At 39.9% G+C, this 72,089-nt stretch overlaps 1 protein-coding gene across 1 annotated transcript; it reads right to left on the bottom strand.

The window, feature by feature from the left end:
- Positions 1–11,520: 11,520 nt before the first annotated feature.
- Positions 11,521–68,968, bottom strand: CFAP58 (cilia and flagella associated protein 58). The gene is made up of 18 exons (XM_082052823.1): positions 68,910–68,968; positions 66,152–66,433; positions 60,922–61,070; positions 58,972–59,128; positions 56,690–56,884; positions 54,267–54,404; positions 51,908–52,067; positions 50,843–50,925; positions 49,508–49,699; positions 45,026–45,187; positions 42,234–42,380; positions 38,626–38,766; positions 38,050–38,273; positions 35,923–36,034; positions 33,869–33,973; positions 18,436–18,555; positions 16,814–16,947; positions 11,521–12,629 (listed from the first exon to the last, which is right to left on the bottom strand). The coding sequence occupies exons 1-18, from the start codon at positions 68,916–68,918 to the stop codon at positions 12,509–12,511; spliced, it is 2,631 nt and encodes an 876-aa protein (XP_081908949.1). The 5' UTR covers positions 68,919–68,968; the 3' UTR covers positions 11,521–12,508.
- Positions 68,969–72,089: the final 3,121 nt, after the last annotated feature.

Genomic DNA, 72,089 nt, shown 5'->3' with positions numbered 1-72,089 from the left:
AGGACCTGGCCTGTCTCTTGTTCAAAACTCAGCCCACACCAAGCAGGTCACATGCTGGGCAACATGTTCTGTCCTGCCCAGGGGAGCACTTCCAGTGCTCCACCTCCCACTGCCTGTTCCTATAATGTGCCCCTGCCATTGCTGCCATCAAATTGAGCTATTGCACAGGTACAGGCATAGCATTCTTTACCTGATGGTGGTGTTACCGAGCGCCATAAACCTAGAAATAACTCGGGAACAATTGTGTTGCACCCAGTGCCTGCCTGCCCCGAAACAGCAATAGCGTTCAGCAAGCAAAGGCCAGTCCTTGCCCATGTGTTTGGAGCTGAGCTGCTCAGGACCTGGTGTAATGGTGATGGCATCCATCACAAACCTGCCAACACCACCACAGGTGGCTTCAGAGAGGAGCAGTAACAGGTAAAAGCACCCCAGCAGACCCCAGTTTACAGCAAGGCAGCACTAACCCCAGCTCCACACTCCTGCCAGAGAGCAGCCTCCGCACACACAGAGATGTACCAACAGTAGGCACCAGGCTACACCACAGGCACAATCCTACCTGCTCTCCAGCAGACCTGGAGAAACAGTGAGCAAGCAGAGCTGCAGAGTCCCTCATACAAACTATGGAAGTCCAAAGAGCAGCTGCACAGGGAGAGGACAGGAGGGTCTTGTTAATGAAGCATTCAGAGGAATAGTTTGTGAAGTTTCCAGGAAGGAGACTTTGGAGATTTGGGCTAAAGAAAGATGTTGAGATTATGCAAATATTCTTCATGTGTCTCCCAGGAGTCCCTGACTTTGCATCCCAAATTCTTCCCACTCCTCATTAGTACACCTCTATCCCCTGCTCACCAAGCAAGCCAAAATGTCATCTTATTGTCAAAAGCAACCATATATCACAGAGGAAACACACTTGCTCCCTCATGCTCACTGTCTGTGCCAGAAAGACTGGCTGCACCTGTGCTTCTCATTCATTAATTTTAATTTCCCCAGTTGACACCACTTGGATTTGGATGGTGGTTCTTTCTCTGCTGTTGATTCTGCATAGCCTGGCTCCATGCACTCCCTCCCACCCTCTCAGCATCTGGGAACACCCTGAGCCCTAAGAAAACCTTCCCACTGAAACCACATAGAAACTTTTCCCATGTGGTATTCCCCAGCCAAGGCAACAGACACAGTTCAGAGAATAAAACCCTAAACTCACAAAATAATTCAAAACTTTCATTGGACTTCAGTACTGCAGGGTTTGACCCTGGATCAGCACAAAACCACAGTCTCAGTTATTGGTGCTTTTGTGGAGAAAGACACGCCCAGCATTCACCCAAAGAGACAGATCCCAGAGATCTTCCCATCACATTGGGACCAGGACAGCTTCACACCCACTGCAGCAAAGCCCTTTCTCAGCACCCCCAGCTTGCAGACCTCACTTTGCCCTTGAGGAAGCATCAAGTAAAAGGCAAGGAGCAGCTGAGTTGCTAAAGGCAGTCAAAACCAGACAGCCCTAACCCCTCTGGCAGACACACCAGCCTGGAGGCAAGATGAGGGACTGGGGTGAAGTCCTTTTGGAGGACAGGCAGCTTCTGTCACCCCTGAACTCTGCAAGCAGAGCAGGGAAGCCTGGGAAGCTAGGTGCAAATGGGCTTTGGCACCTGATCTGCACAGTAAATTAAGATTAAAAGAGGGACATGGCATAAAAGGGCTGTAAATGCACCACAGTGATTTATGCACAGCCCCAGCCCTGAGCTGTGGTTGCAACCCCATGATCCAGCCAGCTGTATTTATCACCGCGGCTCTCACTAAACTCAGCTCCTGTTCTGGGGGGAGCAGTTTCCCTGGAAAATGGCTCATGCTTCTGGGATCGCCACATCTTTCACTTCTAGTTTTCTTCTTTCTCTGCCATTGTTGTTTTTGTTTTTTTTTTCTTTAAAAAAAAAAACAAACTCTTCAGAAGTCCTGGTGTTTGCTCAGGCTCCCAGCCCTTCCCACCTTTCATGCTGCCCTTCTCCTCAAGGGGCTTTCAGTCTGTCCCACTCTAAAAATAATTCAAGAGAAATTACAGAGGAGTTATATTCCATCTGTCTCTGAAAATGGTCTTTGTGTTCATATTATTTGCCAGTGACACTTCATCACCACAATTACCACTGCTATTTTATCTCTCCTTGCCTGTGATGCTGAAGAGGGAGCAGCAGACAGTGCTGATGCTTAAGCTGAATAAGTCACTTAAATACATTTATACCCCCAGATCACAACATACGGCATAAATCTAACCATCTATCATGCACTGACTTGATACGAATACTCACCACGATATCAGGCAAAGCAATCACAAGAAAAATGCAGTATGATTCAAGCTGTAGCTGCCTGCAAGTATTTGACAAGGGTATTAGATGAAAAAATTCAAAAAAGGGATGAAGCATCTCACCTAGACATGGCTTTTGCTGTGCTGACTCCACAGGGAAAGTAACAACTTGAAAAACTTCATGGTAGATTTGCAGCTACGCTTGTAATATCCTAATCCAGCAAGGGATTGCCTGAGGCTCGGTATTGGAACTGGGTTCTTTTTGTGAGCAAATCAAAGGGGTAAAAACGCCTGGGGCCAGGATGCTTGGTATGGGGGACCTGGCTCAGGTCCTGGCTGTGAAGCATCACCCAGCGGCCCTTCCCAGCTCTGCTCTGCTGCCCGGTCTGTGTGCCAGGGCTGGGAGGTCTGTCCCCATTGCTGCTGTGCCAGGCAATGGTTAAAACTTGAGAGATGTTTGCATCCTGATGAAAAGATCCTGCACACTTTAAACAATTCTCTGAGGGGCTCTGCTATAGACTCGGCTGGGAAGAAATCACCTTGTGCTTGCAGCTGCCTGAGACATGATGCAGGCATCTCTCCTGAGCAGGGTTGTTATGATGTGGTTAGTGTTGGCCCCATTCTTTAAAGTCTTCACCTGTAGCACTGTTACAGACCTCACCATGTCTGAAGCCAGATGTGCTCTGTGAAACCCACCGTCTACTACAGCATCATTGGACCAGAGGACATTGGGGCAGGCAGGTTTCCCTGGGCACCCTGAGGAGCAGATAAAGCTCAGCAGATCTCAAGTGTTTTGCAATGGCCAGGTGAACAACTTGGTGGTAATGGCATATTGTGACCCTAGGGAAGAGCCATTCTCTAAGCAGGTGATTAACCCAGCACCTTTATTGCCAGTTCTCTTCTCCTTCAGCCTCAGCATGAGCCCAAGGGAAGATCAGAGAAGATGCAAGGCGTGGCCTGGAAGCCCTGCATGGTAACACACTTTTGCCTTTCTCTGCCTTGCAGGTGCTCAGAGAGGGATGAAGGTATCTCACACTCAAATTAGGGACAACACTTCAGCCTCTGATCCACACCGAGGATCTCTGCTCCCAACACTCACCTGCTCCCTGAGCAACATTTTGCCCACAACATATTGCTATATGGACTGTAATTAAATGGCAGCATTTCCTAGGGGAAATATTGTTCAGCAAACCCAGTCTTATTGTTTTTCCAAGAGTTAAATAAAACCCATGGCAGGGTTGACTTTCCCTCCTAGGATTTCCAATTGCTGGCTCTCCCATCAGCATTTTCCTGAGGCCAGCCAGCCTGTGCTGCCGTAGCCCTGGGCAAAGCCTTTCCCAGAGCTCCACTTCAAGGTGTGTTTAGTTAAACCCCACCAGCTGCTCAACAAACCCAGCCTCTCCTGGTGAGCTGGGGAAAGAGAAGAACAGAGGGGCACTCAGCAAAGTTCTCTGGCAGCCCTGCCCAGCTCACCTGGGGGGATCTGGCCCTGCATGCCCAGCCTGTGGGCAGAGGTGATGGCAGGGATCAGGCAGGCTACAGTGTCATGAGAGTAGGAGAAAGCTGGTTTGTCTGATGCTAGGAGGCAGGGCTGTAACACAGACCCTGATACTCCTCTGTGCTGTGCTCAGGTGAATTTTAACTCAAGATTTGGCTATAAAAGTCTCAAGTTCCCATCCTCAACTCCAGCCAAAAAAAACCTCCATGAGCTGTCTTGCCTGTGGTGCCCACAGACTACTAAAGGCAGCACATGGCCACCACCTCCTGCATCTCTTCTTTCCTCAAATTCAGCTTCAACCCAGGCAGTGCAGGTGGATGGATGAAAGCAGAAGCCAGGCCTCATGGTACAGCAGCGAGTGCCACCACTTTCCCCCAGGCAGACCCCAGGCTGTTTGGGTGCATGAGCTCAGGGGCTGGAGGCAACCAAGTGCAAAGCAGGTGAAGCCCTGAGATGTGGGATGGTGCTGGGGAAATCAGAACTTACAGCACATGGAATAAAAGAGAGTGAAGAAAGCAATACTCCAGCTGCAAAACTTGATCAAAGCCCAGTAGAAATCTGCACCCTGCCAGGAGAGGAAACAGGCAGGGGAGATGCACCGGGTTGCAGAGGGTTTGGGTAGTTTGCTGCCAGCTTGTACCAGAGCAGCTAGGAAAGAAAAAAAAAAAGAAAAAACCCTCAGTTATCCCTCAGCCTGAAGTAAATTATAAGACGCATCCCTCAAGAGCACAAGGTGAAGCTCTTGATCAGACAAGCGATGCTGGCGTGTAATTCCCCTTGATATTGCCTGATTTGAATTTCAGTGCTTGTGAAGGGTGCATGACTGACAGCTCTGCAAAACGCAGGCATCTGTTCTTGTGCAGAAGGAGGGGAGCACACAGCCCCAGGCACAAGCATCCCCGCACCAGATCTGCTGCTGGCTGGAGCCACAGGGAGAGGTTGCACATCTGGGAAAGGACAACAGAGCTCGTTCCCTGCTCCGTCCAGCCCTTGCACACCCCACCAGAGCTGGGCACACAGGGCCAGTTGGTGCCTTGTGGGGAAAGTCATCTGCTCCATATTAGGCAGACAAAAATCAGATTTGCCACCAGAAATGTGAGATCTCCCAGGGTTATGAATCACATCCTCCTGACATCTTCCCACACCACAAAAGCTGGGTAGGAGCTGCAGAGGTGGAGGTGGGTGGGTGGGTGGGTGGGTGGGTGTGTGTGTGTGTGTGTGTGTGTGTGTGTGTGTGTGTGTGTGTGTGTGTGTGTTCAAACATTGGCCCTGTACCAAAGAAGCAGTCTCCTGGATATCCATCCCCCTTAGTACCTCCTCACTGCAGGATCCAACAACAGCCAAACCCACCAGAAACCCCACCACCAGCAGAGCCCTCCCACTGTTGTGAGACCCTCAATACACCCATCCAGAGCAGCAGGCTCCTTATCCTGTACTACCAACCATGGGACAGCAATTGGCCTGGGAGCGGTTCACATGCCATCAACATTCAACATCAATGGTAAAAGTCAGAGAAAAAAGTAAAATAACATCAGGCTGGGATCCAGTAAGCACAAATAATATTAAAAGCAAAGAAGGATTTGTGCCTGATTAGATGTAAATGGAAATACACTAATCTTTCAGCTAACGTACTCAAGCAGAGATCTGTTGATTTCTGTAACCAAAGTTCACTTAACTGCTCACATAGCTCTGCTCTAACTCATCTACTGTGCCACATACCAGTTGAAACACTAATTCCTGCAACAAGAATGACACGATCCACTCAAAAAATCAAGCCACAACAGAGGCTGTTTTAAGGAATTTTGAATGTAACTTTGGCAAGAAAAGCTGACTATTGAAGCTGCTCCAAATTCAGGACTGGTGCAAGCACCGGGACTTAGCAGATAATTCACCACTGCGCAAATAAAGCAACGCAGGGCTGTTAAGGAAGGCTGGTCAGAGGCATTTCAGGTCTGTCTGTCTTCTTTTGCTACAGCACCTGAATAAGCAAGGGACTTGGTAATTTCTGGAAGACTTGCGTACACTCAGTTAAAATAAAACTCCAATGATGCATTTTCCTAACCTGCCAAGGGGGAATACATCTGAACGATAACACAGAAATTGCAGGGGATGACACAGCTCAAACAGGGACTTGGAAGCAAGAACATTTATTATATTTTCCAGCCAGCCCCCAGAGTCTGCCCTGCCATTCAGCCACACCACATGCCTCTGCACATCCTTCATCAAGCAGGGCTGAGAAGCAGCACAGCTTTAGCAGAGCAAAACTGAGCAATTCTGAGGATGTTCACAAGTTTGTGAGTCACCACCCATCAGGTGAGATGTGGTAACTGAGCATGTGTTTGCTCCTAGCCTGCCCTGATTGCAAAGTAAAACAAGCTTATTTAAACTGCTGCTTTGTGCACCTTTTCATTTGAAGTGACAAAGATGTTTTAAGCAAACACATTTTACTCTACAGCTGGGGCCAGCTAAGAACATACCTGTGGTCAATTCCTGCAGCTCAGCTGCCACAGGGTAGCTTCTGGCAAGATCACTTCTGATCACACGAATGCCAAAGCAGGCCTAGAAATTTGTGCTTTCCCACAGGAGATGAGCACAGCACTGGATTTTTTAATTTTTTTTTTTTTTTAGATAAAACATACTTTTTCTCCTCCAGAAATACTCTGTACTCAAGATAAAATTTCAGGCTCATCCTGGAGAGGGGGATACAGCACCAGATGCTGACCAGTTTCTTTATGTTTTTTTGCAGGGAAAATACAGTCAATCACCTGCATTCCAGTGCTGATCCCAAGTACATCACTCCCATACTGTTTTTGCTGTTATCACTCTACACTCAATGAGGCTGAGCTCTATGTGTTTTGCCACTACACAAACATACCTTGTTTCTACAGGGACACTAGGAAAATTAAGAGGGACCAACAAAAGTTGCAAATATATACTTCACTTGAAGTGCATTCAAACCCCATGTAGAGATTCTCATTTCAGATTAAAATGGCTTTAAATTACTGCTTAGTCTTCTGCCAAGAAAGAGCACTGAGAAATGGTTCTTGCTGTGAAAAACTCCAAAGTTTAAAAAGCCGAGACTGGCTGGATGTTGCTATATCCACTTCACACCTGGGCAGATTAAAGCGCCCACCATCAGGATGGGGGGCTCCTGGAACCTTGGAGGAGAAGTCACATCTGCCAAGATCCAGCCTGCAAAAATAACATCCTTCAAAACAACCTTTACACCCTTTTTTCTCTCCACATGTTACACACACTGAAGAGCTCGCTCTCTCTCTCACACATACACACCCCAGAAAGGAAGGAGGAAAAAAAAAAGGGGGGGGGGGAGAGACAGGAAATACTGACAATATCTGCAAATATCTGCAGGGAAAAAATTAATGAAATATAACATGGGCAAGTGTAGAGTCTTGCATCTGGGCAGGAACAACCCCAGGTTCCAGTATAAGTTGGGAATGACCTGTTAGAGAGCGGCGTAGGGGAAAAGGACCTGGGGGTCCTGGTGGACAACAGGATGACCATGAGCCAGCACTGTGCCCTTGTGGCCAGGAAGGCCAATGGCATCCTGGGGTGTATTAGAAGGGGGGTGGTTAGTAGATCGAGAGAGGTTCTCCTTCCCCTCTACTCTGCCCTGGTGAGACCACATGACTGACAGAACATTGAAACAGGCTGCCCAGGGAGGTTGTGGAGTCTCCTTCTCTGAAGACATTCAAAACCCATCTGGACACATTCCTGTGTAAACTCATGTAGGTGTTCCTGCTCCAGTGGAGGGATTGGATAGATGATCTTTCGAGGTCCCTTCCAATCCCTAACATTCTGTGATTCTGTGAAAAATGAGAAAGGATAATAAAGATGAAGAAAACAACTGGTATGGGATTCACAGAAAGGGAGCAAACCTTCCCTTAAATCCAGCACAGGATGCGTAACTGTGAAAGTCGCTGTTCGAAGAAAGCTCTGACCAGCCATGATAAGGTCATCCTGGTCAGCCTTTCATCAGCCCTGGAGGATGGAGTACCTCCTTGAAAACCATGGAGTTTCCCTGAAAACACTCAGGCTGTAAACAAGAAGGATCCCAAACAGAAAATCCCCAGATACACCCTGGTTAAGAAACAGTTCCACAATTTGCCCATGACTTTCAGATTTGGTTCATCGCTACCCTCTCAGAGGTGCTGCAGAAGAGATGAGCACCACACAAGCCAGCAAGGCAGAAAATAGGAGCCCCACCAGCAAGTAGAGCGAGAGTTGTTGGATGCACAAAGGGACTGAGAATATCAGTTCCTCTTGAAAAAATAAGTTAAAACCGTCTCTGTGGAAGTGCCCCACATACTGCCAGATCTTTGGCCAACAGCAGCCAGCCTGCAGAAGGCCAACACTAATGGTGCCCATCCCATTCCCGTGATTAGATGCGACAAACTAAGAAATGCACTGCTTCTAGCCAAGGCAGACAAGAGCAAAGCTTACCTTCACCTTTGTTTCAGAGCAGTCTGCAGGGTTCGGCACTCTTCCTCCAGTTCAATATCACCCCTTTACTTCACAAATCAATGCTTGTTCCCCTCCTTGGCATCCTGCTTGTGGTCACTCACCACCCAATTAGCACTCAGTGGGGACACTCACCAACCGAGCTGCATCATGAGACAGTCATGGTGTAGCTTCTACACTGGGGGGTGTCCACATCACAGCAGTTGCTTAGTATTTGTTTAAAAAGCACCCAAGTAGAGAACAGAAAGAGCATCAAAATCAAGCTCCTGTTTTTAGAAATACGCTAAAAATACACTCTGCTAGAGGAGATGGCACAACAGCTAAACCACCTGCCAGGAAAATAATACTCAGTTGCTAAAGTGCCTAAATACAAATGCACATGATTTAGAGACTCTAATTTGGGTAAAGACAGTTGGGATGGGCCACCTTTCAGGGAGAGTCATTAATGTTTCATAGATGGCAGGTGCTGGTTTTGCTGCCTGCCTTCTCTTTCTGACTCTCCTACTAACTTTACCCTCTGGTAACTTCACATGGAGATAAGGAATAAATCAAGGACCTATTTCTCTCTGCTCTTCCTTGCAACTTATTTAGGACACAACAGTTTCACCCCAACACAAAGATATGAAACAGCAGCCTGAGACCTGTCACTGTGGACTCACACAGTGACTGGCAACCCACCTGCGTGCCATGCTCTGGGACACGCAGCCAGGCTCCTCCATAGCGGCTCATCCTCTGCAGGAGCTGGGAAGAAAACTTTCCCTCTTCTTCACCTGGGCTTTAAACACCCAGAGCCCTCTTTCTTGTTCCATTCATTCCTCTCTATCCTGTAGCAGCTTGCTCTTTGAAAGTACTTCGAAAATGGTACAAAATATGTCACGTTGTGCTGCCAGGGTGCAGCAAGAGGCAGCTGCTCCCTAAAGAACAGGAGACTGCAAGAAACCCCTTAGCAGGGCTGAGCCTGTTAAATGGAGCTTCTGGGCCCAGGTGGAGCTGATCAGGATCATTAAGGCCTAATTAGTACCCTGGGGCCCAGCACCTGCTGCTCCACCTTCAGCAAAGCCTGTAAAAGCTTTCATCTGTGGGTGCCAAGTAGTGACCCTTTTTCTGACTTCCCATCCTACTTTGGAGTTCATAGCTTTCAACACAACAATGCCTGAGCTGTGACCTGTTTTTCATCGCTGGTGACTCGAATGGTTCCCAGATTTATGGCAGCAGGACATGCTACTGGGTGTGTAATGTGTGCTCCTGCTGCTCTGGATTCACAAAGCAAGTGTAAATTAAGGACTGGATTGTTGTGCCATGTGCTTTGGTAGTGGACGGGTGATCCCAGAAGGGTCGTGCTCCTGCCTTTGAACTTGATAATTCAGTGTACAGTGTCTTGTTTGTGTCCTGCCTGTACAAAGCACTGAATATAGACCTGCCAAACAAGATCAGAGCTTAAGTTAGAAGGGAAGTTACTTAAAATATTATCTACATATTCAAAGAGCTCTGAAAACGAACAATAGTACATACTTTGCTCACTGCAAAACACTCCAAGATAGATTTACTGTGCAAGCTACTACAGCTCCAATCTGAACCAATTAAAGTGAAGAGAGATTTCTTTTAACTTAAGTGCCATGGATCATAGCCCTTTGCCTCCATCTTTTCACGTATCTTTAGAGCAACAAGAAGTTAAAGATATGCCTGCTACTTTGAGGCTTACATCTTGCATAGACTGGAATTCAATTAACATTATTCTGCAACAAACCTTGGAGAAGCACTTCAGAGTTGCTGCTCACAATGCAGAAGCGACTGAACAAATGATACTCTCATTAACGCTCTGCCTTTCCCTGCTGTGCAAGCCAAATCCTTGAACACTAAAAGCACCTCAGCATCAGCTGGGTTCACAGACATCCAGAGCAATTTTTCAAGCTCCCTGACTTTTATAGACCGGGGGGAAGGGATTTGGTGTGCTTTAATCCATTCTATTACATGAACTGAGAAATGGGTTTGACTCTCTAGCACTATAAATTAAGCTGGCTGCAGTTATTCTATTCCTGATTATGCTGAAAGTTACGGACAATAATTTGATTATTGTATTTTCTTGCCCTTTTTTTTTCCCCCAGCTTTTCCAAATTAACCTGTGAATTTAGTTTCTCTGGTAGTAAGTAAATAATGTCATAAAACCGGAGACAGAGGCCAAAACATTCACATCTGGATGCCTGAAATTGTGGATGAACACAGTAAAAGCTCCTGTATTTTGTAGGTGGAACTTAGTGCACTCCTCAGCCATTCAGACTGGAAGAAAACGTTGTGTGAGAAAAATCACAGTTTTCGCTTTTTAGACATAAGTGAATTCAGCTTTGCAAGTCATTGGACAAACACGATCCCACCCATTTTAGAGACTGGAAAACTCAGGTCAAGAATCATTTAGGGATGGAGCTTATTACCATAAAAATAATCCAGTCTGTGCAATGAAAGCTAATATTAAGTACATCTAAAGAAGGAAAAGAATCTGGTTTATCAATGTATTCATAAAAATATGTGCAATTAGGGAACAGATTCCATCTGCTTGGCTCCCCTCCCTTTGCTCTGATCACTGTAACACCTTGTCTCCTAAACCCCGATAACAGAGTGAAAGATGTACACAGGCTTGGATTACCTCTGGGTAAGTTAGGAGGTACGCTGTGCAGTTCAGAGTGTAACAAAGAAGTTGCTTCTGCATCACAGTGTGATGGTATTCTGGGAGTCTAACTGTGCCTCACATTCATGTGAATTAATAAATGTGACTTGGATGATTTATTTCAGTACAAATCACTTCCCACTCTCAGTAGGCAGAGCAGAGTCCAGCTCCAGGCTGGATACTCAGGACCTTAACAAACACCAGCTTTTAAAAGCTTCAGTAGAATCTACTTGGGATCCCATCAAACTCAAGTGCCCATGTCAGTTATTCTCAATTATTCTAACTATAAGGACACGTCAGGTAAATAAAAGACACGATTCAGACAGCATGACTGCCCTAAAATGATACTTTTAGCATAATACACTTGACAGAGAAAAAGCAATAATAGCTATTTTGGGAACAAAAGAAAAATACAATGGATCTGATGACTAAGTGTTCTGGTCCCCAGTGCAAAAGCAAAGTAGATCCCTGTCGTATTTAACTTGATTCCTTTGAATTAAACACTTCCATTAAAAGTTTCCCACAGTAGCTTTAATATTTAATTATGTATTCCACCAAAGGAAAGAACAAAATCTTTGCAAAGGGTTTTTTAGCGCATGTGAAATATTTATCAGCATATCTCTTTGGACAAGTATTTTTATCCCCCAGGCTGGGAAAAATCTTCCGTGTACAAATCAGTTTCAAAACATTTTATTTTACAGCTTGAAAGTTTTCTATACTTCAGCACCTCATGCCGTGACTTTGTTATTTCACTTGTTAATGAATGGTAATTAAATCTCTTTTGGCTGAAAAGGTTGGAGGGCTCCTGCTGCATTACAAAAACAATTTCTGAAAGTTACAAAAATGCCCAAGTGTCTAGAAATTAAAGAGCAAAGTTTGCCACATTTTGAAGCCAAGTTTAAATCACTTGGAAGGATTTGTGTGGGAGAACAGCATGTCCCAGCCAGTGTGTACAGTCTCCCCTGTTGAACAGACATAATTATGTCACTTTCTGTTTACCAGAGTAAACAGAATCACATTCTTGATAATGTACATTGTGGTCACAGACTTCCTTGATCTTACTAACAACTGTAGCAAACACCGCATAAGCCCTATTATATACTACCTGCAAAAAAAAACTGCTACATGTATACTTCCAAGTAAAGGCTTGTTAATTTTGCATTTCCTCAGTAAGGCTTGAAACAGCAGCCCAGTCATTTTTCTTTTCTGTTTTCTCATTTTTTTCAGGTGCTTTGAGTCAGAGGATAAATGGAATGAGTGCTTACAACAGAGGTAAAGGGAAAGTTACATATTAGGGCATTTTGTGGTGTTACAGCACTAAATAGAGACACAGTATTGAAGAAGAAATATCTGCATGGTCTCCACTATTCAGTGCATCGTATGGGCAGATTTGGTCCATAGTTTGTAAGCCAAAACTACATTAATTCTACTATAAAATATCTCTTCCTGACAGCAACACAGTGATTTCAGGGGGCAAGTTGATACTGAATTTCTTCTTAAATTAAGTTTTCTCAAACAATCCAGCACAAATAGAGTTTAGCAAGAAACTGGGAATAGGAATGTGATGAGTCCGTTCCTAAGCCGTAACTTTGGGAAGGGGTCTGCTGAGAGCAAAGCCCCCTCCCGTGAAGCGAGGAACATCAGACTTGGGGCGTGGAAACTCAGGCTCCATGTCAATCAAGGACCGTTCCTTCTCCCTTTGAATAGAAACAAAGAAAAGGAAAATACATATTTCATTTTGCAGTCCAGAGATGTTTACAAACTAAGGAAATCTGTGTCCTCCAAAGTTTCTTTGATGCAACTACGTATCAAGAGATCATTAAAAAAATGTTGATTAAAGCCTGTTAGGCTAAACCGCCAAAACTAGGTGTTTGTTTGGATCTAATTACAAGCCTACTGATGGGTTTTGGAATTATTAAAAAATAGAAATAAATGAGCTCTCTTTGTGCTACTCCCCAAAATGGTCAGAGAACCTCATTAGAGAAAGTTTGTACATGAGCTCCATGACTTCAGATTTCTAATCACCATCCCATTCTAGCAAGTACATGCCTGTTTTCAAACAAGCAGCTACATTCATCAAAGGCGCAATGGGGAGATATTTTTTCTTTGTTGAATTTTAATGAATAAACAGTGTTATGTGTCATCACGTTCCAACAAAGTTCTAGTGATAATTACCCTGCTTGTGACTTTTGCAGAAAACTAACAGAGTGCTGTGGGTGCCTTGGCAGCCCCAGGAGGTTGCTCCATCTGAGGAGCCAGGAGGGCTTGAATTTGATGGCCTTAAGATGAGGGAACAAGGGTTAGCTGGTTCCACTCTTATGGGGTTGGGGAAGTAAGCACAGCAGAACAAATACGAAGGGCAGTATTTCAAACTCACTGTGATATACCTGGATGTTTCCAAGAAAAGTCCTGAGATATTTAAAAATCAACCAAGTGGAGCTTTATGAAGCACTCGTTTATTGTTACAGCAGAGGTCTCAATGCTTTACAAACAAGGTCAGTGCCATTATTGTTGTTTTATAGTAATTGAGATGGCGACACAAACATGAGTGCAACCAGGCTTTTGCAAAACCCAGCCTTATCACATTAGCAACCTTTCTCAGTCCACAGCAAGGGAAAATAAAACATTTGCTGGAATTAATGCTTTTCTCTTGGTCCCTAAATATCTGTGTCGGGAGAGAAGGAAGTTCAGAGAAACCCTGTAGGATGACTGGTTATACTTCCTTTTCCAAATTTAATCCATATGGAGGAGGGAGAACAGGCAAAAGATGGCACAGATGAACTTAAGCATGAAAAACATTTATAAATGTTTTTAATCATATCAGTGTAACACTAATGGATGTGCCAGCTGACAGCACTAAAACTAACATGCTATATTTAGATGGCTCGTCCTATCTCACTATCGGGCTTCCAAATTTGGGGAAAGAAAATGGCCCAGAGTCTCTGCTCGTTTTTTCTTCACACTCCCACGGAGACATCCAACAGATGTGCTCATCAGTATGGAAAATTCTATGCAGCTGAATACTGTAATATATTATGCAGAATTAATGTGCAAGGAACCACTGCAAAAGCTCCCAGTTACTACTGACATCCCTCAGTGCAGTTATTTACATATACAGGACTGCAGGATCAAGTCTCTGGTGTGGATTTAAGCTTCACATTTTGTCACTCATCCTTATCAAGATCAAACTGGAACTCTCTTGCTAGAAGCAACTAGGAAAAGTAGTGAAGTGGAAAAGGTGCAAGCAGCAGAAGGAGTGAATGGGAAGAGTAAGAAAAAGAAAGCCTGGGACATCTGGGAAAGACAACACTCAGATTCTAAGAGCAGGAAGAGGATTTCAAATTCACAACCAAAATCTTAAACATTGGATTTTTGGCTTGAACACAAAACAAAGCTGAATTCCTGTTGTCACTCATTATATTTGTTCAGCATCCCATGGAAAGCTGCATCAGTTCAGTATCAAGACTTTCAATCACAAATCAGAATTGTCTTATGCAAATCCATAACAGCCTTAGACAATACCTTTGTGTGAGTTCATCTGATAGTACCAATTCACTTTCATACCAGGGTAGTCAATAATTCTATTGATGCTATTGTCCTGACAGGATCCTCTTTTTATTAGCAAAACCACCCACATTTATTTCAGACACGATGTTAACATTAGCCAGCATGATAGAGACCAAATCAGTGATTTTTTGTCAGCTGGAAATTAGAGCAACCTGAGATTGTACTCATTAAATGTCCTGGCTCTTTGGCCAGCAGCTGCACAGCAGGCAGTGCCTGTCCTGCCCAGTCTGAGTGTGGAATGGCTGCATGTCATGGGTGAAGGACTCCTTGGGGAAGGATCTGGCTGCACAACAGGTTCTCCCTATTGTAGAAAGCAAAAGACATTTCATGCACAGTTGGCAGTTTGGAAAAGGAAGGCTGCCCAACAAGGTTGTTTCCTTTGCACAGCTGCTGAGCAATGCAAAGCACAACCTAGAGATTACAGAAGCTGCAGTTATTCAGGACCGATATAGCCAGTTATGCTTTGGGGTGTGCATATCCTTCAAAGCAGGATGGGGTCCAACAGGTTTGACTGGGAACAGAATGATGAAGGACAGGGGCAAAGCCCAGTACCCGGCTCAGCTGCCCAAGGGACAGAGAGGTGTAAGCCAGGGCTGCCAGCACAGTGCTGGTAGCTTCTGAGCCTGAGGTAAGAGAAAAGAGATGCGATCGTCCTGCAGAAGCACCACTAAAAGCATCCGAATGTACTTCCCAAACACAGATGTTGCAAAGACACCATGCTCATCAGACTACAGTCATCCCTGCCCACACAAACAAGCCAACAAGCTGCAATAATGTCAGATATCTGTCCTGAACCTCTAAACAGTGCAGTGAGTCCAGCACTAATTGCTCTGCACCACAAAATTCCATTCACTGTGTATGATTAACAGACCCAAGTTCAGTCACTATCACCTCGTACAATATTTTTGGTTTACTTTAAAGCATTTATGCCCCTAACAAGTTGGATTTTTTCAGTAGTTATAAAAGGAATTAATTCTAGGTATGATATAACAACAAAACATGGGTGAATTCCTTCTCATCTGATAATCAGAAAGAAATATGATGCCAGGGTCCAAAATGGAAGCATTAAAACTATTGTGAAGAGGATACTTAGCTGCTGGAAATGAATTATCAGGCATTATGGTAGCCTCACATATTGATTCTAAAGCTCCAGGAAGGCCATTAGCACTGCACAATTGTTGCTGATTCCAAACATTAAGGTAACATTGTGCAATTTACAGATAGACAGAAGTCACTGTTTATCACTGACTATTTTACTAATTTAGTCATCAAAACTGTTTGCTAGCTGAAATATGATTAAGGGAGAAATAGATACAGGCAGCTTTTCAACTACTGTGTGAGGAAGGGACAGGCCAAGGATGGAAAGGGGTGAAAAGACAAAAGGCATACACTGAAAGACTTGTAACAAGTCATGCCATCTGACTGCAGAAACCTAAGAAACTTCTCTTTAAAAGGAGAGCCCAATAACTCCATTTTCAGAAGTGACTAATAGTTTTGGTGTCCCAGCTTGGAGATTCATTATCAGAATAGCCTCATCTCTCAGCCTCTGCAAATTAGATCATTTTAATGGGCCAGAAATTGGGCAACTAAAATCTTAGTCATTTTCTTTTAATCAAGAGGAGCAGTTGTGGACTGAGAGTAGCAGGGATGTGTCATCAAACTGCTGCTGGTTAAAGAGAGACAACTACCTACAGGACAGTTCTTAGGCTCTACCCTCAAAGGGTAAGATATCTGACAAAGCCAGATTCTGAGCATTGCTCACTTTCCTCCATCTGGATGTAGGAAGGGAACAAGAACCTCTTCTCTGTAACCATCAGCAATGATATCTGCTGCCAGAAGGGGATAGTCATCAGTCACAACTACCACATTTGGGAAACAATAAAAACATTATTCTTAGACCAGGATTATGTAATTGCTACCCGAAGAACGGTTGTCCCCCATATCAGAAGCTGTTTAATTATAGCTTGTAAAATGCATTGAGATCCTCATAATGCTTGAGGATCTCTCATTCAACATAAGAGACCAGACACTAATCTGTGTCCTCTGGGCACCGTCTCATTGGTATGAATAACTTAACTGGACTGCAGAACATGTCAGCAGCATCTCTGCTGGATGTTCTTGTCCTAGCCATAGATCATGGCAAATCCAGACCAGACTGAAGTAATAGGAAGGATAACATTCAGGAAAATTAGGCAACAATATTATATCACCTCAGTCAAATTTGACCACATTCTGATCAAAAGGCTGAAGCAGGGTCTAAAAAAAACCCAGTTTATGCAGAAAGTTGGTAGTCAAAACTGTTATTTTCCCATACCTGGCCTGTTGTTCCTTGCGTTTCTGAGCCAGGTATTTCTTTTTCACATTCATAAGTTCGTTGGCAAGTCTTTCAATTTCATGTTTGTATTCTTGGCTCTGTGATTCATACATATTCAATTCTGAAGACAAAACCTAACAAACAGAAGGCAAAAAGCAGAAACAGGAGATGTTAGTTTCACTTACACATACGTTAGTACTTTTACAAGCACTTTCCTGTCACATTTGACGATGTAAGACATCGCTGTTTTCCATCACACCTCATTTTCTATCATGATGTTTCATTTGATCACCTGGGCTCAACTAAGGACAATTTACAAAATTAAAGCTATGTCACTGGACCACAATAAAATATGTAAAATATGCCCCAAGCATTATGGGAATGGTATTGATACATACATTAGCTCTTAATGTTCTGGGACAAAAATCTGGGTGAAAATCCAAAACTAAGGTCTTAAAAATAATAAAGCAGGGATTTATTTAATAATAATGGATTTTATTCACAGGGATCCACTTTGTTACATGAAGTAATTAAATCCATACAGGCAAAGTAGTAGTAGGCAGCGTAAATATGAATACAATGCTGCTTTTATGTGAATCACTAAATGGTTTTTTTTTAAAGTAGGAGCATGCATACTGTGTTTTCCTTCTTTAAGAAGGAGAATTGCTTGACCTGGCACCACAAAATGGCATGCAAGCCAGTATGCAACAGCATACTGTGCCTGAAATACACAGCAGCAATTGACTGCATTAAGGACAAATGGGAACCTTATGGAAAACTTCAAATTATGTTCAGTTTATCTAGACTTTGGCTTCTATTTTACATTTTCTACATTGTTTTTTTCTCCGTGGAAAGCTAAGATTTGCATAACAGCCTCTTTGTTTCCTAAGGGCCCATCTGCTCCTACGTTTTTTTCCTCATGGTTAGTATAGACGTGATTATGATGCAGTGAACAGGAGATGATGACTTCAACAGAGAGAGGAGCGCTAGAAGTAGATGAACTCCTGGGGAGACTGATCTTTCATGCAGGCAAGAACAAGGGAAGAGCAGCTTATTCAATCAAAGAATCATTTTTAATATCATGCTTTCAAAGTTTCCTACAAGATTCCTTCAGAACCAGGAAATCCTCCCTTCTAGTGACAAAGGGTTAGGACAGGTAACTTTTGTAATCTCTGTAAAAGTTGCAAGTCTAATACACATGTATGCATTGCAAGAGAAATAACAAGAATTTAAGGCTGGATTCTCAATATATTCCCACTAGTTAAGAAGAAAATCAAATAGCTTTGATTTGTTTATCAGAGCTCTTAACAGTTCAAGAAAAGGGAAGGAGAATAAGCTTAATGGAAAACTGATGGTGTCCTGGAATGCCCATGCCCAAGAAGCATTTACAGCATTGTGCTGCACACTCATCTTCTAATAAGACTTTTCCTCTATTTTAATGAAACCAACCAGCAAAATGTGAAAAAAGGCTCTACTACTATTGGTTCTCCCTTGAGGAGATGTAGTATTAATCTTATTTTCCTGATCTAACATCATCTTGAAACCTCCCTCCCCAGGATCACTGGTGAAGTCATTCTGTAATACTGGCAGCCCCTCAGCCAGAGGTAAAGGGCATCTCTTACTTTCAGCTGTTTAGTCTTCTCTCGAAGAGCACGCCGGTAGAGCTGCAACTGTTCTGCGGCTTCAGGCCCAGGCTGCCGGGCCAAGACATGCTTCAGTTCCACATACAGTTTCTCCTTTTCCTAAGAAAAATACAGGAGGAAGAACCATTATAAAACTAAAATAGCAGCAGCCCAACCTGTGATGAAATCAACCTCACTGAAAAACGCAACTCAGTCAGGGAGGTATTTGCAGAAACAAATCTGGCTGTGTGTCAGTCTTCCCTCACTAGCCATAAGGTATTTAAAGTTGTTGTGATAGCAGTGGGAGAGCTCATTAAGAGAAACATCCAGCTACTTCGAACCACGAATGAAATACTCTTAAACGCTGCCATCAAGTGAGCATGCTCTACCATTGGGAACACAAAACAGCCACTGGAAAAGTATCCAGGGGTGGGAGATTAATTACCAGTAACCGTGCTTATTGCAGTCTTTCTTCTTATGAGCCACATTAAGGATCACAGCTTCAGTCAACAGCATTTGAGCAGGCTATAGAAATGTCAGGGAAGATCTGTACAAACTAGTAACTTCTTCCAAAGAAAATCCTTCAAAGCACATGTACGTGTGCACACACACACATAAAACCTTTCAGTTTAACTGCAGGGGCACTGGGAAAGGGAAGAAGGGTATTAACAGCAACAACTCTGACTAGCACAATTACTACCAAGTAATTTCTCTTTTCCATGTGTCTCCCTTCATATTGGAACTGTATATTTGTGGGACTTGGACATAGCCATGCCCAAGCAGAAACCACACCATGGACCCACTTACAGCCTTCTGTACTGAAAGCCAGCCTCAGAACAGGCTGGTTGTTTTGAAGATGTAAATTCTACGTGTCAAATCTTCAAGAGTGTAAGGATTCAAGAGTTTTTAGACCTCAGCATTTTCTGAAAGCCATGCACTATAATGGTCACAAGTCTGGACCCAAAAGTGGAAGCACTTCAAATCATAAATCACTTCAGTAAACATTGCCCTTAAACTCTGAATATTACTGAAGAAGAGTTCCTTATAAATGAAGTTGTTCACAGCTTATCTCTGGAAAATTAAAACCTCCTGAGACTCAGACAGAAGTTTGCATAGCGGCAAAACTTAAATTGAGAATACGTTCTCAGTAGAGAGTTGTAATGTCACTACAAGTGGTTTCCACTTCCACCTTTTCTTCCTGAGAAGTAAGAGTTCACTGCATGTTAAAAACAACAGCAAAAGAAAAATCTGCCTTGTCAAAACCTGGTCAGTCAGTATTAACATTCCACCCCTAAATGTATCACAGATTTGTATTTTGGAGGAGTGTAACGGTAATTTGGACAAATATGGAGCAGTGATGGATTGAAGGTCTTATATGCAATTGTTTTCCAATTTATTTCCCTCCTAACTCGCTACAAGGGCCAACCAAGCTTTTCAAACATTGTGCAATGGTGTGTATAATAACCCCATTTAGAGACAAAGCATGCAATTCTATTATAAGGAGAATCTATCTTATGCAACAGAGACTCGTTAGCTGTCTGATGTATATTGTCTCCATAACCCAACAGAGGCAGAACCAGCTGTCTTGTAATGCATATCCTATCCTTCCTTGCTCTGCACTGGCCATCTCTTTTACATCTAGTCAATTAATTTGTCACTGGTTTAGAAGCACCATATGTCAGCAAAATGTTAAAAGAAAACCCTGGATACTTCTTTCCTCATCAGCAAAAGTTGATATTCACAGGTTGGCATTTTGATAATTTCTGACATGTTACCCCAGGATTAAAAAAAAAAAAAAAACAAATAAACAAACAAACAAAATTAACTTAAAATAATTTTAAAACAGCAACTACCAGAATAAATCTGTCAGTCACAAGGTAGGTGTGATACTACCACCAAAGATGCATTACTTACAGCAGGTATTTTTATCTCTACACATAAGAAATCAGGAATGCCCAGGAAAAAAAAAATCAGCTCAAAATAATAAAGATAAATTTTGGCTTCTATAGTACTCTAGCTATATTAAAAGGACAGAGAAGCTGTGCAATGTGTATTCCATGCAGATATCTTATAAACAGGCAGCTATCAGACACAGCATACAACACGGAGAAAGACCTGTAGGGTTGTCTGATGTGTGAGTTGTATTCAAAGTAGCTTTCAGTTGTAGTGCATAAATTAAAACCTCCATAAGATGGATCTATGTTGTTTTTTTGTTTTGGAAACAAGTAGAATGCACACACATTACTTAAAATGTCTGAGAACCCAATGGGGCCAGATAGTGAGAAGGTATCATGACACTGACAGGATAATCATAATTCAACAATGATGATCAGTGACGTAGCAGTAATTAAAAACAAGAGGGTAAGCTGATCTGTTTGGTGTCTACTGGAAGTCAGTTAATGCTATTTTGTCCGAACCAGAAGTCAGTAAACTCCATTTATTTCTGTTGGTGGCTGTGCAAATGATATTGGAGATAAAGCTACATGAAATCCTACATCCATTGGGCAGGAATAAGTCAATCCGTTCTAGCATGTGTGTCAACCAGCTTCATTGGTTTATGGCATAAACTAAGCCAAGTTTATGCCATGGTGGAGAGATGACGGCACATTTATTTTGCTTATGTAGGGCACACTTGGAGACTCAGATTGAGGGTTACAGTCAAATTTCAGGCATTCCAAAGAGAATTTCAGCTCCTCTGTGAATATCTGCTGTAAAAACTATGTAAATAAAACTCCACATTATTCTTAGAACCGCCCTTCGTGTCTTAGATTTGTTTTCCACCAGAGCTCTGAGGAGCCCACAGATCTGCCTTTAGGCTCAGCCATGACAATATCTTTCTGCATCCCTAAGTCTCTCGCCTGTTAATTCAAAGCGCGGGACTGTTCCTTTCCCTTGAATTTACCTAGCTGCTGTCTCAGCCAGAATCCAGAGTTCTCCCGGCCTGCTTGCTCTACAGAAAACTGAGAAAAAATCATTTTCTTCTGCAGTGGACTGGCAGGTGTTTGGCAAATTTCCACTGATTGTTCAGGACTCAGTGGTCATGAGTTTCTTTGGTCTACAGCAAGAACAATCACTTTTGCCAACACAATCCTACTTGAAAAGAAGCTGTTGCTGCTGACCAGCACAGGCCAATTTGTCCATTGTTCCCTGCCAGAGGGATCATCAGCCCCATCAGACACACCTCAAAATGACACCAAGGCATTTCACTGCTTTGACAAAGAGTGGGAGGCAGTCAGCAATGCTGGGATAGACCATTGCACCAGGTATTTGCTCTAAAGATAAGACTCCATTTTATATCATCTTCCCCCTTACCATGACACTAGGAAATTCCTGAAATGACCTATCTTGTTAGTTAGCCCAGGGTATTGTTCTGAGCCAGAGACGATGGATGACTGTAGATTTAATGAAGCTGTATTCAGAGCAGAAACAGGCCATGAAGTCCCAGCTTCCTCATTTTTATCAGCTTGTCTTTCCAAGTAGATAAGTCAACAAATTTACCTGGCAGAGCAGCACATCAACAGTTTTCTCCACCAGACTTGCAAAAATCTTAGTGTGCACCAAAAGCTTTTTATCACACAAATTATCAAAAAAATCCCATATCCAAAAAATCCCAAACCTTTTCACTCTAAGTTTCATTTATGTTAGCTTCTGTCTCCACTAATTCTTTAGCAAGAAAAAAAAAAAAAAAAAAACCACAAGATAAAGACATAGAGTAAAAGTGTGCAATGCAGTGTACAGTGGCAAACCCCAAAACATTTAACCTAGCTAAAAATCCGTATTTTAATTGGCAAGGTGGAGAAAGCAACACAGTAACTCTGTAAGCACACTACAGTTCCTCATGGCTTTGGTGAGGAAAACAAGTCAGTCAACGTGCCGCAGGGGGTTTCTTGTTTATTGGTATTATAAGCAAAATGTCAGCGCTACGCTGAACTCCAGAGCCATTTTGTTTACGATGCCATGCAGCAGCAGAGCATCCTTAAGGGGCTGTGATCCTTCTTCAGAAGTGTTAAAAAGGACACTGAAATCTGAATTAAATACACACATGGACATACACATGTAGTCACAGTCATTTTACCTGTATAAGCTGCACACTTATTTATGTGGATGTGTACACCTAATAGAGTAGCTGTTGGCTCAGGACATCTATGATGAAAAGTTTTATGACATGTAGAAAAAATTAGCATACAGTAACCTTCATGAATTTTATAACAACAGAAGAAAGTTGCCTCCAGCACTCTGAAATGTGCAGTATAAACTTTCTCAATAAACACTTTACAAAAGCTCCTGCTCTTTCTTGTCTATTCCACATCCATCAGCAAACACCTTTGCAAGCATGCAGTTCCCTAAAACAGCTTGTATTTTCATCATCATCTAAACCCTCCTTTAACTGTTCAATGGGAGATTTTTTTATTGCACAAATGAATTCAGGTTTGAAACGGCACTGAAGTATTTTCACAATGTGGCATCAATAACACTGCATGAGATGCTTGAGGTTTTCATGTTTAAATGCTGTCACCAACTTGAAGGAAAGTCTGGGATCATTTCCCTGCCTTTGGTGAAATTCACACCATTCTAGATGGAGTTAAATTAAACCTGTCTTATGACTTACCCCTTCAGCTGATAATAATGCTTCTCAAGAGCAAATCTGTTTCCTTTGGCACAGAGCAGACTGCACCAAATTGACTGGCATTTTCAAAACAGCTTAATGAGAGAGGAAAAAACACCTTGGAGCATCTTCTAAGGTCTTCACCCTTGACTCTTCTTTGTAACAGTAAAAGCTGAATGCTGCATTATTACCATCTTCCCAGAACAACAAAGCACAAACATTTCCAGCTAAAGTGCAATTGCAAGTTACTGTTTTTATTATTATTGTTAGGTACTGGTACTATTGTATCTTTCTTAGAAAGTGTGTGGGAAAACAGAAATTTTTTTCCAATGGGCAAATAGGTTACATATCCTCCTCTCCTTTCAACTTCTGAACTCTGAGACATGAAGATAAAAATCTACCAGAAAAAAAAAAAAATGGCATGGCTGCCTCTTGCTGAAATAACAGCTGTAATTACCTTTTTACTATTGGCGTTCCACAAGAGTTTATAAAATCATTAATCAGAGTAGCTCATCTAATCACAGTGTTTACACTTTACATTGCAGAAGGTGATCAACTAATTATCCCCTGTTCTTTTATATGTGTGAACAGGAACATACACGCACATATATACACAGACAAGCAAGCTATTCCTTGAAGGTGAGAATTACCCTTGACATGGTATGGATTGATGTAAATATTCCAGCTATTTCCACAGTGCCTGCAGCTTGACAGTTGGACTGAAGAGAGCTCTAAACAAACCTTTGTTTCACATTCTAGTAGCAGCTTGTCTTGAAGTGTTCTGGAGGAGATTCAGAGGTTGATACAAATCTTATCAACAAGGAATCTAAATATTTTAAGTGAATAAGACTGTAAAGCAAACAATGGGGAATCTTCTACTGGCTGATAATTATTATATACAGGGTTTCAAGCAAAAATTATTCTCTTCTTCAAATGTAGACTATCTGAGTTAAAACCTCTATTTTAATTCAGTGTAACAGCATGTATTTTAGCCATTCAACAGCCATTTAGATTTTAAAATATCAGATGAATCAAAGGAGAATTATCACAACTCTGCTGTTAATGATTAGTTATTCCTGCAGGTGGAGGTTTGGGATGGGCATTCCCAGCAGATCCAGCTTCTGCCCTCACTTCCAACTGATCTGACAGACGACCTCGAAGGGTCAGAGAAACTGCAGAGCTGCTTCTAGAAATACCTGTCTGTAAGTCAGGCACCCACATCTCTTTAATCACCTGCTTGACTTGGATCCTCAGATTTTCCTGAAAGATGAGAGCTCTTAGCTTCAAGTCCTTTGGTGTTCTGGAATTACTACCGCTGAACAGCCGTTTTAAAGTCAAGCCCCCACTTAAACCTACAAATACCTGTCTAACAAGGCAGCAAAGCCTACATACATCTTTCTGACAGCATAGCAGAGTTTCCCTGCATACACCAGTTACCTCAGGGAAGAAAGAGTGGTCTCCTGTTACACTTTGGAACCTATTAAGAAATAACAGTGCATCTAAGAAACACATATAGCAATTCTGAAATCATTAATGTTTTAATATATGGCTTCCTTCAGACTCACTGTAATTAGAGCTGACCGTCTGCTATCCTTCGAGGAGCTCTGTTTCAGGTCCCTCTGCCTGCTGCTTAAAATTCAAAGAAACAGAAATAGGACTAGAGGCAGGGGAAAGAGAGCAAATCCTAATGTTCAAGTAAAAGCAACTGCTGTGCCCAAATATGCCACCCCCTGTTTAAGATCACAGCTATATCTAGGAAGACAGGCACAGGAGTGCTTGAGCTCTGAGGATGTGGAGCTACTGGCTGACCTGATCACCCTACATATGGCAGAGTGTCCCTACATGGGATTCCTGGCTCCTCTGTGCTCATCAGCTCATGTCTGGCTGTCTCAGAGTGAAGAATGAGGGACGGAGTCCTTTCTACACCTGTTTGTATGTGTCCAATTTTAAGGTATCTTCAAAAAAAAAGGCCACACACTACCAGAGTGACTCTAACTGCCCCAGAACAGCCTTCGTGCTGCTGCATCTTTCTGCACGTTTTGTCTCAACAACAGCACCATTGCACCATTCACACTTGTATAAGAATGAAAACAAGTGATCTGAAATACCTGAAGTCTAGTCTGTCCCTGTGGAATGTCTTTTTTTGTTGTTGTTGGGATTTAATGTTGTTGTTGGGATTTGATGTTGTTGTTGTTGCAACTATCATACAAAGCAATAATCCATCACTGAAATAAAAATCCATCACTGAGTGGGATGCTGTAGATTTTCTATACCTTGCTGCTGAGGGAGGAGCAGAATACCCTTGCCTCAATGGAAGAATGCTTGCCAAAGGGTACACCTGAATAATAAAGATTTGCATCTGGCTCTGGGCCACACTATATAATATGGGCTTGTGAATCTATTGCTATGCTGCTGTTGCTCTCCTCCAGTATTTTAACTTCTCTAGCAGCTTCTGGATGGCCGACAGTCAGTATCGGATTGCTAACAGCACTGCAAAGCTTGTGCATTGCAATGTATTCAGTCAGCACAGCGAGCCATTTACTTTCCCTTAACAAGATAACTGGTTGATTAATATACTTTACCCTGGGGTGCGCAGCAGATTTATTTCCTTCCCAGATACATGCTGAATACAGGAATGAGAAGTAAACAAGTTTCTTTTCATTTATTTGTTATTTACTGGAACAACTCCTGAACTTTTCACTCAAGCTTTATTTTAGCTAACTATCACTGAAGCTAATGGCAATGTTGACTAAGAAAGAACTTTAGGAAGGGGTCATTTCACAAAATATGTTAAGTCTATTGACAGACAGTATCCATGCTCAGGGTTTCTGGGTTCAAACCACATGTAACGCATTTGAATAAAATATTTCAGTGATCATTGTTTCTGCTTTTCTGATGCAGATTACAGATAACAGTGATGTTCCTTGGGTGCTTATATGGTGTTCTCCTTTCAACATCCAAATACTGTTAAATCTTTAATGTACTTATGCCAAAGCACTGCTTTCAGCCAGGGCAGTGATGGTCTTCTCATGCTACAAAAGCATCTGGACCCAAAGAGTTGCTACATGAATTGCTAAAATTCACTAAAAATCCTGGAAAATACACAGAAATGAAATTAAACCTCCTAAGCACCCTGGACCACCATGCTGAGTAAGACAATACATCTGTTCCTTGCTTTTCAGGAACACCAGGGCTGAACTACAGCAGCAGGTTAGAAGTGTGGGAGAAAAGACACAACTGCAAGCCACCATATACTTCAAGCCAACAATCTCTCTCATGCATGCTAAAATTAATGGACTGGGAGTACATGTGTTAGAATGCAGGAAACAAATCTGTACTTGACATTAATCTATCAAGGGGTTTATTTGTTTAATTAAATCAATCTTGCATGATGTGGCATCTGGTGACCCACTAGAGTTCTCTTTCAAGCTTTAACTCAAGTAAATACATCAATTCTCCTAAAAAATATTTTTAAAAGGATATGCATTCATGTACATTTGCCAACTATAAACCCTAAGTGATTTTTACTCCACCTGCAACTTCCTCATCTTTGTAAACTGCACCCAAGTATTTCTGACTAAAACACTATTAGAACAGCTAAAAATAGTGCAGATCCCCAGAAGTTATTTTGATCTGTTTTCTACTAATCTCTCAAATAAATTTATACCTTGCTTATGTCCAAAACCACTCATCATGGGAAATCTCTTGTTTATCAGGGCAACGTAGTTCCACAAAGATTCAGTAAAAACTAAGCTCTTCCACTAAGAGTATTCTTCACCAAAAATGTTTTGTTTGATCACTAAGTAATCTGCTTTCTTAGTGCCATAAATATATGAACTATTTTTACTGGAAAATTATTTTCTTATTCTAAAGAGCTGCTGATTATCTTCACCTGATGAAATTAAACTGATCATCACCTTTTCTGTCTGTTTTTTCAAAACCCTGTTTAAACAAACAGACTCTGAACAAAAAACAAACAAACAAAAAAGAGGCTATTTTCCTGGGAAGACTTTATGCTCTTCTATTTGATTGCAACATATGTAGGAAGAGGGGAAGAATGTAAATGTCAGTGTGCTTTTAAGAGCAGTTTATCATGTTGTAAGTTTCTATAGCATAGAACATCTTCTAATTCTAGACGGACTGAGATTAGAAGAGCTAAAATAAACTAATGTACCAAGAAGCATATTAAAATTATGCAGAAATAGATATCAACTCCTTTCTCAGGAGAAATAGGGAAAGAATTCTTAAGGCTTATACAAAACTTGCAGGTAGATATCTAGACCCTCAATAGACCTTCACAGGTGGCTCATCTTTCCTGTTTATGAGATGTGGTTACTTATTACATCATCACAGGATTGCATACAAGCCCAGGTAAATTGCACCAAGAGTCAACACCACGATTTTACAATTTGCTCAGTGTGAGTAGTTCTACCCTACTCATAGAACCCTACTGGATACACAATCAGACTTAAATATATGTATATATATACATATATAAAATTAATTGGAAAAATAACATCAGTGACAGAACAAAAGGCACTAGAGAAATTCTAACTGTATGGAGAAATCATCATGCCAGGCATAGAACCACTAAAGGACACTAATCCTTTAACTTAACACCAATATTAAAATATAAAACATTTCCAGTAACAGTTAAATTTAAAAACCCCAGTCAAAGCTTTAGTTCAGCAATGAACATTTCAAGCACAACAAAAGGAAAATAAAAGGATGGTACAAGAAGGAAAGAACCTGAAAAAGTAGTCCTGAAGGATGACTCTGTGCATTAGGTACTGCATTGGAGACTCCAGTCAAATCAGATTCAAGGCACTGGACTAAAATTAATTTCATGGCACTAACTCAGTACACTGTTGTGCATCAAAATATTGCACTGATAATCTAATATTTTTTGTTCATCACTAGTTAAAACTGGCTTACATTCAGGAGTTCATGGGAATACATTATTGTTTTCATTTGAAAAAATAACAGAGATTCTCTTCAGAGTCCAATTCTAAATTAAGACAACTGTTAGACCGTGCCTTGACACACCAGTGCCTAATTCTGCGCAGCACTAGTGTAGTAAACCTTTTCTTTAATGATTCATGCCCAGATGAAAGCCAAAAGGTAAATGTTGGGCCTGAGTCCTTACTGTATTTCTCATTTCTATATTCCAATATAAATCCCTTTCAATTCAGGCCATCGACTTAAAACCCAAGTCATAAACTCAAATTCTACCCTTCACTAGACACTGTTTTCTCTCTCTAATCTTCCTTAAGATACATAACAACACTTAGGTTTTTGTAAGGATAGGAAAGCATTTTTCTGCTTTTTATCCCACGTCAGGAACCATTTGATGGAATGGTCAGAAGTTTTGCCAGTTTAGCTTTCTCAGTCAGTGGTGCAATTTCTTTGCGCTGACATGGCTATGCCAGCTACTGGCTCTGCAATTAGACACCATTATACTGGCAAGAAAATCTTCTGCCATTCAAGAGCTGGTATAAGCTAAACCAGAGAAGGAACTTTTTATGCCAGTAGGAATGGTACTCTTAAGCACAGAAAAAGCCTAAAGCTCAATATACTCACCCCTTTAATTGTGGGCTGAGAGAACCGCCAGCTTCAGCCACAAGGTAGGACATTAATCCAGTGCTTCCAGAGGAAATCAAATCCTCCAGGAAATAGAGATAGAAAAGAGCCAAGTCCTAGTGAAGTGTAAAAAGCCAGAAAGAAAATTTCCCTTTTCATTTTTTGGATGGAAAAATCCCTTCAAAAGGCTGACTCTATATATAAATGATAAAGGAGAAGTAAAGAAAGGATTGTATTTTGCAGTGGATTTTGCAGTTCACCTGTAAGTTTCAGCGCACACAAAGCACTCTCCCAAACTACCTCTGCTAAAATTTCTCTAAAGGCAAGATGACAGGGAAACAATAATGGACATGTCAAAAGAGACTCTTACGGATTCTACAGTCATTAGTTTCCTGAGGTGAATTTCAGTTATTTTTATGAAAACAGACAATTCTGCCAAAAAAAAAAAAATCCCCAACTCAGACTATCTACTCTACATGTAACATGTAAGTAAGTTATACTCTCAAATCCAAGTAGAATCTATATTCAGAACAGAAAATACATATATTACAAATTTGAGAGGGTAAATCTCAGCCATTTTGAAGATACGCAGGTAATACCTAAAATAAAAGCAAACTAGGCCTTAAAAATACCAAAACAAAGAAAGGTAGCAGGAGTGTATTCTCTTATTTTCCCTAGAAGGCTGTCCAATGAGAAAATCTCTTACGCAGCATTTGAGCACAGTTTTCAGTACTATGTGCTGTATAACAGAAGCTACATGAGCGCTGTGAGAGCAATGAAGAACACAGCAGAAGCATGCTGCATGAAACTGCAAAGCTAGGGAAGGAAACTGTTTTCTGAAGGACCAGGCTCCCATGCACTGGGTTGGAAAAAAGATAGAAGATTGAAAAAATAGTATTTTATGTAATAAATGGGCAGGAAAAAAAATGTATAACAAATACATGGAAGCAAATCCCAAAACTCCTCCATTAGCTGAAAGAAAACTTTGATTTCAGTAGTTGCCAGCCTGCATAAAAACACATGGTAACACACTGTTCTAAAGCAGGTTTCTTTATGAAACTATAGTACCATCTCTGAGAAACAAAGAAGGTTGTGTATATGTTCAGACACCATAGCAACAAGAACCTAAAATTGGATAGAACAGCTCTACTACTAAGTTAGTACAAATGAAATAAAACATCTGCCTATTTTGAATGTTCAGCTAGCTATTGTTACTACTGAATTGCGTCATGTCTCTAATATATTCATTCATGTACCACTATAAGAGTGGAAATCATTTTATTCCCTTTTTACTTGATGTGAGGCATGCAAAAGCTAAGTAACCTGTCCAAGGTCACAGAAAAAGTCCCTTTTGCTTTCTCCTCCCTGTATCTTACAATACCCAAAATGAAACTCTACTGATTTACACTGGAGACAGCATCATCCCCTCTGCTCCTCCTACTCCCTGTCAGTGGGACCCTCAGTTCCTTGGGGGGATTGAAACTTAGCTCAAAACTTGGCTCAACACAAGGACATGTGGGTGTTATCTGGCTGTAATCTCTGAGTCAGATATATGAGCTAATCATGCCTTTTGCCCTTTCACTCTTTGAAACTATGAGCTCAAGGTCTGAATAGCCTGGAAGCATCACATTCTGACTGCCCAGTCCTGGTCTTTGATTGCTGACAACTTAAAACAGTAATGATTAAAATATATATGAACAGAAGAACAATACTTTCACTACGACATGCAAGGCTTAAATGAGACACATTCATCTTTGCCTCCCTTCACAAATAATCTTGCTTGCACATCTCTCTTTTACATTTATGAACAATCTTCTGAGATGACTGGCAACAGAGGTAAATGACATACAATGTGAATCTTCCCACTTATCCATTCCAAGGCATGCAGCTGAATAAAATTCCACTCAGTCAGACATAAAATCAAATTAGAGTAGCTCAGTCTGAAGAGAAAGAACTACATTTGAAACAAATAAAGCAGTGCATAATTCACTTTTAATGCGCTAAGTTCCTAAAAGTACACTAATCATAATCCTAATGAGGTAACACATTGCACTGTGGGTTTACCACATCCCTGTGCAGTTTGCAGTAGAGCAACAAGAGCTTCAGTCGTGTGAGGGATTTGCCCCATGTGCAAAGTCAGCAAGTACTTTTTTTTGCAGTTGGGATTTGTTCAGCAGAGCACTTCTGTTTATTAATAATTATACCTTATGGCTACACAAGACATTTTGCTTACACCACGTGTTCACAAAGACCTTCACCCATCATTGAAATCCTTTGGTTAACACACAACACATTTTTCCACAAAGCCCCACAGTATTATGGTTTAGAAAAGAACGAAAAATGCTGTATCTTTCAACTGCACAAATCCAGAAGAAAGGTAATGACTCAAACATGGAAGCTGGCTAACCCTGAAGTAACATTTCCTATGTTTGGTAAATATACCATTGGATTTTTATTGACCATAAGTATTGAAGACCTTGGGTTTGGATCTGATTTTTAAGACAGCATTTTTCATCAGCACAGCAGCTCACAATTGTGAGAATGCCTGAGTTAGAGAATAAAGTATGACTGCCTGCTTTGCAGCTACTCTTCAAGTCTCAGGATGTCCACACTTCTTTGGTATATGAGGGCTGATGGGTTATAAGCCAAGATTCTGTGGCTACAGAGCACAGATAAATCAGAAACAAGAAGAGAGTTTAGTAAGTTCTATAACATGGGATATTTCTCTATACCTTTATAATAGAGATCAACTCTGAAAAGTCGTTCTAAAAAAGCAACATTCATCATGTTGCATATTCAATACCTCTCAGTAAATGTCTGATACAAAAATGTGCCCTGCTGACAGGTTAAGAAAGATATTTTTGTATAGGATTTTAGAGTCAAGCTGGGTTCTTCCTGTACTGTCAGCAATCAGCTTCTTCTGTCCGAAATGTAGCGAATCATTCTTTTAATCATATAGCATGCATGGTAGCATGCTTTTACAGCTGCAGCATTTTTAAAGAACTAACAGTTGAGAAACAGTGAAAAATCTAGTAAAAAGGATATGATCAAATACACATCAGGAGCAGGTAAAGTAAGCAGATGCTTTTCTATATGAATCTATACATTGTGATCCTTACTTAGCAAAAAATTCCATTTACATATCTAGCTCATCCTCAAACCTTGTTCCCTGCATAAAACAGCTTTTATTTAAAAGACATATGAAAACAAACAAAGCAGTCAGAAGACAGAACTACTGTGCATATAATACAAATGGAATTATTTTTTCCTTATACAAACATCACGGCTCTGTATGAGGATGCAGCAAGATGACAACCCTACAACTCAAACTACAGGTTGCTCAAGATTGGTCTCAACCATTTCCAGACATGGGTTATTTCTAAATTCCAAAGGTGTTTTTAATACTCAATATTCAATCCACATTGGTTTTTGCACTCCATTTTATTACTGCTCTTTGATGTGAGGGTATTTAATTCCATAATATGCACAAACAAATCATAGACACAGACACTTGCAAGCTTCGCCTTCAACAAATATCCAGCAGAAGAAGCCCAGCACTTAACTTGCGAGCCCTACACCAATGACCCATCCAATAGGACATACAACTCCCTTTGAGGAAAGGAGCTGGCAGGTGTCCTCCACCTCTGGTTACCTCTCCTTACCCATGCCCTGCTATGAAGGAGCCCTATTTAAATCATTGTGGAGGACTCAAAAACACTGTGACAAACCAGAAAAGAGCTCAGAAATGTTGATGGTGAAGCCCTGAACAAAGTGTGGAACATGCTATTTTTGGCCTTTACCATCAGTTTCTCTGAGGGAAACCTTCATTTCAGCATTGGTGCCCAGGAAATTGGTGCCTCAATTAAGGACACAAAGGATTTCATTAACAATTCTAGGTTTAATAATTAAATTTTATATAGCCAAACTCTGACTTATATTTAGGAAAATAATAAAAATAAATGTTGAGTTGCCATAGAAGGACTACTGTATGCACAGAAAGATTGTGCCAATGGCTAGCATGGTACCATAGGCTCAAATACCTATTATTTCGAACATTTTATTGGGAAGGCAACTTAATACCTCTGTATCTCAGTCCTTCACTTCTAAATAAGGATAATAGCTAAACGGGAGCACTATAAGGGTAAGGCAAGGTATGCAACAAAGACTATGTAAAAATCTAACAGAATTTGGTTTGTGCATGGGTAAAGCACAGTAAATGTAAAGCTATTTTTGCTACATTTCATTTAAACGAACAAACTATTTCACTGACAGCATTTCAGTGCTATGCAACAAAGAGTATGTTTTTCCAAGCAAAGGCATAATACACCATACATTATCTTCAAATGAAATTGCACATCTTTTTTTTCTACAACACAATAAAGGAAGAGAGACAAACGCAGCCTTGATAACATCTGACGAGCTTCTTCTCAAGACAGAAGGAGATTCAGGTCACATTCTACTCTCCATTGAGCAATATCCTATGTAGGCATTAAGACTATTAGGGTATTTAAGACCAAGGTGTTAAAATTATACATAGAGCTGGCAAACTGTAGCTACCCCTACAGTCACCAGAGAGGAGGAGATGAATTTCCCAGCTTTATACTTATGCTTGAAGCCCAAAGACAGTAATTTTTAGTGATATTTGATAGGAATGTTTGCACTACAGGAATGTAGTCTCTCCTTGATTCTACAACATAAATCTTATTGGTATCACTGGGGTCGAGGGACATCTGATACAGTTAAAAAAAGGTAAGCTGTCACAAAAATTACTTTTTGGCAAAGTTCAACACAAAGACCTTGAAGTCAAACGTGTCCCAGACAGCAACCTATCTGAATCACGCAAACTCTGTAGGATTCCTTCTGCCAAAAGCCAAGGTACGCACAAAAACAATCAAACAAGGATTCTCCTTCATGTTCTGGTCATAACAGGCCTGTTTGAAAGGACAAAAAAAGCATTTCCAAAAGTCTAACACTGACTTGAAGACTAATCTAGGACATGAACAAACTAAAGCAAACCTTTAGTTTTATTTTCATTCAGTAACCAGAATGTAAAAATCAACTAGTCAGATGCTATTTATTCTCTTTCAGTGAGTCAGTGCTGCCATCTAAAGCTATCTAAGGGGCATGCAAAAGAAATTCAAAGTCATCCATCTAAGTAACATTGAGGAAGCACATCTGAGTAGACAGAGAATGCAAGGTAAGTCAAATACGTTAATAAGATACAACAAAATAATGATGCTGCAGTACCTGAAGGAGCAATTCTTTCTCCGTCACTTCCCCTGTCTTGCTGATAAGCTGCTTCTGTAGTCTGTGTATTTTCTGAATCAGCTCATAGGTACTTGGGTCACTGGCCTAGAGAAGAGCAAAGCAGTCTCAAAAATTATTACAACAAGTTTGTGTTTCTTGCTTGCAGATGAAAATCATAATATCTAAGTGTTCAAAAGTGACAAATACCAAACGGGGAGAGGAAGAGTGTTATTTGGGGGTTTTTGTTTGTTTTTTTTTTTAATGGCAGGTAGGCAAGCAATCCTGAAACTGTAATCTCTGCCTCCTGAAGATCAGTTGGAGCATGTTCATATTTAATGCCATTACCCTCAAAAGTCCTCCTCAAAACAAATAACATAAATAAGAGTCCTTCAGCGCTTAACCCCCAAACCAACAAAGATTGGTAGAACCACATGGCAGGGAAGCAAAAGGAGGTTAGCATATTGGTTTTAGCAGAAACTGAAACTGCCCACTGACAAATGACGAGCAGTGCAAGTGCTTCCCACTGTTTTAAGAACTTCCAACAGTGCCAGTTGAGTTTTATGGAAAGGAAGGTTTGTCCTCTCTTGTGATGTCTCATAAGGATTAAACGCACACTGCAGTAAAGGCTCTAATAAAGTCCTGCTCTCTGTATATTTGAGCTTGTAGGGAACTTGGCATCTCATGGCTCTTAATCTTTTGTCTGATTTTATCTAAATTGACCAATCAATTCAAATGTAACTGGAACATTAATACAGATACTCATGCAGTGCTCACAATACAGCATCATTTCAGCATCACTTCCTGAGAAAACAGACTGAAAAGTAGGTTCAGTCCCCATGACCCATTCAGTCCTTGATTATTTTTTTTTTCAGTGCTGCCCAAACACGGTGCCAATTTGCGACAACTGCAGTGATATGAGGATGTTTGTTCATTAGGATTCGAACCAAAACCCCATTAGGATTATTTCATATGGATCTTGCCATCTGCTGGACTTTCTGTGTTCCAAATATGAATCGGTGACCTAGAATGGAAAGATGTCATTTCCCATTATCAGTCTCTTCATATATTCATTTTCCTAACCCTGAATGTTTTGACTGGCCTGATTTTCCTTTATTACAAGGTGCTGCTGGAGATTGTACCTAGATGTCTTTAACCTGGTTCAGCGTCCTGCATTTTACCTTCCTTTCATGAGAAAAGCTAACCACCCACCTAACCATTCAGCTTTAAGCTCGGCTTAGAAATATGAGAAATTAACTGTCATGCTAGTAAGCACAGCCAAAATATTCAGCTCTGCTGCAGCAGGGACTAGCATGTTACCCCTCATTATTAGAGCAGATAAACAACCCAAGCTGGCATCAGATCAGAGATCCATGCAACAGAGATATCTCAGCTGGCTCTGATTTACTTTGAAAATACCCAGTGATGCCAATTGGTGTTCATATATTTGGTCTGTGCTTGACAGATTTTTTATTTTTCCCCTTCAGTTGGCAGGTTCAAATAGTGTGAAAATTTAGATTTGCTGTTTATATAACAGTCGAACTTGCATTGCCTGAAATAGTAATCTTTGGGAGGCCACCACTGTTTACGTGGAAGACTTTTCCTTTTCTCACAAATGTAATTTACCTTCTGACTTCACATCTGTCCATTCTACAGTCTACCTGTTCTATGACTCTCTAATTCTGGCTTTCTTCCCTTATACATCTCACTAATTGGTGAGAGTAGGATTGTATTTTTCTCCTGTAATCCTCTTTCTCACCATCCATGTTAAGGAATCACCCGCTTCTAAATCCACCTTATGCATTCTTATTCCTTTTAGCATTTGACGGGCTCTTTACAAACCCCTCTGCAACTTTTCATTGAGAAAGTGACGCAGAAATAACACTGATTGCATTGTGCAGAGAAACCATTCAGCAGTAACCATTCCACTAGTACTATGGAAATTTCAGTCTGCCTGCCCTCCACATAATTTGCATAACAGTAAACGAAATAACGCTTTGTACTGTGTCGCTGATTTGGTAATACGGGCTTTGGGAACTTGAATGCTGACACATCACCTCTAATTTTCTCCATCTGTGAACATTCAAGGGATTCTCCAGTTCTTCTTCCAATACTTTGCACCGAGTCTGTTCCCGTAACAGTTCCTTCCGCATGTGTTGAACCTCCTGTCTTAAGATCAGCATAAAACAAACAAACAAAAAGAAACACACACACACAAATCACAACACACCAAAACCACATCAATGTGACCAGAGCACTAATAAACATTAACAAACCATTCTCCCATGCACTACAGCACTGGCAAAGTGACTCTTGCGACTAACAGTTATCATCAGTAGCACTATACAGGTGGAACCATAATACAGACCTCTTCCCTCACTTTAGTAAGAATGGCTCAAAAAAAGGGACTTTTCATCACTTCCTGGGGAATCTACTTCACAGCTACTGGATCTCACTGCTCACATCCTCCCATGTGCATTAAGGCCAGGACAGTTAATTCACCTAGTGTTATGGAGTCATACCCAATTACCTCTGTATTGAATCTGACAGCCTGTGTTTGAAAGAAGGTTTTAAATCTACATAGCTCACACAATCCAGTAAATAAAACATACTCTAGGATCTAAGTATGATGGACACTGTTCTTTTAGAGTACCCAAGTTTGATTTCTTTTACTACCTCTCCTCAAGGAATTTCAGGGGTGATTTGTTGCTGAACTTAAAATGGATTGAGCATTCCCAAGATGCTGTGACAACTACACTCCTATGGTGGGGATGGCAGGGTCAAGGGGCAGGAAAAAAAAAGGCACATTCTGCAATGGTCCAACCCTACCACTTTGGTGGGTGGATCCTGTATGTTCTCAAGGAGAAGGAGGGGTGAGCATCATCTTGTACCTACTTTACCACTGAATCTTTTCCTGCTAAGCTCAGAGTTGCATTTAGCTCAATAGAAAGAAAAAGGCCTTTTCTTTAATTGTGAGGTTGGACAAGGTTATGGAAAAGGAAAAACCCACATCTCCAATTGGCAAATCAAGAAAGCTAATTAGCAGCAGAAGTGATAAATGGAGTCTTTCGACAGGCAGTTTTCATGATGGTTTTGGACTTCATTAAAGTATGCGATTGCTGCTGCAGTTAGCAAGGATTGACCCACCCATCATGGCATGCATCGCACTACACTTCAATACTGCGTTTCAATACCGTAACAGACTCACAGCCGAATGCATTTGGGCAGCAAGTTCAAATCCTATTCCTGTCTGCAGTCAGTCGATGAAAACTGCAATTGCTGATGTTTTGTGCCCAGTTCTCTTTTCTGTTACACCAGATCAAACTGGCATAATTCCACTGGAGTCAATGGACCGACCATGGACTGAAGTTAATTTGCTCTGGTGAAAGCCATGGAATTATATTGATACAGTTAAGCTAAAAATCTCACTCAAAACTGTGGTAGTTACATAGAATTAGTATGACGGTTATCTACTAAAAACATAGCTACCTCTTCTTACAAACCAAGACTGATTCTATAGAAAATAACAATCATTTCCCATAGGTAAGGAGGATAACTCAAATACTGCGGGGTTAAAAAAAGAAGGGAAACATTAAGCCAGAGAAGGAGGAGATAAATCAGGCTGAAGCTGTTAAACTTGTTTCAGAGAAACACAACCTTGAATGAAAATTTAACTAAATCTTTCTCAGAGAACAAATCTACATATAAGTCTGGAAGGAAAGAGCTCTGAAAATGTGCAGGAGTTTGTTATAAATATGTCAAATGTTCCCCATTCTCTGTGGATTGCCTAATAAAAAGCAGTTCCACTAATTTGGGCCTTGGGTACCATGAAGTAGCTCACAGAACTATTATATGAACAACTCTTCTGCTGCTGTCTGTCAAGTTTATTCTGTAGGCAGTACCTCAGAGTACAAGGAGAAATATGGAAACTATTTCAATTTTGCCCAAGATGTCTTTTTTCCTCCTTTCCTTTTTCTTGTATTTTAATTTTTTAGTCACTGATAAATTGTGCTGTGAATTTAATCAAGTCTGTGTTTGAGGTCAAACCAAACAATCTAACAATCTCCTCCAAGGCTTACTGTTTGTTGATACAAATCTTTACCATGCATAAAGCATACTTTCTGTCTCAAACACAGAATCATGGATGCAGTCACTATGGAAATGTGTTCAATCAGTTTTTCTACCTGAGCTCCTCCACATTAGCTGCAGTCCTGCCAAGTATTCCCTTCTCCCGACGAAGTTTCTTGGTCTCCAGCTTGAGAAGTCGGATGTCTTCCATTCTCTGTCGGTATTGGGTTTCACCCTTGTTTAAGACGGACTGCTGGATTTTTATCTTTTCATAGAGCAGAGCTACTTCATCATTGCGCCGAACAAGCTGGGACCCTAGGATATCTCTCTCGTTGATAACCTAAGCATGAAGCAAAGCAATAATCTCAGTTACAGCTTCTGAGTGCAATCCCAAAGGATTGTGACTACATTTGCATCAGCCAAAAATCATGTGCATTAAGAGGTTTCACTGTTATTAGTGAAAGAAATACGGCAAGGGCCTAATAGTTTCCCCTATAAGGGTTCAGTCACCTGAATAGTATAAATTACATATTCTGTTCACTTCAGTATCCTAACATTTTTGTTTCAATGGCACTATGAAGCTTTAGTCGTACCACATTTACGGCAAATGAGGATCTTGATCTTAAAAGTAGACTGGACAAATGAGGGAACAGAATGCAGTCTGTTTGAAAAGCCAAATCAGAGATTCCTACCCGCTCGAGTTCCTTCTTCTGCTTCAGCCTCTCAGCATCAGCTTCAGCAATGATTTTGAGGAGTTTCCTCTCTTCTGCTTCCTGATTTTCTATAAAGTGTTTGGTTTCCAGAGCCTGTTTTTTCATCTGAAGCAGTTCAGCCTGATGAAGTCAAAGAATATAGGTAAACTGTGCTTAGTAACAACTTCCAATTACATAAACCTGGGATTAAGAGTTAGGATTTTTTAAAATCTCATACATTTTCCTATTTTCCTGAGAGGTACATATTTTGTTAGTTTTCGAGAACAAATCACTAAGACAAGCAAACATGAAGACTCATAAAGAAATGTTGTAAAGAGTATTTTGATATTGTTGTGTTATATGCAACAGAAATTTGGATGGATTTCTATCTATAAGAGTGGTTCAAATTGTAATTCAGAAGCTTTTTTTTTTTTAATTAAATAGGTCATGTTTAGAAAGCTTTTCAATGGAGTTGTTATGTAATGAAAATCTAGCAGACATAAATTCAAAGGCAAGCTGGGATGTGAGAAAGGATAGCTCACCTTGCTGGAAAGGGCAACAATCTATGCTATGTAATACAAATTAGCATCAACTCCAGACAGTTTAGAATTAATGGAAAAGATGACAGCCAGAGATGGAAGAACAAAATCAAAGGGGTATAGCAGTGGTTTTTCGTGGATGAGTAGATGAGGAAGACAGGGAAAAGAAGAGCTGACCCTAACTTCAGGAGGAGTAAAGTATTGTGCCAGTGACTGCACACCACTAACATAAAGTAACACTGGAATCTGCCCAGTTGTCATGAACTCTATAATTCAAGGCATGCATGTAGATAAAAATTAATAAAGTCTTATTGGATTATTCGAAATTTCTGTCATTGCTAGGCAATTAGTTAGATCCAAGATGAAACTTGCTGACTACAGTCCATTTTCACAGATATGAAAACTTTCAAGCCTTGACTCAAAGACCTTGCCACAACTCTAACCCTTGTAATGGATGATGGTGAAGCTGCCTTTTCAGAAAGAGCACCATCCAATGCTAAAAGAATGAAGCTGTGATGAAGGCTGCACCTGCAAAAACATTGATTTAAGACAGGAAGAGTTCCATCATCATAACAAAATAGCTTGTTCCATTCTTATTTTCCTTAATAAAATTCTCATTTTCCCATATGTGCAACACTCATATCTCTCTTACTCAGTGTTGGGTGTTCATCAGAATCCATCAGCCGAATAAAAATGTACGCCACTTCATATTGAAATGCAATCAACACTGTGAGAAAGCTGTCTACAAATGTAAAACTGCTCATGCGTTTGGCAATGTTGGATAATATTTTTTTAATATATCAAAATTCTATGTTCTCCTTATGTCAGAAGAAATATGAGTTGTAAACAAGAAGTGGTATTAGATGTTGGCAGCAAACATTCATATAAACAAATCTCCTCACTGGAATGCACTAAGTTAAAATAAATCTGAACTGCCTTATACAGTAAAATACATAAATACTCTAAATCACACGAAGTCCCCACAAGCTAACAGGACTTTCAATGAGATTAAATATGCTAAAAACTACAGTATGATGGTCTGTGTACATTAGTTAAGAGAAAAGGAAATTAATAAATACAGTCAGAAAAAATGGGCAGGTCTGAAACCACTGTAAATCAGCACAGCTCTTTTGAAGTAGGTTCAGAGAGTTTGTAAGAATTAAAGAACACTCAGCAAGAAAGAGGAATTTATATGGGACCTACGCCAGCATCTCAAACCAAATTCTTGTTTACATTCTGAAATATTAGGGTAAGTGAAGAGGGGTTTTTATTTTTTCTAGAGGAAGATATGAATTTTATAAAAGGTATAACTGGGGCTAGGCACAGAATTCTGAAACAAGAAGTCAGAGGTTCTAAATTTCCAGATTTCTAGAAAATGCTAAAAAAAAAAAAAATACCTGCATGAACATCTATGAAAATGTATGAAAGCACTTGACAGCAGCTCACACCTGGACGGCCACAGCTCTTGCAGCTTTCAGATATTTATTTTTTAACATTCAGATGCTTTGTCAAAGCAGTCTGATCCATGAACCTGTATGAAGGTCAACTGAAACCAAAAGATGGCATTGTACTGGCTTTAATGCAGCTTGGATCAGGCCGCCTCAGTTTCATTTACCATGATTACACATTTTTAGGATCTTTATGTCAGCTGAAGGAAGCATAAATCCAATGTCTGTATAATCTCATTCCTATGAATCTCAGTCCTCAATGCTTTAGCGCATTTTTTAAACTGATTTCCCAGGAACAGCTTGCTTCCTTCACAACAGTGCAAACAGGACAAATTGAAGCACACTTGCTACACAAATAATAGGGTTCTTTTGTGCCTGTGTCAATCAGCTCTGTCTTTGAATTCTCCTTCGCTTCAGTATCCAGCAGAGACACTCAGGTAGAAGACCACAATGCCCTGAAGCTACTCAGTAATGTGATGTCAGTGTATGGACATACTTGCTAGTGAAAAATTGAGTGGGTAAACCGTGTAGCAATCATATGTTTGTCAAATGGATGGTAGACAGTTCTGAGGTGATGAGGCAGAAAGCTGCACATAGGCAATGAGATGCTGTTTGACTTCTCCATCACCGATAGAACAACTCCGAGACAGACCAGGTACAAGAACACAAATTCATCACCTTTTTACAAAGCTCTATTGACATCTTGTCATAACTGTAATGTGCTGAGAGGGGCTGGAAACTCAAGGAGTCATTGCAGCATAGCAATAAACGGACAAAAGAAAACATTGCGGAAAGTGGCAGAGGAGTTTTGCTTTTTGGGGGATGCTGTTTGTTTCCTGGTTTGGGGGAGTCTTGGGGTTTTGGTTTGGTTTTGTTTTGTTTTGTTTTTTCTAGTGCTTAGTGAAGAGAAACAATAAGCTGCTGTGGACACTAACACCTTAAATCTTTTGAAAGTGCAGCAAATCGAATTGAGATATCACCACAAATCTAATAACTTCTCTAAGGACAGGCTGCAGTGAGTGCTGAGAGGAAGAATCAGAGCTTCAAGCTCAGATTTCCTTTGATTTAAAACAGATTCCTGTTGCTTTATAGCCCAATATTAAAATAACTTTCTGTATAGAGGGATCTACTAAAAGTCACTGCCTAACTCCCTAAAGAGTAATGCTCCCTAGTCACACAAGGATACAAGATTGAGAAGTGTAATAGAATGGGGTTTGCACTTAAAAATACGAGAGAGAAGGAAGCTTTTAAAAATAAAAACTTGAATTATAAGGGTCTATATTAAAAGGTTTGCTAGAATCAGGTTATCCCCAATATCCACATTTCTGAAAGCAAAAATTGAACTTTTTAGTAAAACCGTTTGGTCACCAAGAGATTTAAAACTTCCAACAGATGATCCAGGACCTTTCTGATTATAATTATAGGCAGAGATTAAATTTGTCAGATACACAGAATATTTGTGTAACTAACACCTCTAAAGGGTACTGAGAAATCGTGCTTCAATTACAGAACAGTTCAGGAAAATCCAGCAAAACAAGTACCACAGCCCAGGAACATGATGCAGTCTGTGAAATCATGGAAACCATCCTTTGTAGGAAGGTGTATGTGTAAAGGTTCTTACTTTCAATGATTCCTTCTCCTTCTCTGTTCGCTGATAGTCTAGATGTGCTTTCACAAGGGCTTCATCTTTTTCTCTGATCTCCTCTTTCAGCTGATCCACCTGATGTGTCACAGTTTTCAGTCTCTTCTTCGTTTCTGCCATCTCATCCTAATAGGACAGGAAGTATGATCACAAAGAGGGATCAAAAAAAGGAAGTTTGTGCTTGGGAGTTCAGGCTTTTGATGTTGGAAAATGTGACCCCAGTGCTTGAGACATCTCTTGCACATATCACAAGACATTACTTTTTAATCCAACACCAACGGTTTCATTAAATTACAATTTTTTTGTTTATGCCAGTATGACAATGTAGTACAAAAGCCTTTAAAAGGCACATCAACAAAAATAATTGTCATAAATTACTTAATTTAAAGCGCTGAACACAGGGTCAGAACTAGCAGTCAATCCAAATTAATAAGATTCTGATTCTACCCATCTGTTTTCATGCTTCTAGTAATGTGTTTTTTCAAAAAGCTTTATGCAGTTTGGCACAAATGTTTGGAGAGAAGCTGATCTTGTGCAAATGAACACACCCATGAGTAAGATACTTTATGCCTGCTAGGGTGTATAGGAAATGCTTCTAACCATTTTGCCCATGTGCTATCCTGCACATAGGTACAAGGGGGAAAGGAGAAGTCCCTGGTATGGGAATATTTAGCATGTATTTTAAGCTGAAAACACAGAGCAAAAAGCCTGGTAGCAATGCAGAGAGATCAGGTCACTAGGACTCACTCTTCCTCACAGCATAGAGGTCCTGCCTATACAAAATTAAGAAAATGTTTCAACTCATTGAAGTGACGGCACATGTTGTGTCATGAAATGGAGGCTAATAAATTCAGTGCTTAGACAGACATGGTCTTTTGGGTCTAATGAAAATAGCTTTAGAAGCCGTCACACCTCTGCCAGAGACTGCCACCTCACAGAGAAGACATCATAACCTTTCATGTGAATACATTCTGTTTTAGTACAAAACCAGGATAGCTTAGAGCTCTCTTAGCAATGTCCGTGTGGATTTACTTGACAAAGGAGTGATATTTTCTTGCATGGAATGCTTAACATAGTTAAGCAAGATCTTGAGTCACAGCAGTCTTCATAAACAGTACTGAGAAAGTACAGATTAGTAGCCTGACAGGCCTCAAAAAAAAAAAATCTCTGGATTCTACAGTTATTCAGCCCATGTCAGCAAATTAAATGAACCAGAAATAAATGTAGCAATATGCCATAGGGCCTACCTGTTTGCATGTTCAGTCACTCCTGTGAATGCAGAAGTCATATTAAAAGCTGTCTTTGCTAAATAGCATATAAATCTCTTCAACATTGTAAAATATGAGAGAGATTTAAAAACTGGTGCCCAGACATACACCAAAATACATTTCTAATTCTGTATTTAATGAAGAACAGTAAGAACACCCAATTTTTGTCAACAGGTCTCCTGATCAACTTGTTGAAACAAATGAGATCCTAACACCAAAAGAAACCCTAAGGATGAATGTATCAGATATTTCTATCATATTAACAGACAGACAACATGTCTTTTCTAAGAGAATTCACTGAGCTGAAAAATATGGTATCCTGGAGACCACTAGCAAGGTGGGCAACAGTGGATCTTTCCACATTAAGCAATCCAATAATATATCTAGCTTTATCTAAACAAGCTTATGCAAATTTGCTTTACTTCCTAAAAGGAAAAATAATTTACCATAATTTTTATCACAGCCTTCTGTTATTATTATTTTTTTATTTCACAGTTGGCTGACCTGCTACTGAACTATGAATGGCTATTTTTTCACTACTACATATAATATTGCCTTGGCCAAAAGATATTTTGGGGTCAGCTGTTTTCTCACATGGGACTTGCTAAAAGAGTTTTATGGTAAGCCAAGTAAGCTATTAGAGTCTAAATACCAGCCTCTAACAACTGGAACCATTAACAGCTTTGTGTATACCAACATACAACATTCAAAACTTGAAAAGGCTGATGAGTTCATTGCTTCATTTTGTAACTTGGCACATAGCTGCCAGTTCTTTATAAGTAAACAAATTTATATTTCATAATAAGAAAAAAAATCATCAGTGTTGCAATTTTTCAGCTCGATTTCTGCTGAGAGACTGTTTGGGAGCAGTGAGAATCCCAACACCACGTCTACTGATGAGAAGCAGACAGAGGTCAAGTAAAGCATCCCATATAAAGGACAAAATAGTTCATTCCTAATCAAACTCAGCACACTGTTGGATAGAATCACAGAATGGTTTGGGTTGGAAGGGACCTTAAAGGTCACCTAGTTCCAAGCCCCTGCCATGGGCAGGGACACCTTCCACTAGAGCAGGTTGCTCAAAGCCCCATCCAGCGTGGCCTTGAACACTGCCAGGGATGGGGTGCCTACAGCTTCTCTGGGCAGCGTGTTCCAGTGCCTCAGCACCCTCACAGAGTGGAGCCAGGATAGAAAGAAAAACAGTTCTTCTCTGATAGGGTTTTATGATCCTGTAGCTCCAGATACCATGATTTTATGTGTGGTTTGAAGTAGGGATATTGTCACAGGATGACTGTGAATTCCTATTTCCAGTCCAAATACAAACTCCCCAGGTAAATTTTCAGGGACCCAAAACATTAATTTCTCTAAAACACACAGGAATGAACAAACCGCTTCTGCCATTTAGCCACTGAGCTTTTCTTTTAACAAATTAAAATTAGACCAGAAAAAAAAAAAACAAAAAGAGCAGAGAGAGAAACACAAGGAAAAAGCGTATCCTTCTACCTTAGCTTCCACCAGATGTTTACTGTACAGGTTCCTCTCTGTTCTCACAGCTTCACAGCTGTTTTGTTGCTGTTTTAATTTAATTGCAGACTCTTCTATTTTCTTCTCATAGTCACAGATCTGCATTTCCCGTATTTCAATATCTTTCAGGTTCTGGAGGACCTGGAGCAGAAAGAAGGAAGTGAACATGATTAAGTCATCATTACAAGGTTATAAGAATGAGGCAGAGTTTGTGTTTTTCTTCTATGATAACATGTTCATATCCCTGTGAACTGAAGTTTTAGCTACATCTGAAAATCACTTCAGTCCAAGTACAAGTTTAACTTTTCTGGATTGCTTATGTGAGAGAACATCTTAATTTAATCTGATATCTATGTTTTGTTCAACAGTAAAATTTATATAGGTGCACATATTTAATTTAGAAACAAGCTACTGTAAATATTGCCATTGAGCAGATTCAATAAAACCAACATAAACAGCTTTCATCAAGAATAGCCTTAGGTTATTTATAGAGCAAAGCTAGACTCTGTATGCTGGTTTGGATGTCAGCTGTATGATAAGATAAATAAAACCATGATTTTCCAAGAAACCCTGCATGTACTCTTATATTCTAACAATCCAACTTTTTTTAATGAACACATGTTCACAAACTGTTGATATATAATGACAATAAGAAAATCAGTTAATGTAACATATACTTGATCTAAATAAACATATAATCAACCTTAGTTGTTTCTACGAAAGATTAGAAACAATGATTTGAAGATTACCTAAAAAGAATGGAGCATTGTGGACAGTGGAAAGAACAGAATCACATGGAGTATCAATAAATGAAAATACAAAATATTATAGATATCTTTATTACACAGTTACCACTATAACAATACATAAGAAAGGAGTAAAAATATAAATAGTTCCTAATCATTATGATGGGCTTCCTAATTTTTTTTTTAAAACATAGGAACCTTCCATTATACAAAGTTGAAAACCGAGGCACACAAGCAAGGAGTACTCAAATGGAATCCAAAATTACAATGAAAAAAAAGATTAAAAGAAATAAAAAGAAAATTAAGAAGCGTACACATCAGGAACATTATTTTTCAGGTTCACTGCCCAGGGGAAAAAACAATGCCACCCTTAAAGCTGGGAAAAAGATCAAGCATTAAAGAAAAAGCTGAGGAAGCACATGGACAAAATCCAGGAGAGAAGTCCATTTACAACTGCATTTCATACTCGGTTTTCTTGACTCTGTTTCTGAAGGCAGCAGCTTGAGCTAAGATTTATGTTCATTTGTCAAAGCAGAAGAACAAAAAAATTTTAAGAAGTTTACCTCAAATAGTCAATGACTGCAATGTTTGCAGTGAACAAAGTTGTCTCTTGTTTAGCAATAAAGCCTTGTGAGGCCTAAGTATAGGACAGGAGCTTAATTAATTGACCATTCTATCAGGTACCTCCAACCAGCTTTGAAGATAGTGGATAGCTAAATATAGAAAATTTTATTACAGCAGCAGGAATACAATTCCAGCACATTTGTAGCTGACTGCAGAAGATCCCAGGAACTGCTTACAGTGCAATACAAAAACACAGTCTCAGTTTATAACATACTCCCACCTTTCCCTTTTCTGTTAAAACAACCTGCCAATAGTAATAGCAGGGAGAAGAAATCAATAAGGCATCTTTTGAGTCTGCACTATGGTGATCATAGGCTGGAGCAAGATTTAAAAGTGGGTCACTGCATTTTTAAGTCCTTTATTTTGATACAATAAGTACAATAAGCTTGTGGACTAAGTTTTCTGAGTTGTGTTTACAGACTAGATGCTGACTCTGCTTTTTCAGGAGTGACTAAACCCAAATAGGTCTCCCTTATAAACACAGAAAAGATACATGTAATATCTCCCAACAGACCCTTGTGGGAGGCTGAGCATTCTCAATTCTGATTTAGTTGATTGCACGCTCAGATTTGGCACTGAGGGGGCAGAGCTAAGCAGAAAGTATTAGATATTCATCGTTTTCTTCCCTACCCTGACAGGTTTTTTATCTGTACGCTTAACTATCATCTGCTGTTGGTTACCTGTTTAGTTCACTGAACCTGCTCAAGATCTCAGTAATGGTGCTGTCCTTATTTGCTTACCTTTAACCACTCTGAGAAGTGCTGCCAAGGTCTTAATGATATGCCTGTTGAGCATTAGGTTTTCCAAAAGATCGTGTGAATTTAAAAAGCAAATTATGTTTTATAATTTTCCTGGATATATTGTGAAACTGTAAACAACATTGTAATTTGGTTTGGGTTTTTTCATTTTGTTTTTGTGGTGAGTTTTGTTGTTCTTTTTGTTGTTTTTAACCAACACAGTCAAGAAACACTCCAGGTGAGACTGAAGATTATACTACACTGCTTCCTTTTCAGCAGCCTCAACCTTCCACAGGGAAACTAAGGTTTAATAATCTAAGAATTTATATTCAAGAAAGAAATATTCTACAAACATTTGTAACTCAATAATACATGCTACACAACAAAGAACAAAGAGACAGATTTTTTTCTCATTTGTGCTGGCTAATCTAGAAGTAGGACTATTCAACAAGTGACACTGGATTAAAAATGGTATAAATGAGCTGTCAGCCAGGCCAACGATTAGAAGAGCAAATGTAGCATGAATACTACTAAAATCTTTCACTGTTGTGGATATAACTTTGCTGACTCTGTTCACCAGTTACTTGGTAGTAAATGATGATTTTGAAAGAAGAATTCTCTATAGATTCTGTCCTGCTGTAAATAACGAGTCTGCTTTCAGAGCCAGCATGGCTCTGCCTGCTGTGCAGGAGTTCCAACAAGTCTTCAAACTCAGATGGCTTTGGCTCTTCACCAGGTGTGCAGCAAGTGCCTTCAGAGCTGGCTTGATGGTAAAAGGTGACAGAAGAGCATCAACCAGCCATATAATTACTGCCAGTAGCTCCTTCCCCACCAGCTGTGCGATGGCTCCTGTAGTTTTGCCACAGCTTCTCAAGTCGTTCATCTGCACAGGTCAACCACTGAACCTAAATATTACCTGGTGGACATAGTAATCCTGATCCTACATTGTCCTTCTCCTCTGTGTTTTGTCTTATCCTTCCAAACAATGAGTAATTTGATGTAGGGAACCTCTGCAGGGACCAAACTACTGTCTCACATACTCCTGTGCTCAGAACTGCTCTTGCTGCCCTTCACCTGCAAACTGAGTGAGGAATTGCCCCTTTAGTGAACCACAGAAGTGAGTAAGTCCTTTGGAAACTTGCAGTCACACTACCAGCGTCATTATACAAACAGCTCAAGTGTCAAACCCCGTTTACTGAGGCTCTGCCCTATAAAAAGTGACAGAAAATTTGCAAGCGAAATGGCAGGAGAAAAAAAAAAAAAAGGAAAAAGAAAATGTAAGCAAGGAAACATTTGTCATTTTCACCCTCAAAATACAGTGAGCAACCCTAATCAGAATTGAAAGCAAGTGCCTTGTAGTTCTGAGTGTTATGAATTACTCCCTGGCCCTAGTTTACAACGTTCTTAACTCATATCTATACTGTTAGAAATGCACTATGAGGGAAAAATGCAAAATATGACTTTGCAACAAAGACAAATCTCATTTTCATGGAATATTATGCCAAGGAAATGACAAAACGTATTCCAGACAAGGAAGCATATACCATTCAAAAATAATTTAAAAGCCCCCAGTCACATGAAGTTGGAGAGGATAATTTTAAAGTGAAAAGACAGCAAATAACTTCTGAGTTGAAACAGCTTGAAAGCTAATCTCAGTAAATCAGTGAGCTTCTTGGAAAGTCCTTCAATGTGATCTTCAGCAATTAATGAAACATATTACAACCATGTTCCTGAGCACACCTTCAGGAATAATACTGTACATAATAATGGGCAGCAGGCAACACAAATTTAATGCAGTGTTTCTCTACAGCTGTTCCTGGAAACTTCTGTTTTGCTGGCGAGACTGAACATGGTTAGATGTTTTCACATACTGGGAATAATCCTTCAAAATGCTGAGTCTCTTACAAAGATGCCAAGTACTGTCAGCTCTCTACTGGACCCAATACCATCCGAGGACACAGTAGTGTGCACAATAAGGTCCTTTGCAGGAAAGACAGAACAAAGACTTATTTCCAACTGCATATAACAGTTTCAACTGTGGGACTCAGGTAGAAGTCAGAGGCCTTGGTTTGAACTCCAGCCTTAGTTTCATTTCCCAAATGATCACTGAATAAGAGAAATACATGGCTGTTCTCCAAGTGTCTCACAGAATACACACCAGTTGACGAGGTTCCCCCAGAGAGACCTGAAACAGTAGTGGGCAACATGCACTGACAAGAAGAAATATTTGTAAACTGTGTGAAGACCACTGACCTGAGCTTCCTCCCACTGGCACATGAGGAAATAAATATATCTTCTTCACAGTCTTGAGTGTAAGACAGGAAAGAACCATTTGCACAAAAAGCTATTCCTACCTTCTGTTTGAGCTCACTGGCTTCACTGATGAAACAATCTCTCTCTTTCTCCAATTGGTAAATAATCTTCCTTTGTTTCTGAGCTTCATTCTTATAATTTTGGATTTCTCCTTCCAAGTTCTTCTTTGACTGTTCGTGGAGTTTCACCAAATCTATCTGCTTCTGAGTGGCACTAGTAGCCTTGACCAAGTTCTACAGGGAACATAAAATAATAGCTCTTGAGCTGGAAAGACAATACTGCCACCACTATAACAAATACAAGCCATTGTCTAAGTGGATTATGGACTTCCCAGTGTTATCGCCCTTTATCTAATTCATTCAGTTGAAATACTTGAGTCTCAAATCTGATTAAAAAAATATATCTCTAGCAGAGCTGCTAAATAGTGCTTTTTCTGATTTAAAGTTAAAACACTAGTTTCTGGATTAAAAAAAAAAAAAAATTATATAATCACTTACAAGTGGATATAACTAACGACTGGAAAAACTTTACCAGCTTTAATATATCTAGATTCTAAAGCATGCCACTAACAGTAAAATTAATAATAACACCAAATACCCTTCCTTCTCATGTCCTAAATAGGAAGTTCAAACTGTAAATTAACCAAGCTTGGTTTAAAATTATGCCTAAGGATTAAACAGAAAACACAATGGTATCATCTTTCCAAAATCAGCATCCTGGTCCCACTTTGAACTTTCTTTCCCTGTACAAAACAGGTATTTGTTACATGCCAAATCTGAGTCTCCGCTAGAGTCAAGACACAGGATAGTGAATCTATACCAAGTAAAGCACCTCAGAAATCATCTTTTAGCATTGAATTTAATAGATTACACTTCAGGAACGCCCATAAACATGAGATGCTATCCTGCAGTACAAAACCTTCAGCTGATGGAAAATGATCAGTATGAGAAATTGACTTAAAAGCAAAGAGTAGTATTAACACAGCCTGCCAAGTTGCTACGTGGTGCATCAACATTTCAGTTTGTTCTTTTACTACCAAAGACTTAGTTTGCCTAGATTAATATTAAACTTCATATGCTATAGAGCGTAAAAGCACAGATGTAATGAACTCTTTGGATACCAAATAATAGCTTTGCAATAATGGTGAACATACATGGCATTTTTGAACTCCCTAATGGTTCATATGTTAAAACTTAGAAATGTTTTGTGTGTTTATGCACAGAAAATGCACAGAAAAGAAGTAGTGTAGGCATTTGCTTAAGGAAATCCGAATGCATTTTTCTACACCATTTCTGTGGTGCTGTGAGCGTTTAAACTACAGACATTTCATTCTCAAGCATGAGATTTGTTAATCGGTATTATCAATGCAAGCTCACCTTGCTTATCGTCTCTCTTTCCCTCATAAGCTCATCTATAGCTTTCCTGTCAATCTCTGCCTGCTTCTTGGCAGCCTCCAACTCTAGAGAAAAGGAGGAAAGACAATAAATCCTGGGTTCAAACTGTACAGCTGTTAAAAATGCGGAAACAACTTAGTGGATTTTTTAAAAAGCCTTAACAGTACGTGAACAGTTTGATTAGCTGTGACCAGGTTTTTCAACCTCAGGTATCAGCTAATGATGTTAATACTTACTTGGGTACTCAGAAGAACTTAAAAGAACTCAGGCACAGTAATTAGTTGTATGAGGACTTATTATATTTGAGTGTTCAAACCAAGTTGCATATTCAGAAATCATGGAGCACAGTGAAAATCAGAGCCTTTTAAGAAGCTTCAGTGTGAGCATCCAAAAACTGAGGCACTTTCGAAAACAAGAACCTTCAGAATTATTATAATCCCTCTGTGTGAAATCCAGTTCTCCTTGGAAGCACGGAGATTTTATTGGCTTCAGTGGAGTTAAAACTACTTGCTATGAGTCAAGATTAACACTGGACATACACTATTAAAAAGGTATTAAAAACTGAAGAGACATGTGTTTTCGCTATACTTTAAAATTAATTAAAACCTGCTACACTAACAGTGCAACTCAGGAAATGCAGCTCACTTGCACATATTCATTTCCAGGCTGTAAGAGTTCAGCAGAATCAAAGCAGGAGATTACATGTGTCCTAACCATGTCTGATTTCAGTAAGCTCTGAGATTGCTTCTTTCTCACAGGTCAGTGCAGGAGCAATAATGGTGCATTGGGGATGACATTCTATGTGACGTGGCACAAATTGGCATGACACAAAGTTCAGTTATGTCCGTTGTATTTTGACCCCACATAAGCTACATTATGAAAATTCTGTAACCCTGCAAGGTTTTCAAAATGCTGCTGTAGATTCTAACTGTCATTTCTATAGTCTCATACTAGACACTAAAGAAGAATGATCCTAACAGGAGGATATTCCCTGAATGAATAAATTACTAATGAGAAGACACATCCATCCTTCAGTTAGGTACTTACCTCTCTCCAGTCCAGATATTTGATTTTTTAGGGTGCTTTTCTCATGTCCTGCCTCAACTCTTTTCTCCTCTGCAATACGCAGCTTATTCTGGAGAACATCTCTAACTTTGTTCAGCTTTGAGATTTCAAGGCGCATCTGAGCCACTTCATCATCTCTGATCTACAGAACAGCAACAAGGAAAGGGGAGAGAAAGTATCCACAGAAGGAAAATGCTGTACTTGGTATATACTTACTCCATGATATTCAGAAAGCAAAGGTGTTGTGGGTCACCTGAGAGAAGAAAATCAGCTAATTGAACAATATTAAAAATAATTTAAATAAAGCCAGCTAGGGCAAGGAAAATTATAATCAGATTTTATGCTTTAGGGCTGAAGATGATAAATGAAGAATCCCCAGCTGCAAACCTCACACAGCACTACCCAATTAGTCCTGCAGATTAAACACAGCCAGCCCTAATTTACTTTGATGTATAAGGGACAGTGACAGTGATGAGAAAGATATCTGTAGTGTGATCTGGTTAGATTTCCCTAATAGCAGGTATCAGTTATCTCCACCTCTTTTATAACCTACAGCTTTAGAGAAAAAGCAAAATGTAGAGTTGGTCTCATTTGCTACACGATCAGAGGAGAAAATAATGAATCAAAACTTTGCATAAAAGTTAAGGAACTGGTTACCAGGAAACACAACAAATAATCACAACAGAAATTTCTCTCTTTCTTTTTAAGAAGTAAATATAACTTTCTTGTATAATTCAGTGCCACTGTTAGGTTTTACAGCCATCACAGAAAACAATGTTTCACTTACAGCCTCAGATACTGACTCTGTAAGATGGTGAATGTGAATATCCTCTGGGAGGATGTGAATCTCCTCAATTCTTACTGTCAATAACTTTCAAGAGATTTATGAATACTTTCACAGTTCAGGTTGCCTAACACCATAGTTGAGGCACTCAGCACACTGCAGGATGAAACTGTAAGCCCAGTGCCTACAAAAAGGGCATCTCAGATCATGACTGGGGCTCTTAGAAGCTTTAGCAGGTGGTTTAATTACAAATTGGGGAGCATCTTCTATTTTTTTGTTCCCAGAGGTCCACATGCATGGCTCTACAAGTTCCATCAACCTTTCTTGAAGATTAGATAATAGAATCAAAATCCTCCTTTTGACACTCTAGAGCCCCAAATGCAAGTCACATTTGAATACGTTGTTTGTGAAGTTTTAAGCAATGATGGTATTGCTAGAAGTAATGATAAAACCAGATAACCTGGAAATGACAGTAATTTGATTCTCAAATAGGTAAGAAAAATATTCTCCAGTCTGCCTAGTAAAACACAACAGAAAACAAGCTCTTACCATTAAGGATCCAAATAACAATCTTCTGTGTTATATTAGTTAGGAACTGAGCTTTTAATCTGTCAATGGTTAGGTTTTGTCATTCCGACTAATAGTTCCCATTTAAAATAAAAATAAAATGCAAAAACAAACCCAAAAAACCTCTCTATTGGCAAACAACATTTTTATTTAGGTGGATTGGTTATACTTGACTAAACCTCGATAATATAATGGTTTTCTACCTGAATTTTCCAATGTTTTGTGTTTTAACACTGATGATGATACATAATGTAAGATATGGTAGACAGAGTAATAACACCTAACACTTATACGTTATTCTTTATCACAAATGCTCTCAAAGTACCCTGAAAATTGTATGCAGCGAGCATTTAATCCTTTCCCAAGTGAAACTCACCTGCTTTTGAGTGGTGTAAAACAACTGCTAAACAATGTAAAGACATGCAAGAAAACCATTTAGATCAGAAAGTAAACACCATCTTCGTTACTTATATTTGACTTCCTTAACTGACACTGTGCAGGCAGAATTTTAGTGCTGGAAGCAACTCCTTCCAGTGGAAGCTATCCAGGACACTGTCGTTATAATTTATTACCATTTTTCAATGGGTTTTGGCAACATTCAAATTATGTTAATCACTGTAAGAAATAAAGTTGTGGCTTGTATCTGAAAGTCTCACAATCAAAAAAAAAGACTTCATGCTTGTCAAAAGCGCCATGCGTCCTTTATGAACATAGTGCATTGAGCATTTTGGTTTAAGTGTTTCATGAAACACAGCTCCTCCAGCAGGACACGTGCTACACTGATGATAAGGTTGGAGACTGCACCATGGTATTGCCACAGAAAGAATGGCATCAAGTGACAGTCAGATCTACTCCAAATACTCCTCAGATTTCCCCCAGAACTAACCACAGGGACCTATCAGCACGAGAACTGAAGTAATCCCTATCCTAGGTGGAAAGGTTGCAGTCAGAGATCCAGCTGATAGGATGTGTGCACCTTCTGGTACTTACCTTCAGTTCTGCTGTCTTGTGCTGGATGTCCTGCATCACCTCTTCAAACATCACACTGTGCTGCTCGCTCTCTTGCATAAGCTTAGTATTTCTCATCTGCAGTTGCTCAAGTTCCTTACTAGCTTTTTCATTCAAGGTCTGTTAGATTAAAGAACAATCCTATTAATTCTTTTTAATCTCATTACAATATCTACATATACATGAAGACAGAACCTTCCATCTCCCCAGGAGATAAAAGCTGCTACAGATTGTTGTCTGCTTAAAAGCCACTCTTCATTGCTGATGAAATTACTAATGTGAAATATGATGCATGTTCATATTGACTAGGGGAAATGATAATTTGTAATGAATAACACAGCCAGTGTAATGTTTTTCTTTTTTCTGGGAGCTTAGCAGGTCTCTTGCAGGTGGTAGATAAATATTTTAGTTCTTCTTAGGTATTTCGCAAGCATCACATAACACAACTTGCTACATATAATTACTGAAAATGAGTATGAGATTCAAATTACTTCAATCAGCAGAGGGCAGGGGAGTTGTGTTTCTTAGCAAGCAAATACTACATTAATGTGCTGACAGCATTTCTCTGGGTACATGGTTTGCTGAGACCAGAACACAACCATTTTCCTCTCTAATTTGTCTTCAGTCAAAAGCCCGCAACAGCAGTTTCATGGTTTCTATGGAGAACATATACTTCATACTGGAGCTGCCAGTCTTCTACCCTAACTTACTTGCCATAATTATTATATTATATATATATTATATAATTATTATATCTAAATTACTTGCCCTAGCACATATGACTCCATAAGTGAGGAAAGAACATCCATCATATTTTTCATTTCAAACATTAACATGTGATAAACTGATGAAGTTAATAGGCAATATTCCCTTAACAAACATTAAAGGAAGAGAAGTGGAATTTCCCTCTTCCGAAAGCATACAGAAGCGAAGAGAATGTAAAAACAGGGAATACTGTTTCTTGTGTTTCAAATGTCAGGATAACACTGTGTTTCAGGTGTTATTTTGTTGACACTTGGACATGGGTGGGGTGAAGCCTACAGTAGCTGTATCAAAACATCTTCACTGTCATACAAGCAAGAATATTTTATTAGAAGTTTCAGTGGAACAAAAGCAGGCATAACAATCAACTACATTTCAGCTGAGAAACAATAACACAATGAAATTGCAAGAGCTGGGTCACCTTCTCTTGCAGATCTCTACCTCGACTCTTGCACAGTTAGACAGCCTGGGTTTTGAACACACTTTTTACAAAAGACAACGCAGGGCCTTCACAGACACCTTCAGGCCAGCACAGGCAACACAGACAGTGCAACAAAGGCAGTCTGGTTAATTAGCCCAGGCACAGCACTATGGGAACTATTAGTTTGCAGGATAGATTAGACAATTGAATGCCCCTGAAATCTGCATTTAGAAAGGCTGAAAGGGACTAGAGAAAGGAGGAAGAAAAATGGAAGAGAACCAGGAATTGTAGATATTCTATTTAAAAACAGTGTAATTGTCCTGGAAGATCACGGAGCTGCCCTCAAAAGTTGCATCAAATCAGCGATATTCAGAGAAATAATTAAGTTTTCTCTGTATTGCTTTATGTGAAGAATTTTACTAAGACTCTGTGTTGACCAAAAATCATCACAGACATCTACCTTCACAAATTCAAGGAAAGAAACAGTCATAAAAGTCATAAATTTAAAAGATACACATAACTCCCAAGGAAGTTTCCCTTGAGGTAGGACTGTTTTACAGTGATGAGATCTCCCCTGCCATTTACAGAAATTGCTTCTCTGAAAGTTTCTCAAAGTCAGGGGAAATGGACTGAAAACCTGAAAATTCAGACACTTGCAGAACATTATGTTAGGACATTGCCAGATAAAGTTTTTAGAAACAGAATGAGGAAAATCAATAAAAAAAGTTTATGAAGACAGTTCTCTGCCCTTTCACAGAAACTCTCCCACAAGCTTGAGAGGTAGATAAAAATTATTGTGACAGAGAAGAAAGAAGAGGTTGGAAGTAAAATGACTTCACTAATGCCACTACAGTCAATCAGTGGCAAAACTGGCAATATACATCGAAGTCCAACCTGGCAGTCTCCTGTTACTATCATAAGATCATCCATGTGCTTCAGAGACTTTGTTTCATTTGCTGTGATCTTTTCAAGATGATCTCTAACCATACCATTGTGATCCACTACTGATTTCTGTGAAGAAATCAATCTGAAATCTGTCAGCATGCTTTACGAATTTATTTATCAGTAAAGTAATATTTATTTTAAAGAATAAATATTTATTAAAATTTATTGACGTAAAATAGTATCCCTCCATCTCCTTTCAGGAAAATCAATTTTCTTCTTATTTTGACATCTGACCCTAAGCTTAGACCTGATGAATACAGTGTGCCATGTACCCTACCTTTTGCTCCTTCAGATGGTGTTCCATTTTCTGTTGTTCCTCCTTGTTCTTCTGTATACGTTGCTGTAAATTCTTGATCTCAGTTTGTTTTTTACCTATTTCATCTTGGAGACTTTTAAGCTCCTTCTCCATTTTTTCCTTCTTTCGAGCCTCTCGTGATACCTCATTCTGACGTAGCTGCATTTCTAGCTGAAGCTGTAATTATAGAAAAGGTAAAAGTTTTAAGTTCTGCTGCCTTTTATTTAGGAAATAATCAAGGCCTCTCACCTCTTCTCCTACTATGCTTAATTTGGAAAACAACAACTTCTATACAACTGTACCCACTACTACATGGAATATGCCAGATCTTCTCAGAAGTAAACATCAACCACTAGATAACTCTAGTGGTTGAACAAAAAATCCTGCATGAGAGAACCTAATTATTGATGACAAGAATTTGTTAAGCACCAGTCAGTTCACCCACACAGAAGGGTCTGATACAGTTCAGACATAAAAGCATTCCTCTGGAAATGCAATGGCACAAATGTATGTTACTTGTAAAATGGTACTTTCTGAATGCAGCATAAAAACTAATTTGGGCTTGATGTTATGTTGCAAGGATTTTTATTTTGATGTTTCTCTCTCACCAGCAGAAACACTTATTACACCCATACTAAAGAGAGGAAAGAGAGAGATGTCAGACCAGCGTTCATTTTCACAACTGCTCTCAGTCTTTCTGCTCTCAAAGTTCCTCTGCGGAAACTTTGAAAGAGGAGCTTTCTCTCATAACTAATAGACTGTCTTGTGACTTCTGCTGTCTCCCTCCCAAAAATATGATGGAGCAGAATCAGCAGTGGGGAGACACAGGGGGTTGATCCACATGGAAATATTCAGTTCAGCCAGGGACCAGCAATTGAAAGATTCTTCACTTTAAGATTCCTCTCCCTCTGAGCCCACAAATGAATAGTTGCCAGAACTGACAGGGTCTTCAACAGGATCTTCAAAAAGTCATTGTCATTTAAGCATTCTGAAGTGGAGAATAATTTCATACGGGGAGAATGGGAGGTGGTTACAAGTGCTGCAACATTCCCATGAATTTAAGGGCTGATGAAGTGAGTATCAAAAGATTAAGGCTAGCAAGATTCAGTAAGTTTTGACAGGAGTTTTGATTCTCCCTCTTTTCTCCCATGCCCACATGGCTGTCAGAAAATGAAGGATTTATATTCTCTTGTAATACATTCCCAGCCATCTGCTTTAGAAACAGAAATGGGTTCTGTGCATGAAACCTGGTCTGATCATTACTTTCCTAAATGTGATTAATTAAAACCTGTAAGCTAAATGCTGCTTTTATCTCTTTTCTGTTCTTTGTTTAAGTGTGTTTTTCTACCTTTCTCCTGTTGTCTTGCTCCAGCCCTCATTTATATTCTGCTTTATATTCTTTTATTCCTCACTATTATGTTTTTATATTTTGATGTATCAGAGTTCTATATCACATCTTCCATCCTTTTGTTCTTTCTCTCCATTCAGTGGGTATCCTATTGATCTGCAGTCTTCTATATCTCTAGGTGCTCTACACATTTAAAGGAAGCTATACATATGGATCAGTAAAGAAATATCTACTCAGATGGTCAGATAAACAGAGAATCTAACTTAAAGAAGAGACAAAAAAGTAAAGCTGAGATGCAATATGATTGCTCTCTATAGACACTGGTGAGGTGAAATATTATTTAAGCAGAAAAACAGTAGGCAGAATCAGTGTGAAGAAGAAAGTAAGAGGTCTGTGACCATTAGAAAAGTGAGGTTCTGGAGAAGCTTCTCGTAAGAAGCGGGGGACAAAACAGCGTAATTAGCTTTTAAGTCAGAATTTAATACATTCTTTAAAATTATGGTATGGCATCATATGACAACCACTGCCAACAGCAAGGGACCTAGAATCTCTATTACAGGTCTATGCTCTAAATGGTTCTTTGGAGGCATAAGGATTAACAGTCCAAGAAAAAAAAAATCCAGTATAAGAGAGAACTATGATTCAGACAAAAGAACTTTGGCCTTGTTTAGGGTATTGGAAAGCTATGGAAGCAGCTGGTACGTGACAATACACTCTGCAAAGGACATAAGGACATAGCCTAGAAGTAGAGAAAAATATAAAAATCATTCACATCAGACTCCTTTCTAAGCACTCCCAAAAATGTTTGAGATGTGAAAGAACAGGTAGCAGCATACCAGTCAATGGAGATCAATCGCAAAAGTGGAGAATGGTTCAGGACAAAGCCTAAAATCACCACCTGGTGATTTGTACAGACCTGTATAAGGGATTCATCTGCCTCGTTTTTTGCCCTCTCTGCCTCCTGCTGCTGCTCTGTGGCTTGAGTTAGACTTTGACGTAACTTCACAACCTCTGATAAGAGTTGGTCTCGCTCCTTTGCTATCTCGTCTTTAAGTCTTACCAAATCCTGGATACTGAAAGCAAGGAAATAATAGTCAAGCAGTGTCACAGGCCCCTTCTGTTCTTCGTCCTATGTCAGAGTAAGATCTTTTGTGAGAAACAGTTTAGAAGTAATTTGTTTCATTTTAAACTCCTCTTGGATTAAGGCTCTGCTGGTCAATTGAATTATATGCTCTATCTACTGTGGTCACAGCTACCCTCAACACAGGCAGCTTTAAAAGCTAACCTAGTCCAATAAATCACTTTTTCTTGCTATATCGCATCCTCATGGGTCTGAAGAAACCTGCAGTTTCCCAAAAAGGTAACAGGGAACAAAATCTCTTCTTCTCCACCCATTGCAAAATTACCCGTGGAGACCAAAAATGTTACGTTGTTGTAACCGGTCCCTCTGCAGCTTTATCTGACTGGGCACCTAACTGGGTTATGTCTTACAGTCACCTAACATAAGAATAAAACATACTCACTGTTTGGACACATTTACTTTCTGAAAGAAAGTCCAAGCTGTGGCTGTTCAAGCTCAAACTTAAAACCCACCCTTACAGTTCTAAAAGACTATAGGACTGAAAATCTGCAAAGGAGTTGTCTAGTCCCATGGCCTTGTTGCTGGACAGAGTATTTAAGTTTGTAACTGGAGGGCAATGCACAGGGAAATTTAAGAAGAAATGGTGAGCAGGCAGGTCTCAGCAGCCTGGACAGCAGCTGGAAATAGCTGGAATGAGGTCCCAGCACAGTAACAGCTCCTGGCTCTTGCAGGAAAATGCAATATGCAACCACAGAGAGCTGCCTTTAGGTTGAGTTATGCTAAGGGAAGGCTTAACGACCGAGCTTTTAGATTCAAAGAACCTGCTACACAGATCCAGAACATTTCAGGGCCAAAAGGTGAGGGAGTGGATTTCTCATGCATGCAGGTGGTTTATGTGCTGGCACATTGCTCGGATGGGAAACGTTTGAGCACACTAAAGGACTTTCTCACAGACACGAGTCCAGGTTACGCACCCTGGATACACAATGTGTAGGGAAATGAGCATGCCCCATAGTATCCTGAATATCCAATATAAATAAATACCTCACGCAGTGTGAAAATTCCAAGCCAGAACCAGCTGGGCCAACCATCAGCAATCTCAATAGAAAGTGGTCATAGGGTCAAGGTACTTAATCTCATCTTTGAGTTTACACTTAATTTTATAGCATAAGCACAGCCTGAGGACCTAGCTTTTGGAGGGCTTTTCACCAGCTCCTGAGGATCATTATTATTTGCACACTGTAGCAGCTAGAGGCTCCACTTGAGAGTAGGTCTCTCTACACAGAAGCGTTCAGTAAAAAACCCTCATAGTCTTGAAAATTTATAAATATAAAATACAAACAAGAATACTGACAGTGATAATGCCTTATAACAGATCTGGGAACAGAAAAGAGAAATGAAGTCTCCTGCTTCCTTTACTTAGCTACTTGACCCTGCTGCCATCACATGTAAAAATGGTGACAGGATCCTATTTTCAAAGATAGAGCATACTGAAATTCTAGTCAGATAAAACAATATGACAAATACTGACTAAGTGCATATTATTGATTTTTATTTGATCTCTCAGCTTCATCCAATGCTGAACAAACTCATTCAGAGCTTGATTCTGTACTTGGTCACTGTATAAACACATAGACAAATAAATGTGCACTTACAAGAAAGGTAAAAGGCAGAAAAGACCTCTCTTTCAGTCTTCCACTGTCTTTGTAGTGTCTAAATGGCTAAACAAGGTGTAGAATGATAGAAAATCAGATCAGGCTCTCCCCCTCCCCTGAGAAAACTTACTTGGATTCCTGTCCCATGGACATTCCAGACCCTTGTTCCACTAAATGGGTTAGGTGTGTAATTTCTTTTTGCAGTGAATCAATCGTTTCCTTTGCTTTCTCTTCCTTTTCAGAGGCTGCATCCACCATTTTCCAGGCCTTTTCAATCTCCTAGGAACAAAATTGAAAACAATTACATAAATTGAATTCAGTTGAAAATGAACAACAAATGAAAAATTAATTGACTCGCATTTTGGTTAATTAAGAAAATAGATTTTTATGCCTTTTCATTATTAAATTCACAACAGTTCTCTTCACCAGTTGACTTTTCTCTTGAATGAGCACAGAGCAAACATTTTGAGCCAGTCAGGCTACAACGATTTACACCACAAAACCACTAATACATTTTCTTTAACACATAGATCTTAACATTATCAAATCTCTATGAGGTTGTGGTCATGTCGGTCCCACTAATATCTAAAAATTTACTCAAAATTCAGTGCCCACAAAGGTACCATCTATTTAAATAGTTCACTTATGTCTGTAAAAATCTTATTAACTGTTATGACAATGAACATACAAGTTGATTTGGATGAGAAAAAGGTGTTACACTGGGCTTTTCTCCCTTCTTGTTGATTTTCATCTGTGAAGACCTATTGTATTTTGATTTTAACTGTATATTTAGACAAGTCATGATTCTCATGACAAATTTCAGCACATGGAATTACTTGAAGGACAGACTTGTGTGCTTTTAATGAGCCCAGGGTTTGGTATCAACAAAGAGGATAGGGGAGGAGTGTTCATTTGATTGTTAACTTCCTTTGCACCACTTTCCCTCGAATCGGATCCTTAAGAATCAAGCAGCAGGCTTAATCCTTGCCAGGTTCAAAGCAAGCTCCTACCATTTTTGAAATCCTGCACTAAAAAAATGCATAAATTCAGAAAGCAACTGGACTAGAAAAAAGTTCCCAAAGACTCAGTAAATAACGAAGATGCTACTTTTGACACTAGAAGTCCCTGAGCTGCAAGACACAGCATGATATCCTCTCTCTCATGCTCTCTTCTCAGCTGGCTCCTGGGGGAGTTCTGGACTTGATGAACTGGTACAGGTTTAGACTCCAACTGTGGCTGTGCAGCTCCACATTAGCTCTAGGGTGTCCCCATGCAGAGCCAGGTAGCAGGATCACTACATCAGGCCACAGGATCCCTTTCAACTCCTACTTGCATCATATGAAAATGGGGCAGGGAAAAAAAAAATTAAAACACCTCCACAATGAAGAATATAAAATAATTTAGTTTATATCAAATTGTTTGCAGCAGGTCTTTCTTGAAATTAACATCTCTGGCTCCAAATAAAACCACTATTTAACATTCAACTCAAAAAGATTACACCTATATTATGGTATATTGTTAATATATTTATAGAACTCTTTGAAATCAAATAAATGTAATGCTTAGCTGTTTACTGCCTAAATTAAAAATCCAAGCTATAGAACTAGCAGAAGTAACAGTCTACCAGAATTTGCTGATAATATGACACTAAATATAACTTATGTAGCCTCTTCAAACTGGAGAGGGAATACATTTTAATTTTAATTGTTCAACCAGTTCAGAATATCCAAATTTCAGAAACCATCTGGAACTTAAAGATCAGGTATGTTTGCTCTTCATTTTTTTCCCCAACCTATTAAAGAGTGAAACAGTGGGCTTCACTTGTTCAGAAATTGTGAAGGAAATGATAGTCAATTAAATTCACTACCTACAAACAGTATTTTCATTACTTAATAAATTACTTGCTTCAAAATTTAGTTTGAAATATGTACTTTTCACTTATGTCTCGAGCATATTTAAACAGTTTTAAATATTAAAGTCAATTTTTATATTTTATTCACTTTGAGTTCTAATTTTCATTCAAATGCAGCAATGATCACACATAAAGTATTAAGTATCATCTAGTAAATAATAAATTTTCATTCATTATTACCTTACATTAAAATGTTCAATTCTGAGATTTAAATAAATGCATATTAGGCTGAAATAATGACATGAAGATATAGTGTATCATCTTGACTGTCAGAAAAGCATAAAATATAGCTGCAAATAAACATTTCAGATTTGCCAACCAATAAGAGGCAATCAACCTTTCTCTAGAAAAATGCAAATGGAAAATAAGATTAAAACTGATTACTTAAATCAAAGCTTCCTGCTGGCTGATTAGACTGTGATTAAAATTGGTGAACTAAATCATTACGATTGGAGTTCTAGGGGATAGAACTGGTGAATAAAATCAATACGCCCTCGAGAGGTCTTACTGGCTTCAGTGAGTATTTTGTTCTGATGTGTATTCACAAAAGTGATCCCTCAAAGTCAATTAGGCCATCCAGATCAGCAGTGATTTCAGGTTACCCTAAGCTGTGGTTTTTATCTTGTTTTTGATGTGTAAAAGCAATTGTATTGAATTCATATTGATAAAACTATTTTTTTCAATGAAGTAAGCAGGCACCTATGATGGCCTCATTAATAAGCAAAATCTAAATAAAAATTTGCTACCAACTTCAGTGTCAGCAAAACTGGGCTTCATTGTAATTGTTTCTTGGTTGTGTCTTTTACTTTGAATAGTGGATCAAGAGATTGCTTCCTTTAACTTCAAAAGTAAAGAGGAGGAAATTTTTGATGGTGGAAACCTTCACTGAAAAAATATTCCCATTATTACTCAATAAAGAAGGAAACTGAAAGAATACAGAGTGTCAGCATCACTGGGTAGCTGCAGTACATGGTTAGGTAGGTAACATGGATTGCAGTCTGTTGTATAATTAAAGACAGAAGTACACTGAATGTTTGCAGTCAGAATCATTCAAAAATTTCTGGAGAGGTACTGGAACTCTGGAAACTGTGAAGCAGAATTCATAAAGTGTGACTGCTTTAGTTTATTTCCACTGAATACCCCAAAAGATCACATCAGTTTCACTGCTCGGAAACTGAAAATTACTGAAATGCTTTCTTAGTATATTGGATTGATACCCTTGGAAATTGAAAACTCGCTTAATTCCAAGCAGGGCAGTACAAACTCCTATAAATTCCCTTTCTGGCATTCCTCCAGTGCAGCCTTGTGGATCAGCATCCCTATCAATGAAAAAGAAAATTGTATTCCCTTGGTGTTCAGCTTGGCACTTTGCTCCTTTGATATGACTGTAAACAGCAGAGTATTGTTTCCAGTTTATTAAAACTACAAACCAGAGCACTGAACAACCACTAGACAGTTCACAGCTATTGATTATTATTGACCCGGGTCCTACCAGCCGCTGATCTGTGTAGTTAACCCCTGCCCCTAAACAAATCCTACTGATTACAAACAGGCTTCACATAGGGAAAAAATTTGCTTCTGCAATTTTTATTTCTATATGAAACAATGACCTAGAAGAGGAAGGTTGTACTCCCATTACCCTGATGACCCATCAAGTCACCAAGATTTAGGGCCTTAATTTGAAGCAACTTTACCATTTTTACAGGAGCAGCCCCACCAGGATTCTCCTATCTTTTATATATCATGAAACAGTGGAACAGATTGTTTGTTTAAATTAGCACTGCAGAATCCCATATTTGCTATTTCAGCACTCGAACTTTCCCCAACACTTGCCTTTGGCACTTGTGAAACACATTTTTTGAATGTTAGTTAAATTGTAGTGAAATCCTACAGCTGTCGTGGAACTTCCCTTCAGAAAGGAGAATAATATGAAATATGAAGGTTACACCAAACGAAACCCCAAACCATGACATGAACATTCAAAGAAAATATCCAAATAATTGCTGAACATTTGAGAGGAAGACTCATTTTCACAACCAAATTGAAAAAGTATCAGTGCCGTTTACTTGGCCCAGAGCACACCACTAGTACTGAAATGTCACGTGTTCCACATTTCTAATAGGATCATAATGTCAAGCAGCTTTTTCACTACAAAATCTATTAGCTGGTTCAATACTAAGTGGTAACATTACACCATAACCTTGCCTGAGCTTCAAACCAGCTGCTGAAATTGGCAAGGCTCTTTTTTTATCCTACTCTTCCGCTCCTCAGTTTTATGACATTACTATGACAATGTCTCAGCTTGGGAACATCTTAAAGGATTGCCTCGGCTACTGCTCACACTCAGAGTATTGCCATGTAATAGCAGAAAGAAAATTATAAGGATCACTGTGGTTCCTGACACCCACCTACCAGGTTTTGATTAGCAGCAGTGAAAATGAACAACATTTTCCATGCAGATTTCCTCCTCCTTGAGGATGCTTGGACCTGTACCATGGGCTTGCAAGCTGCCACCACAGAATGACTGCACTGCTATTTATATTTACTCTGAGTGTATTTTCTTCATAATCCTAAGGACAAGAAACTTCATTTCAAAGAGCTTCTATTTCTATAGTGCTCATAGATCACTCTGGATTGCTATACTGAATTTATCTTACTGGAACAAAACACTTTATTGTAAAGCATGGAGGTTTCTCAACTAAATACTAAATTAAAGCCTGTCTAGGTACCACAGCCTAAGTTTTTAAACCATCAGAAAGAAAAAAGATCAAAATACAGTCTTCTGATCATTTTGCAGCTTTAAGTTTCTGGTAGTCAAACCTCACTGTACGGCTAAAAACATTGACTGTTTTTAGCGAGTCGAGCACTTTGATTTGACAGAGTTCAAATCAATAATAACAAAGAACACATCAGAGTAATTTGGCAGAAACACATTGAAAAGCTATATAGGATTCCTTTTAAAAAAACACTGTGAAACATTTATTTATATGAGCTGATGACACTTCCCAGGACTACAATCCATATTTCAGCAAGTAAGTAGATTTGTTAATGTTCTGGCAATAGGTAACATCTAAGCAGCCCTTCAAAAATATTAATGAATCAAAAACTCTATATCAAGTTGAAAAAGTGCTATTTTACAGAGGGAAAGCTTAAACAAAAACTGTTAGTGGGTACTTGAAAGCTGATGGAGTTGTTCTAGTGCAAATAAACACAGAATTTGACTGGGACCTCTAAAAATACCAGGTTGAGGGGAAAAAAAGTGTTTGGTAGCAAAGCAGAGGTTAAAGAACCAGAGATGCCAGCTCTATACTTAGTCCTCCAGCTAGCGCACTACATAAAAATAAAGTAGCTAGTTGTCTACATAAAAATAAAGTGTACTTGTAGACACTTATTACCATGCTTTTCATTAGCAGTTTCAGATCATATTTAATTCTATTCAAAACTTTACCGTCTTCATTGATGATATAGTTTCCTGATCATCTTTAGTGAGTTTTGTGAGCGCAGCTACTTTAGATGAATTCACCACCAGCTCAGCATTCAGCTCCCTGCATTTCTCCATGAGACGCTTTTCATTTTCATGAGACTTCTTCATAACAGCATGGAGCTTCTCATATTCTATTCGGAATTTTTCCAGAGTTTCATCTCCCTTAAGTAGATTGATGACATCTTGGAACTCTTTTTCCAGTTCTTCAAATTCACTTTCTTCTAGATATGGTTTGCCAGACTTTTCCTGAATGAAATGAGATAGATAAACAACAAACGTGAGGAATCAACATCTCACTTACCACCCCAGAATACAAAAAAGCAATATACTGAGTGCGTAATAGCTACTAACAAATCATGACAAAATTTTCCGAAATAACGGTTCTTTTGCTATCACATAAGATGCACACTGCAAGCTATTTTTCAAACAGCTCTCCTCCAACTTTACTGAAATAACTTTTGCTTTAACAGTCAGAGTTCCTGTAATTGAGTACCACAGCTACTTTAAAGATAGGTCTACAAAATATCATCATTGTGATAGTATTTAAATAATGCATCAGCTATTCAGGAAGCCCAGTATTTTAGCCTCAGTTCTCCCCAGTTCTCTGCACTCTGAAGTCTAATTAGTTTATGCTTTTTATGCAGATGGTGCCAGCAAATCACTTGCAGATAAGCATATCTGAAAGCTCCAGCAATGCCAATGCAAGCCAGTCCTTCCTCTGCAGGTTATGCTACTGTTAAAACTTTCACAGGGGACATTTTTGACCTAGCTCAGGTCTGACGCCAAATTTTGCAAGATCAGTGGCTGAACACCAAATTCCACCAATATTTTTCAAAACAGCTTAGATCAGCCTCCATTATATCCTTCAAGAGAACACAATCATACCAAGTGGAGGCAGCATGGCCCCTTCTCACGGGGGAACCTGATCTTCTAAACAGCAAGATAAGCCAGCCCACGGGATGCTTCATTTTGTCACAGATACATTGCTGCCATTACACAAGCTTGCTCAAAACTGACCGGAACATCTCTACACTGCAATCTAAAATTTAGGCACGTCCTTATAATCGCATCTCAGAGGTGGACTCACTTGGAAGGGAACACAGCTCTCCTGTTAGTGCTGGCCATGGGTATACAGGGAGTCCTCTCGCAAAGGAGAGGCAGTGAGATGCGCAGCTCCCATAGCCTTAAAAATTTCCCACTGTAGCTCCCCCCCAACCCATGGACTGTGATTTTAAAAATAGTTCAGGCCCCTACTTGCCATTTGAACACAAACAGTTTAAATATGAGAATTTTCACAATGCTAAAAAAAATATAAATGCTGAGAGCAAAACAACATATTTAATTTCATAGAATCATAGAATGCTAGGGATTGGAAGGGACCTCGAAAGATCATCTAGTCCAATCCCCCTGCTGGAGCAGGAACACCCAGATGAGGTTACACAGGAAGGTGTCCAGGTGGGCACCTTTTGAATGTCTCCAGAGAAGGAGACTCCACAACCTCCCTGGGCAGCCTGTTCCAGTGTCTGTCACCCTCACTGAGAAGAAGTTTCTTCTCAAGTTTAAGTGGAACCTCTTATGTTCCAGCTTAAACCCATTACCCCTTGTCCTACCATTGGTTGTCACCGAGAAGAGCCTGGCTCCATCCTCGTGACACTCACCCTTTGTATATTTATAAACATTAATAAGGTCACCCCTCAGTCTCCTCTTCTCCAAACTAAAGAGACCCAGCTCCCTCAGCCTTTCCTCATAAGGGAGATGCTCTACTCCCTTAATCATCTTGGTTGCCCTACGCTGGACTCTCTCCAGCAGTTCCCTGTCCTTCTTGAACTGAGGGGCCCAGAACTGGACACAATATTCCAGGTGTGGTCTCACCAAGGCAGAGTAGAGAGGAAGGAGAACCCCTCTCTGACCTACTAACCACCCCCTTCTAATACGCCCCAGGATGCCATTGGCCCTCTTGGCCACAGGGCACAGTGCTGGCTCATGGTCATCCTGTTGTCCACCAGGATCCTTGTTTCATCATTTTTTTGGGGAGGGAGTACATATGTTCACGCTACCTGAAAGACCTGAAATTTAAAAAATAAATACAGACCTTTGTGACTTGAAAGAAAGGTCAGGCTGCGTGACACATGAAGGCAGAGACACCAGCTCCAAATCCCTCCTCCTTGCCAAGGCTCTCATTTGTTTGGTTTTGGTTTGCTTTTGTTTTGTTTTCTGTGTCAGAAGCTTTGATGGGAAAACAGCAAAGGCAACTTGAATATTAAGCCCAGGCTCCCCTAGGCACACAAGGTTGGTCTGCAGGGCAGGGCCCAAATTTGGTGTGTGACCCCTTCAAACCTCCTCTGCCACTCACAGCAACAAACGTGGGTTTATTGCATCCTCTTCTCCAAAATCAAACCTTCAGTTTTGATCTCATTTACATTTGTGATCAGAAAGAGAGTTAAGAGCAGTTTCAGCATATGGGGTTGGGGGGGAAGGGAAATCACACACACCATTTTAAAAGTAGCAGGTGCTCCTAAAATTCAAGTGTTACTACTGCCTGTGTGCAAGTAATTATTTCCTCCTACTTTTAGCACAGGATCTAATTGAGCCCCACTCACAACAGTAACTTGAGACATCAATATGGCATATAGCCATAGATGATATGCTGGGCTTATCCTGAGGTTCAGCGTCCGACCTGCCCAAAACACAGTGGGGGAACGGCGGGCGAGGGGGGTCTCACCTCAGCCATGCTGCCGGTGGGCTGGGGCCCGCAGTGGCGGTGCCAGGCCGGGCCGGTGCCGCTGCCGGTGCTCGGGCGGCCCGACGCCGCGGCGCTGCAGAGGCCGCCACGCCGTAGCGTGGCAACGGCGGCGGGCGGGGCGGGGCGGGGCGGGGCGGGGCGCCGGAGCCGCCTGAGGGGCCGTTGTGCGCGCGGGGCGTTCGGTGGCGCCCGGCGGGCTCCCTGTGCGAGCCGCGGGCAGAGCAGCGGGGGCAGCGAGGGGCGGCAGCTCGGCAGGAAAACCAAACGCCCCCTCAAGGCACGGAGGGAGAGAGGGTCGGTCCTGTGGAAGGAGATAAACGGGGATTTGTGCGGGTTTGGGGCACGAATTGCATTTGGCGTCTGGCTTCTGCCAGTTCATTGCACCTGATTGCTCACAGCAGCTTGTCTGTGCGTGTGAATATGTTGTAGCATCCAAGGCGCAGAGCGAGGGAACTCAGGACGGGCTCTGCGCTTGAAGAGCTGTGCTCAAGCATCATCTGCTGCCGTTTGCTCCCAGATAACCCTCCAAACAGTTGTTTTTATCTCTATGGGGTCACAAATGGCTTCACCCAACGGATTTTTAGGGCAGGGAATGTATTGTACCCTGTGTACACTCCCCAACAGAATGGATGTTGGTTGTGACCTTAAAGTACTGTTTGAAATTAATAATAACGATGGAAAAGTTCTTCTCTTCCTGGTTTAATGAAGCCTGAATTGCAATGCTTCATTTTATTGACTATGTGGCAAAACAGGCAATTGCAAATGGATGCTTTCAAGTGATCTGCTTTTACCATTAGAACTGGAGAACAATATACATTTTATAATGTATTCTCTATATGTATGATTTAATTTACAAAACATCCTACAGGCCGAAACATAGTTTAAATCATTTCAAAGCACATTTCTAATTCTAAGTTTTGTACTCTTTTTTTCATCATTTTCTTTTGTACTGATGTTTCTTACTTAATAAATAATGAAGATCATAATGATAAATTCCCTGATTCTAGGATTTCAGATTCTCAAGAGGACTAAACTTTTAGACCTTTAAACCAAAACAGCTGTGCATGTAAAGAAATATCAAAAGGCATTATTTTAATTTTGCGGGCAAAACACTGCTGGAGAAAGGGGATATGATCAGAATTTTTAAAAAATATGTTATAAACAAACAAACTTCAAATTTATGTCTTAAACATAACCTTGACATTTATGGTACTCTTTCTTACATCTTTAACAAGAAAACAGGAGTGGAAACTCAAGTAGGGAGATGGTTACCTTTGTGCTTTAGGTTCATGTTTTGCACAGCATAAATGTGTCCAAAAATTTATACCTATTTATTGAGGAATTCCCATGAGCTGCTGTTTTTCAAACTCCTGGTGATTTGTGTCCTTTGAGATCCTCTAAGGGTGACTATATGGGCTGATCTTAATGATAAGTGCCATTTGCAGCAAATTTATTCAAATTCGATGAGATCACCACCACAGTAGCTACAGCTCTAACTGCAGTGCAGACACAGCAGGGTGACTCTGTTAGGAGTCCATGACAACTCGTGCTAAAACCCATTTTTGGTAAGTCAGCCGCCATGCCTTAAAACATCACAACTCACAGAGCATAGTTTTAAGTGCAAACTGGACACAAATCGGTGATAAGACCCAAATATTTACCTTGAATTAATTCTGCAACAAACCTCAGCAGGTTCATGACTGAGGATCTGGACTGACATTCACGAGAACATCCGCATTTCTGATCTTAGCAACAATTTCCCGTAGCTTGGGACCAGCCACTTAAGATTCCCTGCGCTTTATATTCGTCAGTAAAGTGGAAATAACCACATATGCCTTCCTGGAATAGTGTTGTGACTCTCATGGCTATAAATGATGTGCTTATGTCATAGAGTGAACCTCTAGGCAAGATGGAGCTCTGGAAGTGGGATCACTTTTTATGCTCCCTATTAAGCTGAGCCTACGTTCCCAGCTCTGGGAAAACCTTTCTGTTGGTAAGAGCAAAAAAACTCCCACAGCCATAGAAGAAGAAAAAATAAATTAATAAATCACCTTAAATAAAAATAAATGAATTTTAATTAACAGCAGGGACAAGCCAGACTCCAAAAGTTTCTGTTCATTGAAAAGACTGTTATTTGTTTCCCTGAATATCTGACTTTGTTCAAGAGACACACATACTTTTTAGTAAATAAGCTGGTATGTGTGCAGAAAGGGTTACTAGAGAAGAAATATTTACTCACTGATTTATTTGAGGTCACAACCCTCAGACAGTTAATTTAATGCATGTTTTAAACTGCAGTGGCATGAAAATGATAAGCCATCACTTCCTGACTCTAAGGATTTATGGACTACTGCAGAGATATAAATAAATAGAGTAAAATCTCATCATAACATCACCCAGGAGAATGTAAGCAATTTGGGGCAGGGACCATGACAGTACATGTCTTCTGGAAAGTGTAAAATGAGCCTTGTGGACACTGGAAGGTAACGATAAGAAGAATTGATAAAGCCCGGGTGTAAGGGGGTTGAAATATGTTTCCATTCCCACCAGGCTGTGGTAAGGAACAACATCACTAGGTGGCACTCCACCACCACACTGGTTGGATAAACTGTCCCCCGAACAAAAGCTATTTTCAGCCCTCATAAAGCTTTCCTGGTTTAGAAACGTGTTACAAGTATTTAATACATAGAGACATAGTAGTTGAGTGAACAAGTTTTCATGGATGAGGTCCTGTATTTGCATCCAATTTCTCTCGATTTACTCAGATAATGGGATAGTACCACTAAGGAAACCAAAATTTGTCTGATAATTTGCTAATATTGAAATGTTATTTTTTTATATGTTACAAATATGGCACATAAATATTACTTGCCTAACTGCAAGTCTTGTAATTTCCTCAATGGTATGGAAATCCATTACAACCTCACAGCGTCCAACTTCAGTTATGCTATGGATGTTGTCAGTGGGCTGATGTCCTGAGACATACCCCAGAACCCAGTTTACCTTATCAGTGTTAAAAGGAACAAGAGCTTACTAAAAATAATTCTTTTTTCTCCAGTGACAAGGAAGTGCTATGTGGTACTTGATTACTTAATTATCCAACTGGTATTTTTACTGGATTCTTTTTGAATGTCCACTCCTCCAGTTATTTTCAAACTA

Source organism: Streptopelia decaocto (assembly GCF_964273445.1).
Source record: "Streptopelia decaocto genome assembly, chromosome: 5".
Taxonomy (NCBI): domain Eukaryota; kingdom Metazoa; phylum Chordata; class Aves; order Columbiformes; family Columbidae; genus Streptopelia; species Streptopelia decaocto.
This window is presented reverse-complemented; position numbering and strand designations above follow the sequence as displayed.

What these genes read in the sequence shown, in the direction of transcription:
- CFAP58 (XM_082052823.1), bottom strand. An exon ending in ACAAGACAGCAGAACTGAAG is followed by an intron (nt 52,068 to 54,266) that starts GTAAGTACCAGA and finishes GCTGTTCTGTAG; the next exon opens with ATCAGAGATGATGAAGTGGC. An exon ending in AGAAGAAGGAACTCGAGCGG is followed by an intron (nt 38,274 to 38,625) that starts GTAGGAATCTCT and finishes CTTCATGCTTAG; the next exon opens with GTTATCAACGAGAGAGATAT.